The 72,089-nt window shown below is 43.9% G+C and overlaps 2 protein-coding genes across 2 annotated transcripts; one reads left to right on the top strand and one right to left on the bottom strand.

The window, feature by feature from the left end:
- The first annotated feature begins 31,101 nt into the window (after positions 1-31,101).
- On the top strand, positions 31,102-36,944 carry LOC147726323 (uncharacterized). The gene is made up of 5 exons (XM_086962917.1): positions 31,102-31,414; positions 33,424-33,523; positions 34,199-34,297; positions 34,439-34,579; positions 34,755-36,944. The coding sequence occupies exons 1-5, from the start codon at positions 31,361-31,363 to the stop codon at positions 36,542-36,544; spliced, it is 2,184 nt and encodes a 727-aa protein (XP_086819043.1). The 5' UTR covers positions 31,102-31,360; the 3' UTR covers positions 36,545-36,944.
- Positions 36,945-47,224: 10,280 nt separating this feature from the next.
- LOC147726322 (uncharacterized) lies at positions 47,225-48,942 on the bottom strand. The gene is made up of 3 exons (XM_086963454.1): positions 48,397-48,942; positions 48,067-48,294; positions 47,225-47,973 (listed from the first exon to the last, which is right to left on the bottom strand). The coding sequence occupies exons 1-3, from the start codon at positions 48,940-48,942 to the stop codon at positions 47,335-47,337; spliced, it is 1,413 nt and encodes a 470-aa protein (XP_086819580.1). The 3' UTR covers positions 47,225-47,334.
- Positions 48,943-72,089: the final 23,147 nt, after the last annotated feature.

Below are 72,089 nucleotides of genomic sequence, written 5' to 3'. Positions count from 1 at the left end.
GGGCGTACGGGTTGACCTGTCTTCCTGTGCATCCCTGGAATCCTTTGAAACACTGTATGCAGGGGGTTTATTACATAAATAAATTATATCCCCAGGATCCTCACTACAAGCACGGAACTATATTATTAAAGTTATTAATTGTTGCTCATCAATAGCAAATGTCTGTCTGTGGTTAGAGAAGATGGAAAAAACTAGAACGGATAATCAGGGATTATAACTTCTTTTATCAATAGGTTTTTAGGATTTTAAATCATTTCTGACTAATTTTATCTTTCATTCCCATCGCGATGGTATAAATGTAAATATTCCAATAACTATTCTTGATATATGTTTTATAATGCTCGTATGTTCACCATTGTAATGATTTTTATTAATCAAACAATAAAGTACACTCGACTAGTAAGCAGAGGTGTAGAAGTAAAAGTCTCTAGCCACTGATGGGAATCCTCACAGAGTTACAAAATGGTGGCAACCTCTGAAGAGCTCTGCTCTGAAAGAGATGCTCAAAGCCAATGGAAAGTACTGAGGCCAAATAAAGAGTGTAGAGGAAACCTTCTGAAACCAATTTCCCCATCTCAGGGGCGAAAACATCATGAGGAGCTGCCCGGATGCTGAGCGTTCGTCAGAGCCGACCGGTAGAGTTAATGTCGGAAGGCCATCTTGTGCGACGCTCGCAACCGTCCCCCCTCAAAACCGATTATGTAGTATTTTGTGTTTTGTGATTAAGGGAGGACACAGCGATGCATTGCTTTTCTGGCTTAAACCTACAATAGATGACCATATTCTTTTTTATTAGTGAGATTTTGGAAATTGATACCCGCAGTAAGAGCCTCAACTGTAATAACTATGATTTATATCATTTGTTTGGAGCGCCACTGTGAGGCAGTTTCTTCTTCATATGCACTAGTTTTAATTAATTGTGCAAGCAATGAACATATTATTAGGATCCAGGCTACCTTAAAGATTGAGCCTTGTCTAATAGTTAAGAAGACAGAAGATGCATTTGACAAACCATATTTTAATGAAATCATTCAATATGCCACTGCAGTCTGATTATAAATAAACCCACAGTCTTGAAATGCAGTCCAAAGAGAGAGTATGTACATGCATAATTTATTTCTTCTTCCTGGCTACTTCTTCGATTGTAAAGTTAGCAAACTTTTTAATTAAGACATCTGAGAAAATAAAGTCACATGCGTGCTATATTAATAATAGCAAACAAAAAATAAATGCCAGCATGTCATTCAATCAAATGTTTGGTATATCATCACGTTTAACTTTGACTGATAAGGAATTTGTATATGCTAAACGATTTCTGTTGCGAAAATAAGAAAACGTGAAGCTTGGCATAGCATATCATCAGTGTGGAAGAGAAAATGTGTGAACACGGTTTTAAAATGCTGAGGTGTGAAAGTACAGGTCTGGACGTTTTCCATTTGAATAAGGGCGGCCAAAATTAAAATGCTGGCAATGCAATAAGGCAAGAACCGTCATTTTCTAATTTATGGTTTTCTAGTTTTCCCCGAAAAAAAATTAAAAAATCTGGCAATAAATATTGTTTCATGAAAAATTCTCTTCAAATGTGTGTTTAGGGTTTTTCTTAGTACTGAAAAGGTGAGAAATGTTTTTCTTTTTTTCTTTATTACTTTTTTCATTGAAAATTAATCTGCAGGAATAAATTGCAAGTACTTTCTCCATGAAAACTAGGTTCACATATTTTCCCTCCTGTTCTTTTTTTTACACAAATTGCAAATTTGATCAGATTTGCAAACATTTGACACTTTCATTTGATGTACCAAAGAAAACACTGTATCATCCTTTCATGCAGCGCAACGCAGCAAGCCAACTTGCAGCATGGCGTTGCATGAAAGGGAAAGGGCAGGAATGCGCCATTTTCCTTTCCTTGCGTTGGTGCATTTTGACTCCATAGTGCCAATGCAAGGACCCTTGCCTCATGTTGCACAAAAGCAATCTTGAGAGGCATTTTCATCTTTCTATGTGTGCTGCAGAACTCAGCACACATAGAAAGAGGAAAAAACAGGGAGAAATTAAGATATTTCTCCTCATTACGCCACATCCGGAGAGGCGTAGCATTGTGACACATTTCCAGGTCTTTTACTAATGGTAAGTCTGGGAATACAATAAATAAATTCTGTCTCATGACGGCTAAAAAACTGCGCTCTGGGCGCGTGATTGTAGGGAGATCTGGGTCTAAAACCAAATCTAACCCCCTACGGAACAAAATTGCATCTTCCATGCAATTGAAAGGCCAATGTCAGCTTTTCAATTTATGGGACAAAGGGAAAGATAAATCAACTGATCTGCAGTCCCCGAGTGAAATTCCAGGTTCTAACGGTTCGGTGCCTGTTAATAGGGTTATTGATGTTTCCTCTAGTTTGAGTTTGGTTGCTAGTCAATCCTTGCCTATTCCGGCTAGCCCCGAAGCACTAAGGGGCTCGCCTTTGTCTTCAAACAATGCACATTTGAAACAGAATGCTCCCCTTGAGTCTTCGGGTAGTATGCCCTCAAAATCTGACAGAATTGACCTCCCTCAAGCAGCTCTTATGGAAGTCCCTAAAGTTTTAGTGAATACTGATCTTTTGTCAGCTGTGTCAGTTAAATCTCCTGGAATAGGAAATGATTTTACATTACCCAACATTGATTTAACAGCTCATAGGGTTCGGGTGGGATCCCTACAGGGGAACTCTAAAGGTATGCCTAATTTAGAGGAAGCAATAACCATTTCAAGTACCGGTCCTCTAAGTAGCACACCATCTAATAAATTAGATTTTTCCCTTGCGCAATTAAATTTTACATCTTGTTCAGGTCCAGTGTTGAACAATTTAGCTGAGGGTTCTCCAAATATTAATGGGAGGTTAATTTCCAATTCATTGTCCTCTTTGGAATCAATTCTTTCTTCGATTCTAAGTTTACTTGAAAAATTTGTGGGAGGTTCGGAGTGTATCTTTGACACTGTAACGCAAATTTTGCAAGTTCTCTTGCTAAGTAAAAATGAGTTAGTGTCAGATCTCCCCATAACATCAGCTTCTCTGTTGGTGCCTCCAAAAATAAGCGCTCCTACCGCTTCGGTAGTTTTGGATTCAGCTCAATCTCCTCCTTTGTCAGAAGGTCAAAAAGCAAAGAATCCTGTAGTGCTCCCAGCTGTCCCCAATCCTTTCAAAGTGTTTTCGGCTGGTGTTAATTGTATAGCTCCCATCAGTGATGAGATAGAGGTAATATCAACATCTCCACTCATTCTCAAAACTGAAATTCCCTCTCTCTTTCCAATATTCTCCTTGCCGTCAAACAAAGAAGAGGAGATTCCTAAAGTAAATATTGGATTGATGGAAAAAGTGAGTCCCCTGAAACATAAAAAGATCAGAATGAAGAAGAGGAAACCCATCCGAAGATTCTCCAAAAAAAGACAGAGAAAACTTCTTTTTGATAAGAATGCGGAATCAATAATAGAATATTCTCCTCAGGTGGAGCAGTCTCCTACCCCTCATGTAGAAGCTAGGGTTGTTTCTCCTAAAGGGGACCCCTTGTCTACTGGTCTAGGTCCCATAAGTTTCACTAATCCTTTCCTTCCCAAGGTTTCCCAACCATCCGTTAATCCTTTTTCTTCATATTGTAATGCTATAGCAGGATCTTGCCAAGTTGTTCCTAAGGTTACTTCTCCTTCTGTCAATCCCTCCCTTATCTCCCTCAATCCTTCAGCAAGACCCTTTCAGGTTCCATCCTCAATGGCAGTTATTCCCCCAAAAGAAAAAATAAATGTAGACACTTTGTATCTTGATTTTTCTCCCTTATTTGAACAAGATTTAATTTTAAATAGATCTGCCCTACTGATCTGTTTTAAAGAGATCGAAAGTTTAAAATTAATTCAAACGTCCGATTTGGACGTTGTATTTCTCCTTAACTCCTTGGTGGGGAAATCTATAAGATCTACAAGGGTGAAATTCCATTCAAAAGTTGTGTTAAATCTTGTTCTACAGTGGGTGGAGGAATTACAAGTTAGAGGGATAGATGTCATGCCATACTTTGGGGAAAAACGTACTCAAAGTATTCTTGCCAATTCTTCACTATCATTTCCCTCTAATATGGGTGTGCTGTTGTCGGATTGGTCTAATCTTAGATCAGAGGACTTAAAAATTTGTGTGGCTAGGAATGAAAGGCAAGTTTCATATAAAAACCCTCCCCTTAAGCAGACAGTGAAGGATGATCAATCTAAATGGAGTTGGTTACCTGGAGTTTTAGCGAGTAAATCTGCTCCCTGTTCCAAACTACATTCAAATTTTTAACAGAGAGCTGAAATTTATCTCATGGAACACTGCCGGTTTCAAAGATTATAAGGAGAAATTATGTTTCTTGCATTCTCAAAAGGCAGATATAATTTGTTTGCAAGAAACCTGGGTCGAAGGAAGATTAGCTTTGGAAAAAGATTACTTTGTTCTGGAAAATAGCGCAATCAGCACTAGAAGAGGCCATGCAAAGGGAGGATTAGCATGCTGGTTATCTAATAGATTGCAATGGAATTATTCACATTATCTCGATCCAGGGAAACTGTTTCAAGCAATAACCTTAAAAGATGTATTTGAGGATTGCCCTAATAGATCGTTGATTGTGATAAATATTTATATTCCCCCCAATTGTAGCTTTAATGCTGGTCTAAAAACTTTGTTTACTTTTTTAACTAAAGCGTTGGACATTTCCCCGGCTCCGCATGTGTTAATGTTTGGGAATTTGAATTGTAATATATCTAACTGTGGGTTGGAGTTGTTTAGAAATATTCAAATGGAAGAATCTCTGAATATACCATCAGCCCAGTTACCTACCAAAATTAAATCTAACAAAAGAGGTAGACTTATTTTAGAAGGTCTACATAAAGTTGACTGCCTAATAGTAAATGGGAGGCTTCCGTCTGACACCCCGGCAGCTTATACGCATAAATCAAATAAGGGAAAATCTATTATTGATTTTATTATGGTAGATTATGCTTGTTTTTCCCTATTGAAGGATATGAAGGTCATTGAGTCTAACCTTAGTGACCATAATGCGTTGATGCTTTCAGTCTCCGTTAATCTCCCGAAAGTGGATCCGTGGAGTTTGGATACAGATTTTGTGAATTTTGATTCCAACTCAGGGAAATGTTTTTGGAACTCTTGTTCCTTTGAAAGTGTGGTGCCTCTTTTGTATTTTACTGTCGAGAATTTACCCTTCTGGGAAGGGAGAGAGTTGTTGAGTTTTGTTAACTTTTTAGAATCTGTAACGTCTAGAGCGAAAAAGAAACCAGGTGTGAAACAATCCTTCGCAGTCCCTTATCCCCTACGGGCTATAAACAGAGAAATAAACAAAGTTATAAGGGGGCAATTTTTATTTTTTACCCAAGAAGCTAAGACTAAGTTGTTTATCTTAAAAAGAAGGAGAGTCAGGCTTAAGGCCCGTTTAAAACGCTCTAAGGAAGATGCCCTCTGGATACAACTGAGGGAAGCTTCTTATAATGGCCAAGCCAAGACATTCTGGTCCTTAATTGGCAAAGGTTGTGGTACCAGAGCCAGTCCCACTCCTATTGCCATTGAGGAACAGGTGTGGGTTCATTATATCGAGAAGTTGTACAGTAACAATAATTCTCAAGTATACAATGCTGAATTTGATAATGTCTCACGTATATTTGACTGTCCAACGGAAAAGGAAATTGAATCTGCCATTAAGAATATGCGTTCCTCTGGTGCGATGGGTCCTGATAAAATCCCAATTTCAGTATTAAAACACCAGAGTGAACTTTGGAGCAAAATTCTCTTTCCAGTGTTTAAATTTAGTTTTTCCAGTGGAACAGTCCCCCCTTCCTGGAAAGGAAGTATTATTGTTCCTTTATATAAAAAAGGAGCAAGAGATCTACCACAAAATTACCGTCAAATTGCTTTGCTTGATGCCATTGGTAAGGTTTTCGCAAAATGTGTTCTTACTTTAATGAACCAATGGGTATCTGAATATAAAATCCTCCCCATGGAACAAACAGGTTTCAGACAAAATCATGGAACTCTAGATAACTTGACGGCATTGCAAGTTATCACAGAAAAATATGTGAAAGTCCGTGGTGGCCAGGTATATGGCGCCTTTATTGACTTCTCCACCGCTTTTGATAAAGTAGACAGAATTTTGCTGTGGAGAAAGTTATTTGATTTAGGTATGCCCCCTTTCCTTATTAAGTTAATTCGCGCCCTCTATTCAGACACCTGGTGTAGAGTTCTACTTGGAGGTGAACGTGGTTTATCTAAAATAATTTCTACTTCCAATGGGTTGAAGCAAGGTTGCCTTTTGGCTCCTTTGCTATTTTCCCTATATACAGTTGACTTACCCGTCACCCTCTCTGCCTGCGCCGGTATTGCATCGTCTTTGGGCGGAGTTCCAATTGCATGCCTTATGTATGCAGACGACATCTTGATTTTGGATCTCACCCCAAAGGGCCTGAACAATCGGTTGCAAGCACTCTCTGAATATGCTGAAAGTCATTTCCTATCGATAAACACGGCAAAAAGTAAAGTGATTTGTTTCTCTGGTAGAAAGAAGCCCAAATGCCTTAACTATCCTTGGGTCGTGGGGGGAAAAAAATTGGAAAGTGTGAAATCTTACACCTTCCTTGGTAAAATTGTCACTTATAATTTAAGTGACAAATTACATATTGACAATAACTCTCGGAAGGCTATTTCACAGGGAAAGAGTTTAGTTTCCCTGTATAAAGCCACAGGTAGAAGGCATTTTTCTATTCTTTTAGATGTTTTCAGAGCGAAAGTTCCTGCCTCCCTGTTATACGGAACTGAGTTAATTGATCTAAAAAAGTGGAGTTTTTTAAACTCAGCGGAAGGGAAAATTTTACGTAGTTTAATGTCTGTTGGTACAGCAAATTCGACTGCTTCTTTGAGACAGGAACTGGGTTTACGTAGCAGCTGGGTTCAAGGTCTGGCAAGTATTATACGTTGGGTAGTAGCTTTATCTAAAAGTGAGCCTAACACCTTAAGAGATCTTATAAAAAATGAATTATTAGGATCTTTTAATGATTTCTCCTTGATTGTAAAAAACTTCAGATTTGCCGTGCTACAATTGAAATTGGATGAGGAGACTCTATTTTCATTATCCTCTTATCAATTAAAAACCATTCTGAAGTCAGCCTCTTGGGAATTGGGGTTTTGTCAGGATAGAGATTTCTGTCTAGCAAAAAAAGGTTGTACGCCTGTTATTGAGTCTTATACTTTGCGGAAAGCTCAACCTTATATGTACTGGAACATCTCCCATGGCGTTAGACGCCTTGTGTACTTATTAAGACAAAATTTGCTTCCGTTGAAAGTTCTACATGCCAGCTGGTATGGCCATTCGGCACGCTGTGATCTTTGTCAATTGTATGATCAGGACTTAGATCACGTTATGTTTGTTTGTCCTGCCCTGATGTCTTGCAGGTGTAGATGGTTAAGACCAATTTGCTTACAACTCAACATTTTATCTGCTTCTTCATTTAAGTCGGCCTTGATTAACCCACCTAATGAAATGTTTTCTTTTAAACTGTACAACTTTTTAAAATGTTTTTTGGACCTGTACTAGGATGTTTCTTCTTATTGTGATGGAATAATATCTTATGTATTTCTTGTTTTGTATGTATATTTTGTTTTATGTGGACCTCATAAAGAGTTCCTTATCATAATAAATAAAAACTTGACTTGAATACAATAAATGAATTGAGGCAGATGCACAGCTGGGTTGTGGTGATTTTCAAATGAAATGCTTAATAGATTGTAGGTGCTCCACAGGAGACGTCCGACATCCCAGGACGTCAAACAATTCAAGAACACACGTGTTTCTAGTGGAATACTAAAAGCATCCCTGTGGGCACTCAGTTTTTCCTCAGCGCAAAATGAGGGTTCCAACACAATTTCAATTATTCCAATTCTTCAATGTTTTATTTCACACAGTTCATTGTATTATTCAACTCTTCTTTTCCAATTATTTTTATACATGCAGCATTGTAAGATTCATGTCCAATGCATTTCGGGCATATCAATCAGCCCTTCATCAGGGAACAACACTAAAAAGTAACAAATGAAAACATAATGAGCACAATTTGTGTAAGTTATCGGTATTTCTGTATCATATCTGATGTTTTTAATGTGGTTAAGGTGACCCTTCCTCTTTCTGGATAGCAAACAATTGTGGCGTACGTTCCGTGTGCTTCATGGTGAGATAGTGAGGCTCAGTGGTTAGAGGCGGCAGACCCGGAAGCTGGGATCGACCGTGGACCAGGGTTCGATTCCCCGCCTCGGCGGGTCTCGGGCTCAAAAATTCCACGGCCTCGACAATTCTCGCTTCGGTGCCTACTCAACTCACGGGGTCGCACTCTGCAACTCTGGGCAATAGCTTGCTTAATCTCCACGACGGCCCCTCGCGGCGGGATGCCTGGCTTTCACCCTGTGGTCTCCCTGCCGGGGCCTCTCACAGGGGAATACCAGGACGGGTTCCCTAAGCAAGCACCAGGATGCCCTTTGGGTGACAGGTTGCGCTATATAAATACACCTACATTTACATTTACATATGATCGTGGGATATATCATAATGTCACCTAATGCACCTTAAACACCGCGAAATGCAAGGTATTGCAGCAAACGCTGCACTTACATGCCATGTTTCTACCGTAGCGTGGTCTATCTTACATCGTGCAAGCTGTAAGAAAGCATAAACAACCAAGAGTTACCACCATACTATTGCCTGGTTTGACCTGCAATCTACTAAACCGGCATAGATGTTATCCCAAACTAACCTGTTCTCCATGATGCGACAAGAAGCCGCCTGTTAGGGCGCCAAAAGCGTTTCCTGCACTACCTGGTCATTTGAACTTTCAGCGCGATCGGGCGCACAGTCTTTCGTCTAGTTCCATAAACCGCGTGATCTGAACTTTTCGCTTTAACCAGGAAGTCCAGGAAACGCTTTTGGGGTCCTAACAGGCGGATTCTTGTCGGAAGACTAGAGAACATTCTCCGCATCACGGAGAACAGGTTAGTTTGGGATAACATCTAGGCCGGTTTAGTAGATTGCAGGTCAAACCTGGCAATAGTATGGTGGTAACTCTTGGTCGTTTATGTTTTCTTACAGCTTGCGCGATGTAAGATAGACCACGCTGCGGTAGAAACACGGCATGTAAGTGCAGCGTTTGCTGCAATACCTTGTATTTCACGGTGTTTAAGGTGCATTAGGTGACGTTATAATATATCCCACAATCATATCTTACCATGAAGCACACGGAGCGTATGCCACAATTGTTTGCTAACCAGAAAGAGGAAGGGTCACCTTAACCACATTAAAAACATCAGATAGGATACAGAAAAACCGATAACTTACACAAATTGTGTTCATTATGTTTTCATTTGTTACTTTTTAGTGTTGTTCCCTGATGAAGGGCTGATTGATATGCTCGAAATGCATTGGACATGAATCTTACAATGCCGCATGTATAAAAATAATTGGAAAAGAAGAGTTGAATTATACAATGAACTGTGTGAAATAAAACATTGAAGAATTGGAATAATTGAAATTGTGTTGGAACCCTCATTTTGCGCTGAGGAAAAACTGAGTGCCCACAGGGATGCTTCTAGTGTTCCACTAGAAACACGTGTGTTCTTAAATCTGGGAATACGACAAAAGCCATGGATGGATGCGTGGGAACACCTGCATGCGTTTCTTGATAAATCTCACTTAGGTTTTGCGTCTCCCTTGCGCCATGTGGCTCAGGGGCATCGCAAAACCTTGATAAATATGGGATTCAGTCTCTTTCACCCTCCTATTAAGAAAGAAATGGCTAATTCTCCGAGAGACTGGCTTTTTTTTTATCATGGCACCTGTAAACTGAAGTTTTGGACTCTGTAAACGTCATGTGCAGTAATAACACAGTTTAAGTATGGGGATTTCTATGCATGAATTGTGTGAAACTTATACCGAACGGCTTTGTTGCTGGTTTTTGTTGTATGAGGAGTAAAAGGAAGTGTCTGCTTTGAAACTGCCAACAAATATGTCCAACCGTGTCATTTACAGGACAAGGGCAGACTGCCTTGCGTGCAAACACGTTGGCACAGGGGTTCGTCTTTCGACGAGCAGGTGAGCGTGTTGTATTCAATTGTTGCCTACTCCTTATTGTAAAGTAGCTTTGATTTCCTGCTGATTAGGTTTCTTTTTGCCTGTGTTCACGGACACCTCTTGATCGGTTAGCGTTAATAAAGGTCAGCTAATTGTTGTGCTGTCTTTGCCATGTGTGTGTGCCATACGGAGCCGAGTCAGGAGCGACATTGTTTCCCACCTCCTGAACACAGATGGATGACACCGACGCTCTGCGTCTTTATTAGCCGCCATTGTGCAGCATCTGGAAAGTGAAACCGGAAGGACAGGGCGATTATTTCTGAAGTCCACGGGCCTTGGACAGGTGGAGGGAGGATTCTGGGATGCTTCGGGCTCGCGCGCCCAGCCTGCTCAGAGATGGAGCGGAAACTACTATATTTCAATGCAGTCAGCTGTCTTGTCAACAAGATGCCACATTTTGGTGGACAGCCTCGTTTGTCAGCGTGCATAATTTTACAAAGCTCGTACAGTCACGAATATGAGAGAAGGGGAATTTGGGAACAGAAATGAAATATGTGGAAAACGGCTTTGTTCAAATTTGTATTTGCCAGCATTGCTCCACAAAATTGTGATAGACACATTTTTTAGGAAATATAACTGCACCATATTCATACTTTTTAATAATGCACTACAGTATCAGACTATTTTCAGACCAGGAAGAAAGCACTTAATAAATCTTCAATTTGCACTTTAAAGGTGACTTTCACGGTAGGTAACACTCTTGTAAGGTTTTGGGAATTGAAAAGTCATATTAAAATTAGCGTGAAAGTGACATGTGGTCCTAGGAGTTCAACACTGCAGGCCATGTTACTGTGTCTCTTCAAGTAAATTTTTTTTTTACCGCATGATGACACATAAATGGAGCTGACAAGTGACAGCAAGAAATGCTGAATATGTTTAACAAGCTAGATGCATCCAGGTGGAAGAATTTTGAGATTGTATGAAGATGAACTGAAGAAGGCAAATAGTACCCCCATCATTAAGGGAGGAACAGATGCAAATGCAAGAGTAAGATATAGGCTGACTGGGATAGCATTCAATCTTCCACTGAAGAAAGCAGGAGGCCTCTCAGGTTGGTAACAAATGACACCGACAAACACAAGGATGGGGCTTGCAGCAGGATAGAACCATTAAAATCTGGTCTGTTCCTCCATTTTAATGAAAATTGATTATTCAAGTCATGTGATTTATGGGATTCAAGACGTTTTAATGTTAATAAGGACATTTCAAGATAAAGCTTCATATACGAAAAGTGAGAACATCATTTTCAACATATATGGAGATGAGCCTTTTGCGCGTCTCTAAAGGTGCACACCTGCCTTTGCACTTTCCCGCCATGCGTCAAATGATGTTGAGTAGACATTAAAGGTGCGGATACCACATGCACACGCCTTAATGCAATCACAGCAACATGCTCACAATTTCGGCTATTTTTGTTTTCCTATTTTATTAGTCCTGCATCATGCAATCATTCTTTTTTTTGCTAATAGGATAAAAAGAACTTCCTGATCTGATAATAATTTTGTATTGTATGAGAGAAAAACAGGTTCTCCATCACCTCGAATGAAATCTAATGCAGCATGACAGAAATCTGCTGACAGGATGGAAAGTTATAAAAAGAAAGACATGCATCTTCTGTTTGGATAACAGCGATTTCTCCTCATTTTTCAAGACATTTGGCTCATCAGAATGCACAAACCTTGTAGAAGTATGGGATGAAAGGTCATTAATCAAGAGGAAAAAGACGGTATTTATTCAGTAGTAATGTCAAACTGTGAATCCCTCTTTGGAACTCTTCGCCTTCCTTTTTATCAACGGGGATTTGATGGTTAAAGTATCTCCCCATTGAAATACGTATTAGTTGCATCTTCCCTGGATTCCTCTTTAACTGTTTATTAAAATGCAAAGAGCATTGTGAAATACCTAAAAATGGTAAAGGGACAAAGGAGTTCAACATTTTCTGGAATATTTTTATGCGCTGCGCATACATTCATTGGTGTTTGAGCATCATAACGAAATTGAGGAGTATTTAGGAGATCTAGGTTCCAAGAGTATTCTACTCCTCAGAATGTACTTGTGCATAATTTATACCTTATGAAAAAATCTTTATTTTTTTCTACACAGGGAACCGTGGCACAAACCATTGCCACAAAGCCACCCCCTCCCCATTAAATATGGCGGTGTTCCTTCCGTTTTATCACCAAGGAAAAACAACATTTCTGTCCTTTAGAAAAGCACACTTATGAGTGATTCCACTGCAGGAACCTACCTGCAAGAGGTATATACATACACGCAAAGTTACAAGTTTGTGAACGTTAAGGTAAATCTTGGGAGTGCTCCACCCAGAAACCCACTCAGTCACACCCTGGTTCCAAAACTTTCAAATTCAGCATTTCAACCACCATTTTCCGCATTTTTAAGTGAAAATATAAACAAAAAATATAACTAGTAATTTATCTATAAATCAGGAATGTGTGCTTTACGCTCACCTGTGCAAAAACGTCAATGAAATGTGCCCTAATTTGGAAGACTGTTATTTTTTTTACTATTTAAACCCAACAAGTTATAGAAAGTAGCAAAGATTGACATTTATTTTTTGCGTTTATTTACGCATTTGATAATCTACAGAAAGACAAGTTTACTTAAATGACATAAATTCAAGAAAAAAATTGCTATTCAGTAATAATGCGAATTGAGCCAAAATGAGGCATAAATGGGTTAAATCAAAAAATATGAACAAAATAAATGTGCCATATCAAGCATATTGCACCAGTGGCGAGTACTCCGGCACTGGAGCTGGGTCGTTTTGCACAGGCTATGGGCATACAGGTGCTGGGATTTTTTACACTGCTCTTGAACTGCCAAGTGCACTGACCAATTGGTACAAAATATAATTTTAGTATTGCTCAATCAGTGCAAATGTTGCTTTTATCTCAGGGTAAGAATCGATTCTGGTCTGATTAGGAGCTGTCTCTGTTGGCTCAGTCCCAGGCTATGTCAGGAACCTGGAGTCCGGGCAGTATATCAGCCCTTCGGTGCACATTTCGGAGGAGCTGCAAGGGTCATGGTGCAGCGACATACTATATCAACATCCACTGCACTGCTACTCCATTAAAGCTCTCATTCTATCGTTATCTACTCTACTTCTACACCTGTCCCTGCGGAGACTCTAGGTCTGAGACTTGCACATAGTCTGCAGCTGCAGGACATCATTGGAGGCCTTTAACCCAACTTCGCCAGATAAAACCACTGTGCAGTCTTGCTGCACTGTGCATGTGCTTAGGAGGGCGGCAACCTTGGGACAAAATGTTCACGTTAATTTACACATACCCGGGTGCCATTTTAAGATGAAGGCACTATAAAAGTGTGTAAAGCACAGGATTAACCGCATCGCTGCTGCGGCGATTTTTGCGCTGTGCAGCAATTTTTAAATTGCCGCGCTACATGACGAGCTCAGCTCGTCATCCGCACACGCCACCCGTGGGTGATGACGAGCTGAGCTCGTCATCAGCATCGAAGGGGTTAAACATCTCTAGTAAAAGCTCTCTTTTTGAATCTTCTGCTTGTCATAATGGGAATCACCTCAGAATGTACATGGCCATTGTATTCTCCAGGTCCTCAGGTCTTAATCCTACTCTTGTTCTGCTTCTCTTGACCCTGTTGCCTCTCCTACTCTGCTTGGATCTTCCTGGATGTGGGGAGACTTTGGTGGCTATCCCTACACCTTGTCCTACTGCAAAACATTAACTTGCCTGTCATTTATTTTATGTGTTACCTATCTTCTTGAGGCATGCTGCTGTTTGGTTACCATTTGGACCATTTCCTTAGTGCTTCTCCTGCATTCGTTGAAGGTGGACTAACACCGGTGAGGTGGATATAAAACATTTCACATTCACAACTCTGTGCTCACTGGTCTTCCTGTGTCATCAAAGACACATCACCTGTATATTTCACAGCGTCTTGTAGCGCAGACCAATGTACTGTGCTCTTTTTCTTTCTGTTCCATGTCTACCAATGTTTTCCAAAAAGAGTGGAACCCTGAGGCCCATAGTCTATCTCTACTGGTAGATCTTACAGTGATTCTAGTAGTAGGGGTTCTTGTTTTGATCACCGCTGGTATCATAGACAGTGCGGTGACTCTAGAGCTAGGTGTCTTGCTATGATCACTGTTGGCATCATAGACTGAATGGAGACTCTAAAGGTAGCGGGTCTTGTTTTGATCTCTGCTAGTATCATAGACTGTAAGGTGACTCAGGAGGCAGTGGGTCTTGTTTTGATCTCTGCTGGTATCACAGGCAGTACGGTGACTCTAGAGATTGCAGGTCTTTCTTTGATCACTGCTGGTATCATAGACTGTAAGGTGACTCAGGAGGTAGGGGTCTTGTTTGGACCACTATTTATTTATTTATTTATTTATGCAATTTTATATAGCGCAGACTTTACCCGAAGGTGTCAGAGCGCTTCACAATAGGAACAGAAAAGATACAAACTGAGAACATTACACGAGCAACAGATTGCAGAGGCATACATTACGTTACATACGGTAAAGTGATAATTGTGAGCAACCAAGAATACATGAGGTAGTAAAAATTGTGAGAAACCAAAAATACATGAGGTAGACAAGGTAATTGTGACACTTGTGAGCAAACAAAATACATGAGGTAGTAAAAATGTGGGCTACCAAAAATACATGAGGTAGTAAAAAGTGCACAGGAGGAAAAAGTGACAAGTGTGCAGGCTACAAGAGAAAATAGAGTATAATTTGTGGTATAATACTGCAATATATGTTACACACTCAGGCACAAGAACAAACGATTACGTAGGCAAAAGTGGCACTTGTGCAAGTATCAAAGGTAAAAAACATGTGAGAGGAAGCAAACCGTGTGTTACAGGGGCAAAGTGGTGAGTGCAAGTTGCAAGAGGGTACCAAACACAAGTACATGGATAATACTGCAATAAAAGGCAAACACTCTAACCGCAAGAACACACTGGGAAGGCACTACTGGTGTCTTAGACAGTACAGTGACTCTAGAGCAGAGTTCTTCAATCTGTGGGGCGCGACCCCCAGGGGGGTCATGGAGTCCTGGGAAGGGGGTCGCCAATTCTGTCAGAGTGCAGTTCCTGGCGTCGGGCTGATTGAGGGTGCTCACGGCGGAGGCCTTATTCACACCAAGGTGTGAAAAACATTAAAGCCTCATTAACAAGTAAAGGTCTTTTGAAGACCTGTAAAGTACTCTGGTGTGCCTTTGTATATGTCCCTGAGTCTGTTTCAGCAGGGCTCACATACACGAGCTGGGGGGGCTGGGGGAGGAGGCTGTAGCCCTTTGAGTTCAATGGACTTCGCTGTGGAGTTTATTTTAATTTGTAACGTTTTATATAGCGCTAGTTTAACCTGTAGGTATCTTAGTGTGCCAGTGGAATGGTGGCTGCTGGTCTCGCCTGCTTTCTGCCACCTCTCCTGGGTCCCCCCACCCCCTCGCACTCCGTTGTCTGTGCATTTTCGCACACCCCTGCCCGCATTCTGCTGTCCTTGGATGGATTTCGCACCACCCTCCCCCTGCCAGCACTCCGCTGTCCGTGATTTTTTGCCCCCCCCCTCCCCGCCCGCATGATAATTGGGATTTCTGTGTGAGAATGACAACACTCATTTGAAACAAACAGACATGGAGAAAACCTTTCAATCATCCTTTGGATTGTCTGTTGCATGACATTACCTGCAAAAGGGGTGAGTGAAACATGTGTGGTCCTTTTGCAAGCCTCTCCGCATTATAACTGGGGGTGTTCAAAGTCTGCTTAACTTCCTTTGCACAATTATGCGAAATTTCAGCAATTGTGTTCGGAATTCAAAACTGGCATTTGATGATGTTTGTAGCTTTAGACAGGAAGATGCATTTTGTGCAAAAAAAGTGTTAAATAAACACGCACATATATATATATGGATAGATGTGTGAAAAGGTGGGTGAGTGGAGGATGAATGGATGGATGAAAGGGTGGATGGATGAAGGATGGATGGATAAAAGGTTGCATGGATGGATGTGTGAAAAGGTGGGGGATGAATGGTGGGTGGATGGATGGATGAAAGGGTGGATGGATGAAGGATGAATGTATGTAAGGATTGAAGGATGAAAGGGTGGGTGGATGGATGGATGGATGGATGGATGGATGGAAGGAAGGAAGGATGAAGGAAGGATGGATGGATGGATGAAAGGATGGATGTGTGAAAAGGTGGTGGATGAATGATGAGTGGATGGATGAATGATGAGTGGATGGATGAATGATGAGTGGATGGATGTAAAGATGAGTGGATGGATGTAAAGATGAGTGGATGGATGTAAAGATGAGTGGATGGATGTAAAGATGAAAGGGTGGATGGATGGATGGATGAAGGATGGATGGATGGATGTGTGAAAAGGTGGATGGAGGATGGATGGATGGATGAAAGGGTGGATGGATGAAGGATGGATGTATGGATGAAAGGGTGGATGGATATATGGATGGAATAATGAAAGGATGGATGAATGATGTATGGAAGGATGGAAGGGTGGATGGATGAAGGATGGATAAAAGGGTGGATGGATGAAGGATGGATAAAAGGGTGGATGGATGAAAGATGGATAAAAGGTTGCATGGATGAATGATGGATGGATGTGTGAAAAGGTGGGTGGATGGATGGACGGGTGGATAGGTAAAGGATTGATGTATGGATGGAAGGATGAAAGGGTGGATGGATGTATGGATGGATAAAAGGTTGCATGGATGAATGATGGATGGATGTGTGAAAAGGCGGGTGGATGAATAATGGGTGGATGGATGGATGGATGGGTGGATAGGTAAAGGATGGATGGATGCATGGATGGAAGGATGAAAGGATGGATGGATGATGGATGTATGGATGGAAGGAAGGAGGAAAGGGTGGATGGGTGAAGGATGGATGGATGTGTGGAAGTGTGGGTGGATGAATGATGGATGAATGATGGATGGATGGATGTGATGAGGTCTAACAGGCGCATTTATGGTTGTAGATAGTTGTTGATGATGAGGAGTACCAGTTTCTAAAATCTTTTGTCGGAAGGGGGTCCTTACGCCTAAAAAGGTTTTACAAGGGGGTCCTGGCATCAAAAAGTTTGAAGACCTCTGCTCTAGAGGTAGCAGATCTTGTTTCGATCACTGCTGGTATCAAAGAATGTAAGAGGACTCAGAAGGTGGGGGGGTCTAGTTTGGATAACTGTTGGTATCATAGACTGTACAGCGACTCTAGTGGTAGGGGGTCCTATTTTGATCACTGCTGGTATCATAGACCATCCAGTGACTCTACTGGTAGGGGGTCTTGTTTTGATCGGGAAACAGCCATTAGAACATGGTCTTAACCACGCATCACCATTACCACGCATTCTTTACAACGAACATGCCTTTAGCACGCATGTCCGTTACAACTAATCATTTACAATGAATATGCCTTTACTACGAAATCGGACCTGCGTGTTAAAGTCAAAGAATGTGCGGTAATGTTCATGTGTGTAATGATAATAGCAGGGGGCGGTTTTAGGGCTCAGGCCTAGGAAAACTGGGTTGATAATGGTCTGTTTTAGGGTCAGGGGCAGGAAAATGGGGCTGCGGGAGGGGGCGGAATTAGGTCTCGGGACAGGAAAAGAGTACAATCCTGGGCATTTGGCAATTTGCTGACCATTCGGCCAAATTAAAATGCTCTCTATTTGTACATGTGCTAACATCCTTACAGCTTACAATTTACACACCCACAGTTGCGCTAGGGAACCCCAGGTACGCACACACTCTTGCTAAAAGCAGTAAGCATTATTGGTTAAATAAAACACTGAATGGGAGTTTTTTGTGATTCAGTAGAATTTAATTAAATTGCTAGTCCTCGAAGCTTAAAGGTACGTTATCCTGAACTAAAACATGCTAAACCTAACCCATGATCCCCGGGAGGCTGCAACTCACGTGCTGAGATTGAACATGCCCATTTCACTTTGGAGTTTTCTATGAAAGGCTCAGGGGGCAGTGAAGGACTAGCGAGTGATCAATGGGCCTAGTGGTGGAGGTTAGGGCGGGACCCCCAACCCCGATGCCTGACTTGAAACACAGTCCCAGCTTGCACTGGCATTCGGAGAGTTTAATCTTCGACTCTACCCATCGACATCTTGATGAATAGGCAGGCAGAAAGTGTGTGTAGGCCCACAGCAGCAGTCCCGTCCCTTTTGTGACAACGCTTACGGAGCTATGAAATAGACAACGCGCACCATCCAACTGGCACAGGTAGGTAAACACAGCCGGACAGTATCAGCCATGATCAGAGGCGCAACAAGAGTCAAATTTCAGGGGGGGCTGATTCTTCAAGCAAAAGGCAGAGTGGAGCTGCAGGGCCTCCAAGCGGGAGGGGGGGGCATCAAACCCTCATTAACAAGCAAAAGGTCTTTAAAAGACCTGTGAAGTACTCAGGTGCGGCTGTGTGTGTACCCGGGAAGCTGTCTCATCTTGGACTGACACACACAGGGGGAGGGGGGGAGGGCACTGGAGCCTTTTGAGTCCAATGGGCGTTGCGCACCTGGCCATAATTGTGTGCACTTGTATATGTTTTTACTATGTATATGTATTTACCAGCCAGCCCCTTTACCACAAAATGTTCATAGTAAAGGCATGCTTGGTAAAGCCATATGGGTGGTAAAAAAGGTTGCTGTCAATGTATGCGTGGGAATGAAGCATTTGTGGTGTTGACAGCGAAGTAAAGGCATGCATGGTAGTTGCATGCGTTGTTCCGTCATACAACCGTTTTGATCACGGAGTGTTTGAAATACTGCAGACCTACACAATTATGACATGAACATCGGCTACATGTAGCTATATAGAATTAATCTAAACTTCTGCTTGTACGAACTGACAGGCGGTAGAAAGGGGTTATTGACTGAGATTTATTTTAAAATTCTGTGTGTCAGAGTCCAGCGCAGTTACTAAGTTTCAGTGGGGGACGTGGAGACAGGCTCCAGATCACAAAATGTTAGCAGTAGTCATGAAACAAACTGCCTCTCTCTTTTTGCAGTTCCTGCAATGTATGCACTTTTGCACTTATGACCTTCTGAAAGGCCAGTCTGGATTGTGGTCATGCCAACGCGCCATGAAAGAGGAATTCCAGCTCAGTAGAGCTGATCGTGACATCTGCTAAAATCCTGCACCTGGACTGTGACTAATGGAATGCCTTTGTTGCCTGAATATTTAGAAACCCTGTACGTTTTTGCTTGTTGTGTATTTCTTCCTTCCATCTCATCCGTGCCTCTTTTTCTGTCTGGAAGTTAAAGACACTATGCCTGGGCACCGTGAATAGATTTGAGACATCTCCATCCAAGGCATCAGTTTATCCTACAGAACATGTGGTGCCTGCAAGTGCAACCTACATGGTCCGTCCAGAGGCTTATGCCATTACAGTTAACATCCTGACAAAAGATCACATGTTATGTTATGTTGGATAAGGCTTGCGTATATGTGGGACTTGGGAAAGAAGAGAATGTGAGAGCTCTTGATAGGTGGTAAATCTCTAAATCCCTTGTAAATACATTCTTTCCCCCATAAACTAACTGCACACAAGCTTCGCTATAAATTTCACTCTGTTTTCTCACATGAGTTCATCTTCACTCTTGAATCAAAAAGAGGGGGACTAGGAGGCAGATTAAAGTCCAGTACCCGTGCTCCTCACTATAATTGCCACATCTAATCAGTATGGGTACTTGTTCCTTTGTGAAGAGGGTATAGAAAACGTTAACGAAAAGGTGTGGTTGCATCTTCTTTATTTGGAAGTGTTACCCTCATACACTCATGTAGGGGCCATGCTTCATCATCAGGCGTTTTGCTCCTCATGGGGCTGGTGCTGCAATGCCCCACGGGCCCAGCGAGAGGGCTCTTTGTCGAAGATCTTTTCTTGTATCAGATGTGAGGGTGCTTGCAGGTGTGTGGGGTATAATGTGTAAGGTGGAGAGCGTGATCTTAAAATTACCTAACGGAGATCAAATTTTATTCAGAAACCCTTTGGTAAGGTTAAAAACTAAGATGCGGTAGTGGGTGCAAGGTTATGAGATGCCATTACTCATGACATTAGATAATGTCATATCGTGTTTGATCTGAGTACAATACGACATGATCTAATGTTTTTTGTTGTATTGCTTGTTTTTAATCCTAGCACATGTTAGCAGAATAAAATGATGTGGTAAACCCTGTGGCTAGTTTTACACCATTTCACTTACAGCACTGCATCCCTTATAACCCTTATATCCCTTATAACACAGTCAGCTCACATTGAGTTTTAGTAATAACCCCTACAATTTAAGACATCCCTGAGCTCCTCCCTCGCAGCGAGGGGGTTTTAACCTGCATCATGACTAGGCTTCATGATCTGAGTAATACTCTCAATGATGAAGCATGCCACCTCTGGTGGTTGAGGGAATCTGTCCTTTAAGGCACACCTTATCTATAATTATCAACCAAAGAGGGGGACAGGTGGGGCTTTATTTAACGGGGTCCAGTGCATGGGCCCTAATAGCACAGTGTCAAAGAAGGAATGCACAGTTCCCCTGGGTCCAAAGACCTTGGACGCGACATTTGAAAGGTAAAAGTGAGTGGAGGCACACAGTAGGGGATCCTCCTATTCGGAACTAGAGGCCTCACACACCTAGCATGCTAGGTGTCATGCTTCCTCCGCCAGCCTCCTAGAAAACGGTCCCGCCGAGGAACCGGTGGCACCGGTTCCTCGGTGGGAGTGTTTTCTAGGAGGTTGGCGGGTCTTCTAACAAGAAGAGGACATCAACTACGTGGTGTCTTAGCGCCGGGTGAACACGTGAATGCACTCGCTCCATGATAGGTGGGTTTCTACATGGCGGAACCAGGCACACTTTAGTCTAGATCAACTTTGTGTACATCTAGCTGTGTAGATAGTTTCCCTTTTGGTCCTGAAGAAATGCTGAGTATCGCTTTGAACACGTTAGCATGAAACATGTCGACCACTTTATGTTAGAGTAGGTTGTTGCTTCCACGGACCTTAGAGCCTGATTAAGCAACCACTCTCTTTGTTTTTAGCAAGGTGGGTTACCACTTTATTAAAAAAAAATTGGTGGACTACCCAACCTTTTTTAATATCACTTTCACACATCTACACCACTCACCACTATTCCCTAGGGCCATCACACCCACAGCACCATACAGCAGGAACAAAAGATCCCTGCCAAAGAGCCCGTTTATGGGTGCCCATCGGGTATTGCACCGCCGACCCGACGAGGGGCAAGGCCATATGATGAAGCATGACACCTAGCTTGCTGGGTGTGTGAGGCCTCTAGTTCCGAATAGGAGGATCTCCATCCTGTGTGCCTCCACTCACTTTTACCTTTCAACTGTCGCGTCCAAGGTCTTTGGACCCAGGAAAACTGTGCATTCTTTCTTTGACACCTTATCTATAGCCAGCGCCTTCTCTGTCTCCCAGGTATTTGTTTTAGACCAGAGGGTTCTTATGTGTTGTGGCATTACAATTAGGGAGTTCACCCTCGCTGGTCTTAAAATCTGCTCGGCCCCTCTTCATGTGTACACACATAAAATAGCATGTGAACATCCAATAGCAATATAGATCAGTGAATGGGCATAGAGCCTGAGTTATGAAGCGGCGAGGGAATCCTCATCACCTTCACGTGATTTTCACGTCTGATGGAGGCAAGTGAGGTGGCAGTCACTGGAACTCTGGGGCATATCTGCGCCACATGGCGGTGGCACCTGTGTTGTAAACGTATCTAGGGCTCTAGTGTATTTTTCCCGATTCATGCCCTTATATAGGTATAACTTATCATATCCTTATATAGGCATAAGAATCATACCCATATTTAGGCACAGCCAATGCAGTCCAAAAACGGCATGGCTACTTCCACTAAGCTCCTAGATTACAATGAGTTATTGAAGACAATCAGCCTTCAGCAGTACAGGACTTCCCCCTGCTTCAGTATTGATTTGTCCCAGAACTCCTGGAGCGTGTAAAGAACTTAGAGTTCTTAGTGATGTTATTATGTCCACCCTTCCAGGTATAAATATACCAACATCTGCCCTAGCAAACACACCGTGGTTTGGAGCAGATCGACTAACTACTTGCCCGACGCCCTGCTGTAGCGAGTGGCGAAGGAAGCTGACCCTCCATCTGACGCACTGAGAGAGACGCTGTATTTTCTCCTGCCGAGAAATCCAGCTCCAGTGTTTCCCTTCTACTCTTGCGGGTTACTGGGAGATCGAGTCCTGAGAGAGAGATACAAGACCTCCTTCATTCTATAACCAAGGTACGGAGCTGATTAGACCCATAGAGAATTCTTAGATAGATTCTTGGCAGAAACTATTTAACTCAAGCTACACCTCACTTACTTCTTCCCTTGTACTAGACTTAGGTTAGGTACACCGGGGTAGGCGTATTTTAGATGCACCAGTTGAGTACTTTTAGTCATTATTTATCATTGTATGTATTTTATCCATTTTAAGTATATTTTGGCTTAGAAACCATACAAGTGCTTTTACCGTAATATTTCATAATACTCCTTTTACTGTACGCACTTTACTTCATAGCAAGTATTACGATTGAAGCAATTAACTTCTCTTGCATGAGAAAGAAGACTGCTCAATAAATAACCTTTTTTTTAAAACGCCTGTCTCTCTATTTCTCTGCAAAAAACTCTGGTGAAACGAAGCATGCACAATTGACTGAGTGAAATACCCATCTATTGTTTCCGCGACTCTGAAGATATATTTCTTATTCTTGGGGAACAAAGTTGTCATGTTATATGGTTGTCAGAAACGAATCCCTTCTTGTTTATTCGAGAAAGTTTCTAGTGACCCCTGAGCTAGCTGGCATTCACAATTAAGTCTAACATACTCAATAGAGACCTAGTCGACTTCAGTACTACGTCTAAACTATTGTTTATGTTATTCCAATGCGCAGAGCCTATTGGGAATATAGAAACTACACTACACCTGGAGTCAGACGGACAGGCTACTCCTGGAGAACATGTGAGACCTGCACTCCATGGCAGTACTTTGTGCTGACCGATGTCGTTTAGTCGGGTACGCAGTGGGAGTTAGGCCAGCGTCAGGCTCACCTCTCATTCTTCACCTTATTTCGCTTTTCACTGCATTGAATGTGTGATTCCGAGTAATCGTTTCTCACCTCAGAGAGCTGATCAAACACCATGGGCGGGACAGGACGACAGCAGAGGTGTGCCATGGTGAGTTCTCCTCCCGAACAACATGGTGCCCCGTTCCCAACCATCCCCCGCTCCAGGGGATCACTGACATGTAGGCAAGCAGAGAGGCAGCATCAGACTGCCCCTGCAGCTTGGTCCCAGCTCGGATTCCCATTTTCTCCAGTAAGAGGATGGGGTGTACTGGACAGTAGGATTGGAGGCCATCTGCAGACATCTAGCGGTTGGTGAAGGAGGTCGGCGGGGGGCTCACTTTTCCTCAGAATGGCTGCCCAGCACCCTCCCTCTTCCAACTCTGACAGGTCACAGGGGCTCAGGGTATTGGGGAAGGCAGCAACTCAATGGCTCCGAAATAGCTGCTTTGTAAGTGGGGTCAGGCGTACTGGAGTGGAAGGGCATACGTCTGACTTCAGGTATGTCTTCTAACATCCAGTGGGATTTGTGCCAACGGTGATCCACGCTCGGAACTGCTAGATCTTCCTGGGTTCCACTTCATTATTTCACGCCTCTGCAGGATATTTGCTATTGTGGCCAGCAATCTGTAGTTGGCATTGCACTGTGGCTCACTGGACAGGTAGTCGCAACTTGCTGGGGGAACATTTCCAGGAATTTATGCCACAAGGCAATCTCTAGCCCAGGGAGCTACCCTGAGGGAGCTCCTATGTTGCGGCCATCTTGACAAAGGCTTACACAGTAACACAAACCTGGTTAACTTTACTAGCGAGCAGAGAATGTGTGTGAAACCAGGACATGTTCCGGTCTCGTGTCGCTCAGTGGAGTGGAGATTGTTACTAGGGAATGCAATATCAGATAAATGTACAGGCGTGCTCTTTGAATATGGTCTCCTGGATCGGGATATCGTTATGTGTTGACCATGCAAGCAGTCCATATTGAGAGGGGGGGGGGTATAGTGCATGGCCAAGCAATAGGTTGCCAACTGTCGTCTATGTGGAATCAGGGAGCCATATGTTATGATGGTGAGAAGTGTGATGCCCATGCATGGACAGAATACAGGCTAGGGTGGTACCTTGTAACCAATACATGGTTGATATCTTATATCTACAGAGGTAATGTGCCATCTATGGCATTGGTCTTAAATAGTTCCAGCAGCTCGTCCCATTCTAATGCCAGGAGGTTTTTCTCAGCTTTCCGGCTTCTTCACGTTTAAGCAGAGTCCTAATAAAGTCAACCCAAAGGAGAACTGAACTATGCCACATTATTACCATCAGAGTACGACTAACTATCCAGAGACAGGTTACGCAGCAGATGTAATAGTATAGCTAGGTCTATAAACTAGTTCAGGACTTTAGGTTTGTTCCTACACACAAAAACCACAGAAAGCAAACTTCCTACCTATGTAGGTTGCTATGACAGAACAAATGAGTCAGGAGTTCTGTCACTATTGTCCAATAGTGACCCAGTCCAGAGCATGACCAGAACATGTGGCACACAGCAGCATTCGTTTGAGGCAAGTTCTACAATGCTTCAGCTCCTGGGTAGAGATCATTAATCTGTGGGAGTCAGATACGCTCTGTGTAAGATCTAGAAGCTAATTAACTTTGAACCTAGCTTTCCTGGAGATGGTGGTAGGATGCACCAGTATACTGTCCCATTTGGCATTGTTTGATTCTTTTAATCTAAAAAGAGAGTTACTGTGCACACCGTTGTACTCCTTATATTTGTCAAACTTTGTTGCTACATCCAATGTTTTCGCGTGCAGCCCGATTACGTGTTCCGCCCTGTTTCACGAATGCGTACAGACCTTCGAACAATCGGAACGTGTTTACGATCCGCTCAGGCGCACAGCTTTGGGTTAGTAGTTATTATTGATTTCCACGTTTTCAGATGATTAATGAATCAAAGTACTCCAACATCTTCTTGTCCTTTCATTTATTCATTAAATTGTTACATCATACGTGAGAAATTTGAATCTTGAATTCAGGCGCGCAACACCCATTGGGCTGAACGGGCTTCAGCCCCCCCCGTCGTCATCTTCAGCCCGGGCTGCCAAGGTTCAGATGACAGCCCGACACACTTTCCTGATTTACAATTATGTAAAAATAATGAAAGCATGAAAACCGTTTCTCCAGTTTCATTTGTATTGAAGGCTCCACTTTTATTCTCGGATGCTTTAGTATCCGAGATTGTGATTTAATGACCCCTTCTAAGAGGCCCAGAACCAGCCCGAGCCAGCCGCCTCTGATGGTTTCAGTGACCCTCCCTGCCCCCTACCTTTTGTTTTCTGTAAGAGGGGTGCCACCGAGGTGATTTCCTTGCCTGAAGCAGGGATTTCACCTAAGCACGTTTGATGTGCGTTGCAGCATGGTGTGAAGATGTGCACAGCAGGGAGATTTGACGCCAGCAGGAATTCCTTTACAAAGGAAAAGCGTCACCTGCACTGGCCATCCCTTTCCCCCTGCTGTGCACATCTTCGCACTCTCTGCTCCAAGAGTCCTGCTGTGTGAGCTTGTGTTTCATGACTCACCTCTCAAGTGAGGCCCCGCCTGCCCTGCGCATTTTGGACACAGCTTTTCGAGGAACACCTCAACTGATTTTTTTTTCAGGAGCTGTCCTTACTTGTATCCAGTCTGTACTTGGAGCATTGCTCAACCCGCAGATCTGCTCGAGGAGAGGACACACTGCAATGGTAAATGTTAGAGGGCTGTGTTAAGAGCACCACACTTGCGTCCTGTGGGTCCTGTACAGGCATTCTTCATGTGACCTGGCGCTGTACGCGCAGTACATCCCGGGTTTACACGCATCAGTTTCCCGACTGAACACAGTGAATAGGGGCGCACGATAGTGCTGCTCATTGCGTCCTATGGCCCATTCATAGGTTGGAAGTGATTGTTGAGGTGGAGAGGAGCTGTGAATGTGCGTAAGCACGGATATAGCACCTAGTGGGTTTTGGCACTGGTGACAGTGCTTGTGCTGGCTATGAAAGCGGCACATTGAGGTAGGGTGCATGGAAGCACCTACAGTTGGTACCTGGGGTTGCGCTGTCGCCAGATGCTGGCAACAGTGGCCCAACTTCTAATAGGAAGGCGCTACCAGCTGAGCAGAAAGCAACTCTAATTTAATGCTTGACTGGTCCGTTCTATAATCAATCCAATTTTATTATTTTTAACAAATCTTGCCACTGGAGGGCGTTACTTGGTTGGAAATAATATGTTGGGCCCTGGTACCCCACAATGTTTGTGCATCGATGGATGCAGGTGCTTGGATTCGGTTTTTGCACTCCTGTGTGGGCTGTAGGGTCACATGGTGAAGTGAGAGCAGACATCCTGCGTTGAGAATGATGGCTGTGAAGTTTTGCGACACCTGGTGTGTACTCACCTTACACCAAAAGTGTAATGAAGGTGGTGGTCAGGAGCGCGTGCTAGGCCTCAGTTCAGCTGTGTGGGCTTGGGGCAGTGATGCCTCAGATACCTGCCCCCATGTCTGCTGACTGGGCTGGACAGTGGTACTATGGAAGGGTGGTACTTGCAAGTGATGCTGTTGCAAAGCAGATCGTAGCCTCATTTTCAGCAAGTGGCCTTGAGGCGGTGGAGCCCCTGGCATGTCCTTGCAAGAGATGAGATGCTGATGTGAAGCAGAACAAGCCCCCTTATCTGCTGAGTTGCCCGACCAGTGGTGCCAAAGGTGGGGGGGGGGGTCCCTGGGATGTTGTTTGAAGCATATGGGGCCCATTTCCAATACATCAAGTCAAGGGGTAGGTTGGCCTTTCTAAAGTAGTCCGCAGTACTGTAACAACAGATGATGGCCAAATATATCTACCATGTCCTTGGTTTGGATTGGTGGTATGTGTATTGTAATCAGGTTCGTAAGTTTATTTGTGGATTTTTTGTATATTTTCAAGTTTTTCTTCGATTCACCCTCTTTCTCAATAAAGACCGATAATACCTGCAAATCTTAAACATTCACTGTGCAGTAATTCAATTGTTACATCATCATAATACACAATTTAAGAACATAAAAATAAATAAAACAAATTTTGTGCGCACTGCATTGCATTTGGCGATGCAGTGCACGCAACGAAATTAGTTTTATTTATTTTTATGTTTACTTACCTGTATTTGGCTGTATTCCATAGTTTACTACCCCCCACCCTGCCCCTTTCCACCCCACGTCACCGCCCGGCAGCACTCCCACCACTGACCGCTACTGGTTCTTTGTAAAAATGTCCTCCATCTGAAGCCAGGCCCAATTTGTTAAGCTGATATATAACACCAGGCTTGTTCCCAGGCCATAAGTCTAGACTAGGATAATTACTTTTTCTTAGTTTCATTTCATATTTTGTTTACTAGACAATTTGGCTTGTGTGTGGTCTAATTTTGTTATTTTCTTCATTCTTCAGTATTATTTGGCCATTTGTTAAACATGTACGCCTGGAGCCTCTTGGTGCTATAGATATGAAACTGATAACAGATTCAGCTTGGTGGAAGGAATTATAGAGTGAAAATACAGGTTTTTTGCTTTTTCCTTTATTTCAGGCGGGATAGTGGTCTGTAATGGTACAGAATAATCTAACACCTTACACAAACACACAAGTACAACACCATTTGAAAGACTTAGTTTATTAAATGCAACTTTATTCTATATAGATTCCCTTCCTTATGCATTTAGATACCTTTCATGTACTTACGTATCTTTATATTGATTACTTTGCACTACCCTAGATCTCACCATATATCTCTCGCAATATATTCCCTACCTCCACTCTGACTCATCTCAAACCTCTCTCTACTACTCTCTCCAATGCACTGCCCTATTTCTAACCCTATACCTCTATCAGTATATTCTCTACCTACACTCTTTCATTCATCCTAAACCCAATACTCTTCTCTCCTCTACCCCTCCTTCCATCATCTCATACCTCTTTTACTATTCAGATCTCCCAAACAAGCCTTTCTAAACCCTTCCCTCTGACTCTTCCACCTCCATCCCAAATCCCTTCCTACTGCTATGAACTCCCCAAAAAAACACATTCTAGACCCTTCCTTTTTCTATCCGTCCACTATTCCTTTTCAATACAAATAAAAGACTAAGATTTCCACCACTCAGATTAATTTCATATTTCCCTATATCAGTCCCCACTAATTCTGTTTGAGTTCCAGAGTAGCGTGCTACCCACCAAAAAGCGCTTCAACACCTCACATGGGGTAGTAAGTGCAATATAAATGCAAACCTTTTCCCTCTTCTATCCCTGCGCTATGCTTCTCAATCCAAATAACAGACTAACATGTCCAGTGCTCAAATTACTTTCATATTTCATTATACTAATTCACCACTGATCCTCTATGGGTCCCAGAGTAGCGTGCTACTCACCGAAAAAGCTCTTAATCGCCTCATCAGGGTTAGTGAGCGCTATATAAATGCAATTATAATAGGAGCTGCACCAGCCGAAGAGGTGAGGACTGGAACTTTGTGGCAGGGATACAATAACCAAGTTCTGTGTTTTTGCAGTATCAACAGCCTGGCAATTGACCTGTCTTTTGAAGAACAGCAAATGTAACATGATACTATCAAAATGTAAATGCTTTATTATTTCTCATGCACCCTCTGAATTCCAGCATGGTGATGATGGGGGTGCTGCTGCACAGCATCCCACCCGCCACTACTTCCACTGCCTATACATTAAAGCACCATGCTTTAATGTCTGTGCTGCCAATAAATTAATGTTTGTTGGTGCTATAGTTTGTAACAACACTTCAAATGGACACATTGCAAAATCTCAAATTCCTTCTCTGTCTTTGCGGGGTGGACAGAGTCCCCTTTTTTTGTGTGAATTATATCTGTGAGAGAGTAGCATGTTGTTCTGGGCTCTTTTGACCCAGTTTCATGGGCATTCCATTAGAAAAAAGGTTGTAATTTTAACCATCTACATAATATCGTTGTGAGACAATTTAATGTATTTGAGTGACACTTTATTAAAAGATGAACACATCCCTTGTCTGTTATATAAATGGTTCACATTACCCTCTGTTCTCCAATTGAATTCTCATAAAACTGATTGTTGTCTAGTTTCTAATGCAGAATTTGCCATTTCTTTTTCTTAGCTTGGCCTGAGCATTACCCGATCCTGATTGTCTGCCATTTTAGCCCCGCCCCCATTGATTAACATGTTAACCACGCCCCTTTGTATGTCATGTTAGCCCCCCCCCCCGAACTTAAGACCTAGTTGCGCCCCTGCTTGAATTGCTTCTTGTGCCTCAGATATGCTAATCCAAGCCTTTTTCTGGGCATGACTTTTTAAAACACAAACGCTTCTTCGATAGTGAATCCTATGCTACCCAATGCATTTCGAGCTTTTAAAAGCTCTTCTTCAGGGGTTTCACTATGAGTAAAAGAACATATCAATACATTACATTACATCTCCCAAACCATGAGTATATGCACAGTGTACATCTTGTTGAAACAGAATGACATCGCATCATTTTTAACACGTATCGTAAATTGCACCTAGTCAAAAACAGCGCTACCCTCTATAACCGTAACTAAAATGTTACCTAAACGATGTCCTGTAAGTCCCTTAGTTTAAGTCCATCATTATGCTACCTCTGCTCGACAATGTTAGTGATAACACTAGCATGAAAATAAACCCGCCCGATATTCCTATGATACAAGAGTAGTATATAGTGATACCTTCACTTCAACTCTGGTCTTAAATTTGACAGTTCCAGCCAGGAGTTTAAGACTAGGCCTGTCATATTTAAGACTAGACCCATCACATTTAAGGCTAGGCCTAGTCTTAAACTTGTGTGTGGAAAATTTGACTGCTCTGGCTGGAAACACTGGCCTTAAATTTTGACATGGCCTGGGCGCAGGCTGTTGGCATTAAACAGGCCTGGTTTTAAAAGGGGGGTGACATGTAGGGATATTCCCAAGAAGTAACAGGCTGCAAAACATGTGGTAATTGTGTACATGTTTTAAAAGTGCATATGAAAGTGCGTGCAGGTTGGAAATGTCTGTGCATGTTTAAAAGTGGGTGTTGCAGACAGCTGCAGGCTGAACAGGCCTGAGTCCCCAACCCTGTGTGTTGGGAGATGTTTTTTTATGTTTGAGAAAAAAAAGGGGTGCTTTTAAATTGTAGCTGTTGGGAAACCCATAGTGTGTTTTAAAAAAGCACAAGCCATGTTCAGCAACACCTGAGCTTTGAGATGCTGAAAAAGACAGATGTCGTGGCAAGGCTTCCCCATGAGAACCTGAAACAGGATGCCAAGTGCTCGGACGTAATTCACACCCCTCCAAAGCACCTGGGCCGAAATGGGCTTTTAAAATGTAATTTGTTGGAAACCCACAGTGTGTTTTAAAAAACACCAGCCAGTTTCGGCCCCGGGGCTTTGGGATGTTGAGAAAGACAGATGTCGTGGCAAGTCTTCCCAGGAGAACCTGAAACAGGATGCCAAGTGCTCGGACGTAATTCACACACCTCCAAAGCCCCTGGGTCGAAACTGGACATGCTGGCCGGAATTGTGACAGTTTAGGCCACGACTTGATGACTCTGGCTGGAAAGATGACATGTGATGGGTTTAGGGTGGGGACAAAGGTCGGTTTCCGGGGGTCTCTAATGCCCAAGATAAGCCATTTTAACATATGAGGCCCATTATAAAAGTGTCCAGAAGATTTTGATATGTTTGCTATGGCCCCAAGCACCCTACTCTACCCAAGATAAGATAGAAAAAAGTTACCTTCCAAAGACCCCATGACATTCTAAACCCCTCAAGTCATAAAGGGTGTGGGGGCTTCTAATTAGCATGCATGGACAGGTATAAAAAGGCCCCTTAAGGAACACTGTCAAACACCCATTCCAAAAACTCTGGGAGCGACTGGCGTGGATTGCTTTTGGCTGGACCTTGTGGGCTCCTGCATCAAAGTCAAGAAACCTTCGGGGATTGCCTGGCCTGGATTGTTTTTTTCTTTTGCGGCACTTTGAGGATTTCTGCATCAGAGACAACCCTTGGAACTTAAAGGCGAGAATGGAGCTGAGCAACTTTTCCCAGATTGACGCAGCCTGCCAACATGTAGAGAAGGTAAATAAAGCCTGGGCGCATGTTTATGTGGTGTTAAAAGTATACAAAACTGTAGTTTTGAAAATGCTAAAGAGTACTTTGTAAACTGTTAATGTTTAAGGCGATGTGTTGTGTTTAATGTGAATAAAGGTGCCAATGAAGTTTTTTACAAGACGTGAAATGTAAATGTATTTAAAATGAATAAAGGCTGTGTTGAAGGTTTGAGTTTAAAGCTATGTGTGTAGACAATTAATGTTAATAGGGGTTGTGTTGTGGGGGATGGCGCAGAGTTTGCAGGGGTTTTTTATTTAAGGGGCATAATGTTGTAGGTCTTAGAAGGGTACATGCAGAGGGGAAACATGCATTTTACAGTTCATAGAAACATTTAACTACACTGTAACGGTACCATAGGGGCTTTAAATAATATACATGGCATATAATTAAAAAATAAATAATGCCTTGTTGCACTCACCAAACCGATGTAGAGAGTTGGAGGGGTCCAGGGGGGCTCCGGGGGTCCTTGCTGCTCCTTGGTGGGGTCCTGAGGGCCTTGTATTTAAAAAATAAATAAACCTGGGGGCCAGTTGTCGAGGGGGGCTCCTGGGGGTCGCCATAGTCCTTTGGGGTGTTATGGGGCTGTCTCTGGTGTCGGTCCTGGTGTCCCTGGGCCTCCGTGGCCGTTATTTTTTAAATAAAATGCCAGAGCCCGCTTGTGTGTCTGGCGCTGCTCGGTGGCTCTGTGGGTGGAGGGCTCTGTGGGTCCCTGGGGCGCTGTGCCCCGCTTTGCAAGTTTTGGCGCTTTTTTAAAATGGCCCCAGAGCCCGCTTTTGGGTCTGGCGCTGCTCGGGGGCTCTGGGGGTGGAGGGCTCTGTGGGTCCCTGGGGCGCTGTGCCCCGCTTTGCAGGCTCCAGCGGTGTTCTGGTCCGCATGCCTCGTTTTGGCGCTTTTCAGCAAGGCGCTGCTCGGGGATGTCTGGGGCTGGACACAGGTCCTGGTGTTCCGTCCGTAGGGTCCAGGGGGCATTTCCCACGGATCCACGTGGGTCGTTGGAGCAGCGGTGGAGAGGCTTCCTCAGTGACTGCAGGGGTAGGTCCGCCCCCTTCCAGTGATGTCGGCAGTTCGTCACTGTAGGGGCGGGCCATGCCCTACAGTCCCGGTGTGTGTTTTTTTTTATTTTAGCGCAAACTTTACCCTAAGGTGTCACAGCGCTTTACATATTACAGGCGGCACATAAAAAATACAAACAGAAAAAAAATGCATGTAGGGGCTAGCTTTGCACAGCCGCCCCGGTGTGCATGTTTTTTAAATATTTTATATAGCGCGAACTTGACCCTAAGTAGGCAGAGCGCTTTACATAAGCCCCAGTGCAAAATGTAGCGCACACGAAGGTGTCAGAGGCTTCACAATAGGAACAGAAAATTAACAGTGAACAAAGTATAAAAGCAGACGCTGAGTTACAAGGGTGTAAAATTGACAATAGTGCGCAACCAAAATACATGAGCTAGCAAACGGTGGAAAAAAAAGTGAAGTGTGTGCAGGTTACAAAAAAACGTACAAAGTAACAGTAGAGGTATAATACTGCAATAAATGGCAGGCACTCCAGCATAAGAATAAGCGCTATGTAGGCAATTGTGGCGCAAGTATCAAAAGCATGCCCAAATGTAAGAGGGCGCAAGCAGGGTGTTACAAGAGAAAAGTGGCATGTACATGTTACAAAAGAGGGTCCAGTACATAGGCGCAGTGGTTGCATGGTAGGATGTTGGTTGTACATTAAGTCCTTTACCCAGAATGATAGGATATGGCGCAGGGTGTTTTTTAACAAATGTTTTAGAGCAACACCTGCAACGCTTATTTTTTTTTAAATGTCTGCCACGCGTGTCACAGATAGAGATCTTTAAAAAATGTGTGTTGTTGCACCCACCCGTGTAAATGTATACCGGAATTGTTTGAAGTTGTGATACTTTTGTTTAAGAAAGGCGTTTACTAAAACCGTTTTTATTTCTTTTTTTTAAATTTAATGTTTAATACAGATGCAAGACCCTGCAAATGCAACCGTCACCAATGTGCCCCCTGCGCTGGCCCCCGCTGTAATAACTAGCAACGCCGGCCACTTGTTGGCCCCACAGCCAGGTATATATATATACATGACCGAGGTATCGGTAATCCCGTGAGTCCGCCTGGAACTTCAATTAGCCCTGAATGGACTGAGGTATTCTATCTCTGTGGGGCAATTCAAGTCGCGCATTCGACTGCCCCCACTCGGTGTGCGATTTGGAGCAACAGGCTACTGCAGTATGCAAGGGGACCCAGGGCAGACACGCCTGTTTCATCTGACTCTTGACCCACCAGACTCACCTGAACTTGCGCCCATCCAATGATGTTACTCACTCCCCCACACCACCTACCTGACGTTGCCAACATAGTGCCTGTTGGGATTTGCAGTTCGCTTCATTTCTTCACGAACTTCTATTGGTGTGCAGACGGCATGGGGGAGGAGACCCAGGTGCAATTAAGTATTTTACACAGGAGGAGTTAGTACGGGGTGTGTTCTTTACAGCGAAAGGGCGCTGAGGAAGGCGACTACGCCGAAATGCATCCGCCGCCGCTGGGGTCTGATGGAATAAAGTTGTGTTTTGCTCGGATCCCCCCTTGTGGCCTCTGATCTTTTCTTCGAAAGGATTTTTCCGTCATATATATATATATATATATATATTTAGAGATTATGTAGTTCTACGTAGTTTTGTACACCAGTCTCTCAGAAGTTCTCTTTTTCTAATGGGCTCTCATGTATGTATGCTTTTACAGCTTATGACCCTGACCTACAACAAGCTTTTGACGAGCTTATGGAGTACATCGAGGCTCAAGACGCTCTGAACCGTGTGCAAAACACTTCAGTTCCTACATGTAATTAAAAAGCCCCTGTTATTTTAAACTGTCTAAGACGCTAGGGGAGTTGGCGGGGTAGGCCACAGTCCTGACCCTGATGGTGTATAGTGGGACTCCTCAGAAATATGACTAAGGCGGGGTATTATTTTTTCTTTACAGGCACCCCCACGTTATGCCCGAACGGCGTCGAGGTACAAGAGGCGGCACGAGAATCAAAAGAAAGCCCTTTGAAGAGGAAAGCTTTACCTTCTAAAGTGGGACCACCGTCAAAGAAAGGAGTTGCAAAAAGACCTCTATCAGGTGTGTTTGTTACAAAGGGTGTGAAAAGTACTATCGGTGTTACAGACTCTCAAGCAGAAGGGTACAACGACTTGTAGCAAGGCCTATATAAAAAGGTGGCGGTGTAGAACTTAGGATTGTGTGTGTTCTTTTTATACTTTCTCTAACATATATATTTTTTCTGTTTATATTTTAGAAGCGGCTCAGAAACATGCTGCTGAAGAGAGGTCGGCGCAGCCCTTAAGGGACATAACAGCAACCGTCCAGAACAACAGAAGCGCTACAAAAGGTGTGAGTAGGCGTGTACGCCGCGAAAAAGTCTCTGCGCACTACACACCAAACATGATGAACAATCCTCTACACCAATCTATTCTGCACAGGGGTGGAGTCAGCACTGGCGGAGTCTTGACAAACACAGATAACACAGGGCAGGGTCTGTGTAAAACAGCTACAGTGGGTCTGGGCCCTCTCAGCGTATCAAAAGGGAAAGGTATCTCAATCACTGCCGCCCTTAAGAAGAAACATAAGGACTCAGAGAACCTTCCCAACCCTTTAAAACGTGTGAAGTCCTCCAAGGTATTCACAGAGCCCCAAGCAGAACCCTTAAACTTAAAGAAGACGGCTCCGATGCTCCCAGAGGTCCAGGCAAAGCCCTTAAACCCCGAGAAGAAGAAACCTAGGACCCCTGAACCCCATGATAGCCCCTTAGACCTATCTGTAAAAAAGACTGTTAAACCTTTGAATGAGGCCTATACACCCGTGAGCCCCAAGGAGGCGGTAGTTGTAGCTGGGGATGTAGAAGAGATGGCGCCGCCACAGCCTCCTAAAACATCGCGCCTCTCAAGAAAACATCTGAAACTGAAACCGGGGGTCCCTAAGCTACAGATAGCAGCGTCCCTCAGCAACCATAAAGCAACGCTGGATCCACCCAGCATCCTGAAACCCCAGACAGTACCAAATAAAATAACTGTACATGTAGAGGTACACGCCCCTGAGCAGCCCCCAAAGCCGGTTGTAAGTGTCCAGGCACAGCCTAGGGTCTCAACTGGTAATAACACGCAACCCCTAGAAGGGCCTTCTATCGTGAACACCCCAGCTCTTGAGCTGATTAGGGGGGCGGTAGACAACCTAGGTAGAACCCCTGAAGCGGTGTCCCAGGGGTCTTTGAGCACAGCGGGTTTACAGAACCCAGCTAACAGGACTGCACACCCTGACACAGGCATTTCAGCTAGGACCCCTGATTATAACGATAGCTCCTCACAATCCTCATACCCATTGTCCCCTAGTACCCCTCCGGGGGCATACGACCCCACCAGCCCTGCTGCCAGCCCCGCGCCCAGCCCCGCGTCCAGCCCAGCTGTCAGCCCCGTGTACAGTCCCGTGTCCACTCCCGCGTCCAGCCCACCTGCCAGCCCTGTGTACAGGCCAGTGTCCAGCCCCGATGCCAGCCACGTGTACAGTCCTGGGTACAGCCCCGCGGACGTCGTAAGCCCCACACAGCCCTCAGCAACAAGTGTGGATGACAAGACCACGGGGGCCCAGGGGGTACAGCCGCTTTTTCCATACCAAGTTTGCAATGTTCCATTCCTGTCCGCACCAGGGCGTTCGCCGGGGGGTCCTATTTCTAGAACACTATCGGCACAGGCTTTACAGAATGGTGCTAAGGTTGTTAGCAGTATAGATGGTCCTAAGACGTTGCAGCCATTTATAAGGCCTCGCAAGGTGGGGCCCTCTAAGCAGGCGCAAGAGGGGTCTGTAAACACATATGAGGTATTTGCGGCTCATGTAAAAGAGATGCAGATGGCTGTTCGAAAACTTAAACGCCAGGCGATCGCCGCAAACCTAAAATGGGGGTTGGGAGTGAACAAGCCCCTGTACACACGTATGGCCCATCAGAAGATCGTGGAAAGGGTTGGGGTGTGTAAAAAAGTGATCATCCAGGAGTGTCAGGCGGCTGTGGCAGACATACATGCTATACGGGCGTGACTATGGCAACACCGGCCCCTAAAGACCCCCACAGCCAGTGGTGCTCATAAGAGGCCCCCAAAATATACCCGTAAGGTCCAGAGGTTAGTGACAAAGTCTGTACGCTTCTTAAGACTGCTCAAGCAGCGTACATCTGATGCCTCACAACCCTTCAAACAAGAAACAACTGTTTCCCTAGGCCCCTTCAAACAAGGTCCCATAGTTTCAAGAACAGCTCCTGAAACATATAAACCAACACTTTACCACCGACAATACATAGGTGCAGGGTCAAACATACCGAGGGTCGGCCATTTGAAGGAGGTAGGGGGGCGGACTTTAAAACTCCAAACACAGCAACATTCAGAAGGACCTAGGGGTGGAACTGTAGCAGCGGCCTCCATGAACAAGGCGTACAATGACACCAACCAACCTGTTCAGATAGGCTGGGGCACGGTATCTCGAAAAGCCTGGGGTCGTAAACGAAAAAAAAAGTGGCTTAATAGTACAAAGCAACGCAGGCGCTTAATAAATAAGCTGAAGAAGGCTAGAATATGCGCTACCCGCAGGTTTACAAGGACTCCTGAGACAGGTCCCACCAGGACCCCCCAAAATGACACAACAGAGAACACCTCCGCAATTCACACTCCTACTGATGAGGGCCCAGAGCCCTTGTTTTTAGAGAGTGTTAGAAGTTACACTCGCAATGTAGAGAGGTTTAGGGCCGTAGAACACTATGAGGAGTTTAGATTTATTAACCTCCATCAAATAACATCATCCGATCAGGGTGTTCTGGCTATACATCAGGCTGTGCAGGAGCTCATAGAAAGGTTGTTACACAATGTGGGGCCTAATGACTTTTTCCAACTCCGCTTCCAGGGGCAGGGTTTTGACACTCCGTTGTTCACCAGGCGGAAGGCCCGAGATGTTTTTGACGCTGTGCAATTTTTAGAAAACCTCTCAAGGCTTTTACAGAGTAAAGCAGAACTAGTCGCCTATGGCACTTTTAGAGTCATAGCCCTCATTGTACGGGGGCGTGAGGGGGGTGTTTCCAGACCTTTAAAGAGCATACTCTACAGTCAAATAATTGGTAAGAAACAGAGGTGGCTGCTCAACTTTAACAGCCCCTCTGCCAACACATGTCTGGCGGCCAGCATCGTGGGGCTGCTGATGGCTCGCAAGACCCCTGACGCTGTCATCATGTCTAGAGCTGCTGAAGCCCACGAGGTTCTTGAAATACCTCCTGACCGAATGGTCGGCTTTGGCGATATAGGTCTTTTTGAGAACTATTTTGCCGTGACGGTGAAAGTTCTTCATCACAACGGTTCCTGGAAGTACTTTACAACCGGGGGCCCTGTGAGAAACAAGACCGTATATGTCCTCCACGCCGAAAATCATTTTTACGGCATCTTGAACCTTAAAGGTTTTTTGGGTGTCAGGAATGTGTGCGCCCACTGTGACCATATATACAGCAATAAAACATACCACCAATGTGAAATGCATTGCAAGATGTGTCAGAGGGACGGCTGTATAGAAGACGCTACCCTGAAGGTGAGGTGCGGCACGTGTAGGATGTTTTGTCGCTCGCAAAACTGCTTGAGCATACACGAGAAATCTTTCACATGCGTCCCTAAAAAGGACTGTAGTGAGTGTGGGCGGTATGTGGCAACGGATCACAAGTGCAAAGGTATGATATGTCCCCGTTGTCATGTGTCTTACGAGTCAGGCACCAGCCATCAGTGTTATATGGTTAAAGGTCTACCGCAGACCAAGACCGAGGACTATATAGTGTTTGATATAGAGTGCACACAAGAGACGGGGGTACACCAGCCTAACTATATTTACGCCCACCATCTAACTTCCGACGACAGCTGGGAGTTTGAGGGACGAACGTGCGTTGGTGATTTCCTGAGCACTTTCATTCAAGCCAAATTCCAAGGATATACCATGCTCGCCCACAACTCGAAAGCCTATGACTCCTTCTTTATTCTACGAGACATGATTTGTGAAAAGATACCGGTGGAACTCATAACACAGGGGTCTAAACTGATGTTGATGACGGTATGCCCTTTAAAAATACGCTTCATGGACACCCTGAATTTCCTACCCATGAAATTGAGCAAGCTGCCAAAGGCCTTTGGGTTCCCAGGGTGTAAAGGTTATTTTCCACACTTTTTTAACACCTGGGCTAATCAGAATTATGTGGGACCCATGCCTCCTACCGCCAGCTACGGGGTGGAATACATGATGCCTGATGAGAAAGTGAGCTTTCTACAATGGTACTCTGAAAACCGTGAAAAGGAGTTTCACTTTCAAACAGAGTTGAAAGCTTATTGTCAGGCTGATGTAATGATCCTGCGGCAAGCTTGTAACATCTTCAGAGATGCTGTGGTGTCTATGACTAAAGAAGTAACGGTGTTGAAATCCAAAACCCCTGAAACGCGGCATGCGGTCGAATACATAGACCCATTTCAAAACGTCACTCTGGCATCCATGTGTATGTCCATCTACAAACACATGTTTTTAATGCCCGAAACTATAGCTCTAGTACCACCAGACCTCTATAACGGTAAACAGAAACGTTATTCAACCCCCTCTATCCAGTGGCTCATGCACGTCTCTGAGAAGGAAGACATACAAATTCAACATGCCTTACAGGGTGGTGAATACCGCCTGGGGCCCTATTACCTGGACGGGTTCTCTGTAATTAAGGGTGTGCCGACAGCCTTTGAATTCAACGGTTGTTTTTACCACGGATGCCCCAAGTGTTACAAGCCCCACGAGTATAACAAAATGCTGGGGTCCAAATTTGAACACTTATACAGACGAACTCTGACAAAGGCCCAGTATGTTGAAAACCAGGGTTTTGCTATGAGAGTTCTTTGGGAGCACGAGTGGTTAGACATGTTAAAAACCGACACAGACCTCTGCTCTTTTCTTAAGACCCGTGATTTACCCACACCTCTGGAACCCCGCGATGCCTTATTTGGGGGGCGCACAAATGCCATACAACTGTACAAGGCCGCTGGTGAGGGTGAGAAAATACACTACTATGATTTCACCAGTCTGTACCCTTTTGTGAACAAGATGAAGTTGTACCCGCTGGGTCATCCCACCATCATCTATAGAGATTTTAAGCCCCTATCCGAATACTTTGGGCTTATCAAATGTGAAATCTATCCTCCTAAGCAGCTTTACTTCCCGGTGTTACCATGCAGAGTCGATGGCAAGCTGATGTTCCCCCTCTGTCGAACATGTGCGATGCTTAAAGAAGTTGACGGTTGCAGACACACCGATGAACAAAGGATGCTCACAGGGACCTGGTGTAGCATCGAGGTACAAGCTGCCTTAGAGAAAGGGTACAGGCTAGGTAGAGTGCACGAAGTGTGGCATTTTAAGAGCACTACAACACAACTCTTTGCCCCCTACATTAATTTGTTTCTCAGAGACAAACAGGAGGCCTCAGGGTATCCTGAATGGTGTACTAGTCAGGATGCAAAACAGAAATACATCGACGACTACTACGCTCACGAGGGTATCCGTTTACGCCCCCAGCTGATAGAGGTCAATCCTGCACGCCGCCAGTTAGCCAAACTCTGTCTCAACTCCTTATGGGGAAAATTTGCACAGCGCACAAACCTTTCAAATACTACCTTAATATCAGATCCTGATGAACTGTTCAAGTACCTGTTTGCCCCATGCTACGAGGTGTCCAGCTGCGACTTTATCGATGACGATACCGCGGCTTTGTGTTGGAAATACGCCCAAGAGTACCCCACATCGAGTAACAACATAAACATTTTCATAGCCTGCTTCACGACTGCCCACGCTCGTCTAGAGCTTTACGGGGTTATGGATAAGCTCCAGGATCGCTGCTTGTATCACGATACAGATTCTGTGATTTTTCTGAGCAAACCGGGGGATGTAGACCCTCCTCTGGGAGATTATCTGGGTAATCTAACCAGTGAGCTAGATAAGGATGAGTTTATAAATGAATTCACGTCCTCAGGGCCTAAAACATACAGCTTCCGTACCAACAAGAACAAGGTGTGTATGAAGGTCAAAGGGATAACATTAAATGTCAGCAACACCCTAAAAATCAATTTTGATAGTTTGAAGAATCTGGTGCATGAATACGCTACAGCAGACGATTCTGAGAATGCTAAAACCATAGTCGTGAACCAGCCCTGCATAGTCAGATCCAAAAAGAAGTGGGAAATCACAACCCAGCCTCTACATAAAACATTGCGAGTTGTTTTTGATAAAAGGGTCCTGACCACCGACTATAAAACACTGCCTTATGGTTATTAGACCCATTAGAGAGAGAGAGACAGCCGCCACAGCATGGACACTAGGTTACAGCATCCGTTCTCCTGCGTGCTAGCAGGACCCTCAAACTGCGGGAAAAGCTACTTTATAAAAAAGCTCTTAGAAAATGCCGGCTCTGCTTTATCACAAACCCCTAACAACATTGTGTGGCTTTATTCATGCTGGCAGCCTCTTTATACAGATTTGGGCCGCCGGTTCCCACATATCAAATTTATAGAGGGTATACCGGATAACCTCAACGATGATGAGCTACTACCCCCAACCCTTGTAAATATGATAATTGTTGATGATCTGATGCGTGAAGGTGGTGATCATCCCGAGTTAGAGAGAGCTTTTACCCAATATTCCCATCATCGTAATCTAAGCATCTGCTACATTGTGCAGAACTTGTTTTACAAAGGCAAGAACAGTCGGTCTATAGCTCTCAACGCTTCATACCTTGTTTTATTTAAAAACCCTCGTGACAAACAACAAATATCCGTCATAGCTAAACAGATGTACCCCGGAAACACACACTTCTTCATGGAGGCCTTTAACGACGCTACAGCAAAACCCCACGGGTACCTGTTGGTAGACTTAAAAAATGAAACTCTAGAAGACTATAGACTAAGGGCTGATATTTTTCCCCCAGAGCTACCTGTAGTTTACACCCTAAAGCCCAAGACCAGGACCTATAAAAAGCAACACTGATGTCTTTTAGAACCATTTACAACCCCACCCTTATAACGCACAGTGGTGACCATGTCTGCACACCTACGCCGCAATTTAGCCCTCCTGAAAATGCTTGTTAAAGCCAGTCCCCAACATGGAAAGGCCATCCTGGGCAGCGCTTCTGACGATTTAGTGGCTGCCATTTCAGAAATAGCCCTAAACACCCTAAAAGGCAACGTCCCTATATCAAAGCGGCAGTTACAGGTTCTGAAGAAGAAGAAGGGGCTTATCAAGAAGCTCAGTAATAAAAGGGGCTCACTCATAACAAAGAAGAAACTGGTGAAACAGTCTGGAGGTTTTATAGGTAGCTTGCTGGGGATAGCTATACCTGTAATTACAAGCCTCCTCGCGGGTCAGTGATGGACCACGCCACAAAAATGTATCTGGTTCCTAGGCAGCAGATGGAGCAAATGGGGTCCACCAATGACAACGCCTGGGATATTCGTAGAAATGAGACTCTACGCCTGGATACTGAAATTAAAGACATTTTGAGCAGGACTGATCTAAACCCCTACGACAAGGCTAACCTTTACAACAGCACTCTCAAAAAATTCTTAAATTACTACACCCAGTGGAATACCGAGAAGAACAAGTTGACTCTATATACCCCAGACTCTGAACAACCAGCTGCTCAGGCCCCCGATCCGCAGCCCCTACAACCGCCTCCCGATGGTGCGACAGCCTCAGATACCTTTGTTGGAGACCTCCTAAAAAATATAGGTCAAAGGCACAGAGGGGCTGCGCAGATGCTCATGAGTAAACTAGCCGCTTCTAAAGACCTAACCTCATGGAATGATCGCGGCGAGTTCCTCTACAAGGGCCAGCCTGTTGCAGGGTCGCATATGTACGATCTAGTCAAAGGTCTCACACACCCCAAAATCCTAACGCCTCAAAATGCCCCGAGAGGCTGGGAGCAGTTTCTGAAGGCCGCTGCTGAACTCAATATACCCTCCGCTCTTGTTGGTAATAATGAACACCGCCGCCTGCTAGACAATTTGAAGAGTCCCCTACTGCCATCGCCTACAAGTTCTGAAGGCCACAGACTATCCCCTAAATGGACTACTCCTGCACCGTCGGTGCCAGCTCGAAAAAAAAAAAAAAAGACATTGCCCCAGCCACCCTTCGCATGGATTTTTGATTAAGTGTGTGTGAATTTTTATTCCTAGGTTTCTGCAATAAAGTTTTGTCAACTACATATTTTGTAATAAACACCTTGTTATAACTTTACAAACCGTCTCAGTCGTCTTTCAAAAAACATTTTATGGTGCATGTATATTGAAATAACGAGTCTGAATGCATGTTTTTAAAAAATATAATGTCTTTTATTTTAAACGTTCAACATTAAGCATACAACTGTTATAAACTCTTACAGTTTTGACAAGGTACATATTCAGTTTTCACAGGTCTGACCGACCCTCTGGTGTTTTCTTTTACATATCTCGCAACTATACGGTCATTGTTAACAAGATCCCCCGGATATAGCTTTAAGAAATTTCTAAACGAAAGACCCTGTGACATTTTACTGATAAAATAAATACAATGTTCCCCGCATGTGATGGCCATGGAATCCTGCACCCTTAGTTTGTTATACTCCACCACCGCTGCAGCTTTTTTCACAAACTTGAATATAGGGGTTGTATAGAGTTTGTGCTCAGGGAACTCTGCTGTACTGTCAAACACTGTAACCTTGTCAACATCAATAAACATGGCTGCCCAATGTGTCCCAGCCTGGTCATGCGGGTCTGTGTTAAAGACTAGGGTGCATGGTCTTTCAGCCCCTATGTCGCCTGGTAACCCGTCGCTAGGGAAAACACCCAAAAAGTATTTCCTAGCGTATTTATGCCTGCTTAAGAAGTCACGTATCTGCACCGTATCCATTTCAAAAATGTTTTTAAAGATAGTCAAACAAAATCTGCCTTGCGTGGTTGATCTGAATGATGCTGTCGAATACAGAGAATACGACCATGTTCACATTCGTCGCCAGTGGAGCTGCAAATCGTATTTCAGCTTTTAGATTCCCATTTTTGACCAGGTTGTAGTGATCGCCATCTTCCATGTCCGGTGTCAGGTCGAATGCGAACAACGTGTATCCACGGCCATAGCCTTCTCTTGACACCGCTACACCGCAGTCCCTTTGATGCTTTCCTGTTATCGAAACCAGTCCTTGATATTCCCTGATGTAATGCCCTGCTGCAAAACTGGGGGTGTAGGGTTTTGCAGGAATCACATTGCCCTCGTGGACCAGCGCAGCGTAGTTGATGTTGTAGTGTTTAAAATTGAAGGGGTTTGAGGCATAGGTGCCACTAAAAGCTGTATTGTCCACAAACCCTATGATGATGAGCTTTGGTAGCTGTCCCAGAAATAGATTCTGCTGTTGTGTTAAGCGGGTACCTGCAGGGATGCTGAATACCTTCAGAGCTACTCTTTCCACAGCGTACTTGGCGTTGGATATTTGCAAAGCTTCGGCGTGCGCTAGCCTGACGCTCGGGGACACTTTCACTCTCTTTACAAACAGGCTCGCGGACAGTATGTTCAGTTTGTACTGTTCCGCATCCCCGTTGATGAGGCAGAATGAGTCCTTGTTACGATTGAGCTTGATCTTAAGATCAATCCCGTTGATGAGCAGTTTATCTTGGAAGAAGAGGTCCGAATGTATGCGCCCCAGGAGGTCAAAGGTACGGCTGGCTGTAGCATGCCCCGCTCTTTTTATAAAGCCCTTATTATCACCATCCAGAGCTGTGCTTTCAAACTGTCCGTGTGTATCCCTGTGAAAGAGACCCGCTGAAAGTTGTGTGTCAAGGGCGTCGCTACTGTAATTTAGAATACTCTCTATGTAGGCTCTGTAGGCGTACATGTTATCGTTCTGGGTGATGAGTCGGTCGCCCAGGGTGATGTCCACTTGATTAAACATGGTAGCTACAGGGTAAGCGATTGGTGCCACCTTAGAACCGTCGTCAATGTCGGTCCCATCCGCTTTTACGATTTTACACATAAGATGCAGCAGAGTGTTGTTGAGATCCAAATACATATCCGTGGCCCCTGACACATAAAACTCTATAGGTGCCAACGGTGTCAATGCTGCTAAAGGCGACACCTCCATGAAGAAGCTGTTTTCGATGCTTGTCTGGGTGGGCTTTAGACTAAACAAGTCCAACTCTGATTTGGCGCACTCTCCAGATCCACAATGTACGAAGGCCATGGCTGTGCTTACAAGGCTTTAAAAAATATTTACTTTAGAGCCGGTTCGCTTCTTTGCAGCTCTCTTCCGTCTTGGAGCTCTTCTTTTCTGAGGACGTTTTGAAGCGGTCCTCCTTTTTTTATAGGGGGCTGGGGGACCCCTGCGTCTGGAAACACCCCGTTTCCTTTTGACACTAGAGCGTGGCTTATACAGCAAACCAGCTCCTTCTTGAGGCTGCTTGTTCATGCGCTCTGCAACCGCCGAGGTAACAGACCCCACCACCTCCTGGGCAATGTTCGAGGCAGCCGCCTTAACATGAGGTTTTGCAATTTCATAGCCTCTTCTCAGGAAAGGCATAGCTCTTCTAAACAGGCTCCTAAAGAATCCTCCTAATCCAGCCCCGTACATAACGGGTGACCCTTGAAAGTACGGTGGTCCTCCATAACCGGCTTGACTTCTGTAATAGTCTCTGTACATAGACGGATCTCCGTAGGTTTTCATAACCACCATGATGGCTGCCTAATACCCTCTGTCGTGTCTAGGCCTTAAATGAAGCTTGACAATAACTTTCCCGTATTTAAAGGCCACCGGCTCAGACTGATCATCGTAGATCATAATTGAAATAGTGTCAAAATGGTTTTTAGAAACTGCGACGTAGTCGGGTTTGTTAAATTGTATGTTGACCATGGTATTATTATCACCCTGTACATGCACCCACCTTAACAACGGCGAGTAACTATCACCTATCCTCTGAGACTCTACAATATCGCTGTACACGTAGAGCGTGTAGAACCCCCCATTAATATCGGGGCACGTTTGATCTTGTTCCACGGGGCTTTTCACATGTTGTACTGTCCCTAAAATCCTTTTTAATTTACCTGAGCAGTTAAACAGGGTGTTTCGATTTATGGATTTAAGAAACACCTTCCTTCTCACATTATCTAGGGTCAGATGAATATTCGGATGTGGTTCTATAGCGGCTATGGATTTGTTGATGGCTTCGATAATGCTTGTAATGTTTGGGTAGTAGCCGGGCGGGAAGGATGCGTGTATGCCCATGGGGTCCTGCTCCCTCTTGATGTGAAACTTGGCTTCGGCCGCTGTAAATGTATTCCATGTTCTAGGGTATTGTATTTCTGTTAGGGCAACCTCCCAGTCCCCCTTCAGGTCCACAGCCTTAGCCAATTTGACGGTGTAATTAGAAATCTGATTGCTGGGGAACATGTCCTTAGAAGCGTTGGATGGTAAGGTTATATAAAAGGGTGTAGTCTCCATCGTAGCAGCGGGTTTTAGCTCACACACCCTTCAGGGAGCTGGCCAACACCCAACTGTTAAATTTCTCAGGCCAGCCGCGCCATTTGACATATGCCTGGCTCTTAGCACCTGTACCTTGCCTTTTCAGAACCTTTTCAACCCTATACACACGGTTTGGATCATTGGGCACCTTTTGTAACTCTTCCTTGTAAAAGGATCCCGACACCGTTTCCCCATCGTAGTCCTTTAACCTGTAAATATATAGCCCTTCCTTAAGCTCCACACTTTCCACTATAAATATTTCATCACTAAAGGTCTGTTGGTAACCCTTTGTGAAGACTCCTTTCAGTTTTGAAATCCTTACATGATCACCATTTTTAAATACAGAGTTCTTCACCTTTGTCCCAAAGTTAGGACCATACAAGTTTCTCCAAACAGTTAACGAATTACTAGGTGTTACCTCTTCAGGTGCCATTTTGATGGTCCTATGATAACTAGCATTATATACAGCTAAAAAAGCCTGTAGAACATCCACGTATCTGTATGTATTGTTGGCCGTAAAATACCTCCACATCTTAGACTTTAAAGTTCTGTTAAACCTTTCTACAACCGCTGCTTTTACCTCCGTGTGTGTTACAAAATGTTGAACATTGTGCTGCTTTAATAATTTCTGAAATGACTTGTTTAAGAATTCTTTTCCTGCGTCTGTTTGTAGTTTTTGAGGAGTACGTCCTTTATCGAAGATGGCTTTAAAAGCGGCCGTGACGCTAGCTCCACTTTTATCACGCAGCGCCTCTGCGTACGCGTATTTGGACAACACATCTATGACTGTTAATATATAACAGGCGCCGTCGTTATGTTTTGCAGTATCTTGAAGGCTGATTATGTCCGCCTGCCACTGATAATCTATACACGCATTAACGATTGTAGGACGCCTCTTAAAACGTCTTCTGGCTGGTTTATGTAGTGAATACGCCTCCTCTCCTGATAACCATGTCTTCACAGCTTCTCTGCTTACCGACTTCTTGTCAGCCACAGCCCTTCTATATAGAGCGGCGCCGCTTCCAAAGCTGCCAACCCCGCTTGTATCATAATAAAGTTTTCTTAACAGGCCCTCCGACATGTTAGCAGTCATTAGAGTACAGGAAATGAAAGACGCTTGTTTTGTGCAAGAACATTTTATTAAAAAATAATGAGTATTACCAGATCACAAACAAAAAAGGGGTTTCATATCTTTTCACAGTATGCGTAGTAAGTACGGTTTAACACATATACTTTTTTGGGTGTAACATTCTACTACTTTACTTTAAATACACGCTAGCACTTAGCATTACATCAGGACTTATCTATTATAAAATAGCCTTTGTGGTGCGAGGGCCACTACTTTTCTGCTTTTTAGATACACATTACACATGCGCCTTTCTATAAGTCTTTCTATCATTTTTCTGTCACAGCACGCACAGGCGTTTGGCATGCCTCTCAGTTTTGCGCAGGGGTCGTTGGCATAGCGTATCTCCTTTACTGTTGCCATCAAGATCTTCAACATGTTAGGGTGGACAAAATTATTTTCATCACTCAGGCCGTGCACCACCCTTAGCAGCTTATACATCTTGTACGGATCAAGCAAACTACATATGTGCCGTATCATTCGGTCTCTGTATGAATCGGCTAGACACTCGTGCGCCTCCTGTTGAGGGTCCCTAATACGGTGGCCGAAACACATGTTGTAATAGTCCCGTTTGACACAAGCGCGTACAACTATAGCTGCGAAACCTTTGACACCAGCTATAGTGTCTCTGGGGAACCACGCCGTTGCTTTTACAAACTCATCGTTCTTAGAACCATCTTCACATTCCATGGGCGGAGGTGAACTCGGCTTTGTGGAACTTCCAGTCTGGTTTGCACAGCATATACAGGACAGATTCAAGCTGCGACCTTTTGCAGTCTGCCCCTGGGCCTCAGTTCTTTTCGGTGTTTCATCCTAGGTTCAAAAGACAAATATTGACACCCCGTTAGCGGTAGAAAGACAACAAACTTTCATGTAAAGGGTCTACGCCTAACATTTTTTACTTACCCACACACTTTCACCACCCTCTGCAGCGCCTCTGAAATCTTGAGAGTCGGTAACATCCATTGGGGACCCTTCATCTTCAACGCTTGTATCAGGCTGTTGCACAACTACCTTCGTAGGACTCATAGCCTTCTGAACATCCATGGTTTCATAGATGTGTGTATTAGGAGGGGGCATAGTTTCATTTTCTTTGTGCATTATGAAGTAAGTGCACCCCACTGGTTCTGCTCTCTAGAGGGTCACCAAACAAAAAAACGAAATATTAGCGTTCGATAGTTGTAGAAATAAAATACAGCCTTATGATAAATGGCTGCTCATAACATTTTGACTCACCCCCACATTTTCACCACCCTCGGCGGCGGCTCTGCCATCTTGAGAGTTGTTAATATCCTGCGATGCCCCATCAGCCGCGGTTCTGACATTTTGAGAGGCGGGAATAACATCCGATGCTCCCTCAGCTTCCACGTTTGCATCAAGCTTTTGAACAGGGACATTCTCAGGAAAAAGACTCTCGCGAAAACCCACGTCTTCATAGACGGGTGTATTAGGCGGAACTATGGTGTCTTCCGCATCCTCCGACTCCAAGAGCATGCTTTGCTCAACAGTCAAGTCGCCACTCGAACCCTCGCTAGAGCTGCTGTCGCTCTTAATCGGGGACAGCGGACACCGCCAATCCTTGAAACCAGGGGCGCCAAAGCGCTTAGCAAACCCACAGCCATAAGCAGTAACGTCGCAACCCATATCCTTAGGTTCTTCTGATTGAGCATTCTCGTCCACGACCAAAGGGCTTATGGTTCTGTAATAGCTACTGATGGGGGTCTGTGAGCCACCAACCCAGTGTTTTCTCGCAAATGGGTTGTAGCTCTTCTTTTCTGCCATGGCGCTCCTTCACGTAGTCCAGCGGTTGCTTGCTTGCTATACCAGGCTCCTGACACCGGCTTATATGTATTCTGACGGCTCCGCCACGCCTATGTCTCCAAAACAAAACTACACACCCCCCTATGACTCAGCCGCCCACCTTTTAAGGCCCGGCCCTGTTAAATTTAAGGCCAGGGTTTCCAGCCAGAGCAGTCAAATTTCCGGCCAGAAGTTTAAGACTAGGCCTGTCATAATTAAGACTAGACCCATCACTTTTTTAGGCCTCAGCCACCCACCTTTTAAGGCCCGGCCCCTGTTAAATTTAAGGCCATGGTTTCCAGCCAGAGCAGTCAAATTTTCCACACACAAGTTTAAGACTAGGCCTGTCATATTTAAGACTAGACCCATCACATTTAAGGCTAGGCCTAGTCTTAAACTCCTGGCTGGAACTGTCAAATTTAAGACCAGAGTTGAAGTGAAGGTATCACTATATACTACTTACAAGGCTCCAAGCTCCCGAAGTTGTCCTCTCGTTAACATACCTTTGCGACTTGCCCAAGAATGCTCTTATTTTTTTCTGGACTGCAGCAACCTTACTTGCTGATTCTACTTAGCTTTTAAACAGCGATAAAAGACCCCTCCTCTCTATATGGACCAATCATACACCGCCAACTGTTAGTGTCCCCTCCTCCTAACTACCCATACCATAATGAATTGTTCTCTGTCTTATTCGCCGGGCGCAACAGCTCGATCCTTCATTTCATAAACATACCCAACGATTATCTTCAACTAACAAACCGGACATTTAATCGATTGACCCGCCCTCCCTTAAGGTGTTATATATACTGCACGCTGTGCAAGTTATTCTGAATAAAAATAGACTGGTTTCATTACATACTATACATGGCAATTTGCTTAAAACAAATGCATTTGTTCACAGTTCTTCTTGTGCGAATTCATAGATTTGAAATGAAACCGTTTATCAATAATAAAGTTCCTTTTGTAAACGAAGAGATGCATCTCACATGTGTGCTGATCTCGATGCTTGACCAAGTTTTGTAATGCTCTTAAGGGTGCAACAAGTGGTTTTGGGCAGAATCCAATCATAATCATCAAAAAAGAGAGTTACTGTGCACACCGTTGTACTCCTCGTATTTGTCAAACGTTGTTGCTACATCCAATGTTTTCGCGTGCAGCCCGATTACGTGTTCCGCCCTGTGTCACGTATGCGTACAGACCTTCAAACAATCAGAACGTGTTTACGATCCGCTCAGGCGCACAGCTTCTCACGTGTGATGTAACAATTGAATGAATAAATGAAATGACAAGAAGAGGTTGGAGTACTTTGATTCATTAAGCATCTGAAAACATGGACATCAATAATAACTATTAACCCAAAGCTGTGCGCCTGGCGGATCGTAAACACGTTCCGATTGTTCCCTTGTTTAATTCTTTGCCTAGTCCAGTCTCCCATCTGTCATGTAGCGAGTCAAGTAGAAGCAAAGTATGTCACCATCCCTTTAACTAACCATTCAATGAAGTGTCGACCACTGCTTGCTGTATGGATTATTTGCATGAGGTCATGTGTCGGTGGTTCGTCAGCTGTTTTGTACCATTGGTCCTGCAGCATGCACCTTAGGTTGTTGTAGGAGAGGCAGTTGCCCTGTGGTAAGCCATACTGCTCACAGAGTTCGTCAGAGGTCAGCAGCTGTCCCTCTTGAAACAGCTTTCCCATAGGTTCCATAGAGTGCGCCACTGTCTAACAATAGCAATGGCTGTCATGTCACTCTCATGGATCAGAGTGACAAGGGTAATGGCCCGTGGGTAAGGAAATGTGTGGGCCATCAGAGTGAGGGTTCTATGAAAGCGCATGTGTGAGATTTACAGCAAGTAAGGGGATGGGTGGGCTGCGTGAACTACTGAGCAGTAGCTCCCAGTTACTCTCCAGATCAGCCACAGTCCTGTCATGGTTGCAGTATCCTCCAGACAAGTGCTGGTGGCCCGGAGGCAAAGACATTACAGCTGTGAAGCAAGATAGTATTGCTCAAAGTTTGGTACTCCGAGGATGCCTGATGTTGCTATCCAAAGAAGCTTAGCTAGTGACACCTTTCATCTGCCATTTTGCCAGATCAGTTCTCCTACAAGGGCATTTTAAGGCTCAAAAACAATGTGCAGTCTGATATATTGACAAATTACTGATGTAATAAAGTTGACATGGGAGCATCACCATTTTAGCACAGGCAATTCTACCCATCACGGATAGTGGCAGCGTCTTCCAGGAAGACACCTGACTCCTCAGGGCCACAACAGTACATGTCAAGCAAATCCCAATCACCGTGGAATATGTGTATACCCAGATATCAGAAGGTGCGCTGTTGCCATTGAATTCTGCTACCATCTAAATCCAATGCCACCATCTGGACTGTCAGATAATGCAGGAAAATGCATGATTTGAACCAGTTCACCCATAGGCCCAAAGTTTTATGGAAAGATTTGTGCACCTCTACTATGGCTGCATGATGCTTTGTAACATATTTTAGAAACAGCATGATATTGTCTGCATACAGAGAAATTTCATACACCCTGTCATCCGATGGAATGCCGTACCGTACTCCTCCCCTCCCCCGTTCAGATGGATGGAGAATTACTCTAGGGCCACAAAGGTATAGGCAAACCAGGACCTAGGTGCAATTTGATGCTGGCTATGATGCAGCGCAGATCCGACATCCCAGCCTGTTTTAACCTGGGGTTTTAATTTCTGGCTTAGTCCTTTAAGTCATAATCTACCACAAGCATACACTTCTAAAGCCCCCCAATCTCTCACAGGGTGTCAAGTAAAGGGCAATAGTAGGGTCTAGGAGATCAACCTTATGATCCTTGAAAACCACTTCTTTGTCCTGGGTACAAGAGGGAGCAGGTACAGTCCTTCAGAGCTCCTCTCAGAACATGGACAGCAGGTCCAGTCCTACTCCGATCATCTGCAGGTCCAGGAAGGATACTAAGGTGGATGCCTTGAGGTGCAACATTTATGCCAGACACTAGTTAGTGGGTGGGAATGACTTCTGAGCACAACCTAACCGATGGGGTAAACATTCCTTAGGCCAACCCAACCCACTTTGGACAGTTTGAAGATGGTATAGCCTTCTATCACACTAAACATGGCCTCCAAGGGTTTGTTGTTTGTGTTGGGTAGCGTACTATGGTATTCCTAGTGTCCTCCCACATCTAATGCTAAAATAATGTTTCAGATAGCCACTAGATCCCCAATAAACCCAGGGCTAGACGTCTGGTAGGATACATCAGAGTCCTTCAACATCCAGCCAGTAAATCCACGAGAATTGCTTGCCATCTTTTTATTTCTCCTTCCAAGTTTTCCCCAGATGTTGCATGTGAACCCAGCAGACCTGTCAAGCAGGATTTGACACTCAAGCAGAACTTGATACTATAGAGTCAAAAAGAATGCCCACAGCCCCACCCTGCATATTCTGTGCATTTTCAGCAGTCATTTCTGCTGATTAAGGCAGTTCCTAGGAGGCATTTCACACCTGTTCACACCTATTTGAGGCTAATTACTGGCTGGCAGAGGCTGATGGTAATTAGCCTTCTGACAGTTCAGACAGTTGAAGAATAACTTTCTAAAGTTATACTTCCTCAATATTTATTGAAAATACAACTTCACCATTGCATTGGATTTTTAATAACTATTAAAATAGTCCTTTAATTATTTTTCTAGTTGATCCCTTTGCCAAGATACAGTATTATTGTAATTTGTATTCTGGTTTTCTATACAGGGCACTGTAAGGACATGTTAACATTGTATTGTATTGCAACATTTATGTAACGCTTACAACCCCTATGTGGGATGCTGAAGCACTTGCCTACATGGGTGTAGGGCACGTGATTGGAAGGATAGTATCTTTGTTTTGCTCCGACACGGGAAGTGTTTCCATGTTGTGCATGATGACTACTGCTTTGCAGTTATTGTGTTATGGGAGGCAACACTTAGCAGTGTAATGAGTGAGAGACATGCACACAGTTTATGGCTTTCCATTAGCTGGCAGCTTTGAGCATCTCTGCCGATTCCCTTATGATTTTCTTATTTTTGTGTTCCTCTAAGCGGGTTACTGCACTGGGTTGTCCATTTTGAGATATCTTGTTTATGGTTTATAGTCCTGAGCAGGCATAGGTTGGGAGGACATGGCTCAGAGATCTTCTGGGATGAAATTTATTACTGTAATCTCATATCTCAATCAATCAATCAATCAGAATTAGTAGAGCGCTGCTTCTTCACCCATGAGGGTCTTGAGGCGCTGACAGATCATGCTACTTGTTCGCCTATTGGTTAAACATTCAGGTCTTGAGGTCCTTCCGGAAATGCTGGAGTGATGGTGAGGATCGGAAGTGCAGGGGAGGTTGTTCCAGGTTTTGGCCATCAAATGGGATAAGGATCGGCCTCCGAAGTTTGTCTGGCAGATGTAATGCGTGGCAGCTGGGCGAGGGATCTGGATTCTAGTTTCCTGGTGGTCTGGTGAAAAGTCACACGTTTGTTGAGGTACGCAGGCCCTTCATTTTGTAGTGCCTTGAATGCGTGGGTGAGTGGCTTGTACTGGAATCTCTTCATGACTGGTAGCCAGTAAAGTTTCTTGAGGTGAGGGGCTATGTACATCTGTCTGGGAAGGTCGAGGATGAGCCTGGCCACTGTATTCTGGATCGTCTGGAGTGTGTTAATGAGTAGAAAAAGTTGATATCTTATTGCCATTATGAGATGCCAAAAACAGTCTTTGTATGTGGGTAGTTGGAACCTCAGTGGCGAACTAAATTATAGTCATCCATTGGCCAGGAGCATGTGGCAGGTCTCTTCAATTATTCCATGACTGTTAAGTTGGCAATGGGTGGGTTATTGCTTTGGATTGGTACTATTCTGGGTGATGGACATGACTCATAACAATGTTGTCTTATGAAAGTGTGGTATAATCAAGCATTATAAAGGAATTATAAAGCAGTCTGTATGGACTACACTTCTTCACTGCTCAACTGCTAAGTGTAGTGTAAATAGTAATATTATGAGGCAGAAGAGTTATATATGGTATTATATTATTTTTGGTTATTGTTGGTTATTGGAATCAGTCTTGCGCTGTTATGAAATCATATTTAAACAAATAGGGCAACCCAATAGTCCAGCAGCCAGCGGGAAACTGAGTAAAAATTCTCATAACAAAACTTTCCTGGAGGAATTGCTTCCAGTATAATTATAGTCTTGCTGGTATACTAATCCAACACTCTACTTTATGTCAGCCCACGAAAAATGTTTACATAAAATAAACGAGGTGCTACTCAGGCGTACAGATCAAAATCTTTCATTTACTTTTTCTTCTATCATTTCTCTTTCTCAAACATACAAAAATAATTAGTTACATCAATATTATACAATCCGGATTCATGTTACAAAGTTCTACAATATCACTGCAGACCCCTACTGATCAAATCAAACAGTTACATGATAATTCAAAAATGGTCAGTGGGTAATGGTATATCTTCCTAAAAACAGTCCAATAATGTCTCTTCCTGATTAATCCAACATTCTTACTGACTGATTTCTTCTTTTTAAATGTTGTTAGAGAGGAAGAAACATGGACGTTTCGTTCTCTCAAGGCCAAACAGTCCGCAAGACCATCATCAGGACACAGACGATAAACCAAAATGAAGAATCCCCTGAATAATGAAACACAAAATTGTGGGTGCAATGTGTTTGATAGTCACTATTTATGGTGCTGAGGAGTCACATTGTGAGTAAATGTTCCAAGTGTTTTCAATTGTTTTGTCTGGCGTTTATGGATTGTTCTTTCTTGTTTTGTTTTATTATATTATTAAGAGGATTGTCCATTTTAGCTTATCTTCACTGTGTTCTGATGATGGTCTTGCGGACTGTTTGGCCTTGAGAGACTGAGATTTCAACGCATCTTTCTCTCTAACAACATTAAAAGAGAAAATCCATTCATATGTCTGTATAAATATTGGACTGTTAATGCATATACTTTGTTAGGAGGATATACCGTTCCTCACTGACCATTTTTGATTGATCATTCAACTGTTTGGTTTGATCAGTGGGGGTTGGTAGTGTAACATGAACCCTGATTGTATATTATTGATGTAATACATAATTTGTGTATGTTTGAAAAAAGAAAAACGTTAGGGAAAAAAGAGTCAGTATGCCTGAGTATAATCCTCATCTGCACAATAGAAACTGCAGCCCCACTCTTTTTACCTAACCTTCAGTCCTCAGGGAAAGAAGTAAGCAGCAGTCCTATCCTAAAAAGGCTCTAATTAAATTTTTAAGGGGCAGCCTGTCTCCATATTTTTCACTTCAGTGGCTGGTCTGGTGCCCTATCTCTCTTCTCTGCTCTCTGTGCAGAGTTCTGCACCCCTCCTTCTTTCCCCTCACGCAGTGTACCCTTTGTGTATGTTCTGCTCTGTCCTACTTCTAAATACTATACACCCTGCTTTCTGGGCTACAAGGCTTACCATGAGGTGACTTATAAATATTTGAAAATAAGTTTCATACTTGGCAGAAAGGGTTTATTTTGTTATGTTGCACTGCATGTTTTGCACTGTTACAGTCAAACTATAGTAGTAAGCCTGGAGCCATGTTTGCCCAGTCAGTATAGTGGATAGCACAATAGTTGTTGCAGTCCAGTAGTGGCATTTGACTTTCAGGCCCTTAGGTGCACTGGTACCATTTTCTAGTGAATTGTACGCAAGTTTAATATACCATTTAGCAGTATGCCAATTTGACTATGTTTAGGGTGGGAGCACAAACACTTTACAATTGATTGTCAGGGTTAAAATGTGCAGAGTTCTAATGCCAGCAAATATATATGGTCTAAACAAACAATAATAATTTATTTTGACTATGCAGAACAGGTGGATTTCCTACATCCTTGAACACTGCTTACACATCATGCACACATGGATGTCCAACGCCAACCCACAAAGACAGTATTCCTGTTATTTGCAAAGGACAATAAACAAAATACAGTACAAACCTGGCTTAATGCCATGAACATTGACCGTTTTCAACTGAAGCTTTCACCAAATGCCCAATCACTTGGATTTACCATGAACACCAAGTTCACCCTTAAGGAACACACTGGCAAAAAAGCAGCCTAGTACCAACTCTCTCTTCTGAAGAAACTCAAACCATTTCTCCCCGAAAGTAACTTTAAAACTGCTGTTCAAGCACTCGAGCTCTCTTGTTTGGATGCTGGAAATGCCTACTCCATGACCCCACAGAGTCCACATTAGCACCCTTAAGGGAATTCTACAAGCCACAGCACATTTCACACAGGGCCTGAAGAAATATGATCACATCACTAATCCTGATGGAACTCTGTTGGCTCCCCTTGCTGGACATCACCATCTTCAAAACCAGCTGCATCATTGGTAAAGGTATAACAACCAGCACCCACAATAGACTTGCAGAAAAGCTCACCATCTCTAGTGGATCTATCTGTCTGTCTGTCTGTCTGTCTGTCTACTTATTTCCACTATGAACGGATCCCACAGTTAGTGGTGTATGTACACAACACCTACATGAAGCCTACGCAGAAGGGCAGATTTAGAAAAGAGCAATTATTGATTGCTTAATTGCTGTGCCTTCAGCTGACTGATTCCTTAAACTAAACATACCAATTGATTCAATGGTTGACTTTATTCATCATATTGGCATTGTTGTTGTGTAAATCTGTGAAGAGTTCCAACTCTCAAGGTTATGACATTTAAATAAAAACACTTGAGCTTGGTAAAATATAAAGTGTCCAAGGTGTTTATTGAACAAATGGGGCACAGCTACAGTGTCTCTTTGCAGGAGCAAGAAACATTTCGCTCTATTGGTGCAAATGGCCTCATAGGGCAGATGGTGTCCTGCTGCTCTATGTCACCAACAAGATTTTGCTCCCTTGAAACTGCACCATCCCCTCTTACCTGGTTGCCACATGATGTCTGGAGGATCTGATGATCTTCTGCCGATCCAACCCACTCGTTTTCTGAGTCTAGGAAATCACAATAAGGCAGTCGATACTTTTACCCATGCTGCACAGCAAATCTTGTTGAGTTCATAACATTTGTAGAATGCAAGGATAAAAAGATGTATCTTCCATGTCTGAATAATATATTTAATAAAGTATCTAACTGATCATATATTCTTAGTAGATTAAGATTTGGAAAAGTAACCGTACTTTAGCTCCAACAACTGCATGAAAAAGACAAAAGATTAAAAGTTAAATGTACATATATTTATTAAGCATAATCCCTCAACCTAGACCCATGCCTTTCCTAACACAAGACATAGTGTCAGGAATCCAGGTAGGAGGATCGCAGGGCAGACAAGGGGTGCTGGACCCCAGTTATAGCACCTGGCTTCTTTTGTCATTTTTTGTGTGGGGTACCCTATACTGCAGACCCTCAGTACTCCTTTTTAGCACTTGACACTCAGGGTAATGAAGCAGGCCAGTCCACAAATGGTCAGAAGCTGAAAGCAAGACTCTCCAGACGGAGGATGTCAGAAGACTTCATACTCACCTCATAGCCATTGTTGAGATGCTATTCTGGAGAAAGTGAAGGCAACATTTCTCGATGATGTATCATCCAGTGGGGGTTCCTTTAGGCGTCATCTCCCCAAACTGTTGTTTTGCCCTATTAATTGCTTGCTGCCAATGGTAAAAGGTTCAAACTATCTACTTTGTCCAGTCCAGTATGAACCTCATCATTCCCTTTTCGACTTCTTCCCTTAAGATTCCTCTAACAGTTGCACACCAGCAAGTCCAGAATCCCGAAAACCCTATGCCACCCACATAACGTATTAGGTGCATTGATCAGAAGTCATGCCTAAAAGTTGAGTTAAAGTGTCAACATCATCATTAAAGAACAACTTATTAAACCCTGAACTCAAGATAATCAATATAAAAACAACACAGGGTAGTCCCACATTTCAAAACCAGTAGACAGTATTTGGCATGATTTACTGTGATCAATGTTTGTACCAATATAGCTTTTAATTTTCAACATAATGCAGTAAATGAGTCTTTCTTGCATCCTTAACCTTGATGTAAAGCAGCCACAGGACCGAATAGCAAAGGTCTGTGTACTCCAGAGCCATAAACCTAAGTCCATTCACCAGGATTGCTTAAAATGTGAGCCAAACACTCCTAGGATAATGCTTGTTGTGACCAAGAATAATTATGCTACCACCGGAAAACTTTCATGTGGTTCACTGTTTCTCTTTGCAGCCTTCAAAAAGGGTCAGGACACCTCTATGATACTTTTGGGGGTGTTCCTGCCCTCCCTTGTCGGGAGTGAGGCCATCAGGCAGTGCAAGCCTATGCAGCACAGCTGGCTTTGCTCCCTCCCTGGCACACTCTTCACTGGCGTGGAAGGGGAGAGCAAGGTGCAAATTCTTGTTCCTGCCCGCCAGTAATTCTTATAAGTAGGAAACCAGCTGTTATGTGCTTCCCGCTGATTTGAGCATAGAGAGCGGGGGAAGGAACACAGTGACTGCACCTGGGCTCTCTCTCTCCCCACGAGAAAGCACAGAAAGAAAGGGAGTGGTGCACTTCCAAGTGGATTTTCCCTGAGGCACAGTTGTATGCAACAGTATCTGAAAAAAAGCCTTCTGCCCCCAAGGCATGGGTTCCATCCAGGGGGTGCAAGATAACAAATACTGATTGTTTTGGCCTGGTTGCATGGACTTACACAACATCTTCTGTGTTTTGCTGCTGGTGGTGTGCTCCAGTCACCTGAATTGCCAGTTACAGGTTTTCAGGGCTCAAATTTGGTGATCTTTTTGGAGCTTGTTCGAACCTGTTCTGCCCCGTTTAGCGCCTCAGCCTGCTTTTTTGAGTTTTCTTTGCAGGTCTACTACCCACTCCCCCTCCAACAGCAGGGAAATGAACAGAGCTTTGGGTCTGTAATTCTGTCTGACCTCCTGATAATCTCATTGACCTGGAGTCTTCCTCAGCAGCAGCCCTGAAAACAGGTTAGACCCTCTGCCTGCTCTCCTCAAGTCTCAAGACCTCCTGCCCACTTGCAAGGTGCCTGTTTGTCCAGCAGTACTCAAGGGATCCCCTCTATGGGTCATTACATAAGACCAATCCACAGACTTTCCATGGGAACCATTGCCTCTGGAGTCTCCAGGTCAATGATCCCGGAAACACATGTCCAACAGAGTCTAACCCAATATAAGTCAAAGGTATCCCACCACTCTAGGCATGCGTCCATCCACACAGGGTCCATCCTTCTTGAATTCTTCTGGTTCTTGTGCCTCTTAGACTTATTCCCTTGTGCAGAGGTTTAAATGTGGAGCTGGAAAGTTTTAGAAGGTGAGATTCTCTGCCCAGTCCAACAATGCCATATCATTGCTCCAGACCTGATCCATCCCCCAAACATCATTTTGGGATTTTTCAAAATCATTAATTCCAGCTTTGGTCAGTCACAACTCCTCCAGAGCCTTTAGCTCTGTCTGAGTATCTGTGGGTGCTGCCAGCAGTCTGGCGGCCCCCTTTTGTTTCTCTGGGAAGGTAGTAGCCAAGCCTGTCCATGAGTAGGGTTAATTAGCCGTTACAGATGTATCACTCATTCTCTTCCTCTTCCAGGAGCAGGCTAATCCACAGGAAGTGAGCCTATTGTTTAAAAAAGCCATAGATCTATCTGCAGGATAGCAGAGTTATTAACTTGGCTAATGAGCATATCTCAAAGTCTGAATTTTATAAGGGGCAAACTCAGGAAAAAACTGCAATACCCCAAGTACATGAATATGTGTAGATATGCCAAAATTATTATTATATTCACACTTGAGACCTTTGTTAACACTTTCGGCGCTCATGACGAGCTGAGCTCATCATGAGGCACAGTGGAGCTGTGCTCATGACGAGCTGAGCTCGTCATAACTGCCGCGAAACGCCCACTTAGGGATAATTCCCCTCCTGTGCGGGGCGTTCCATTGAGTGGGCGGAGTCATGACTAGCTGAGCTCGTCACGAGCACGCGGCGCCGCGTGTGGCCCCACTCCCCCCGCACTGCGGGGTAATTAGCCCAGCGAGGAAGGGGTTAATCAATAGAAAGAGTCAGTAATATTTTCTCTAGGGTGAGCCAATGTCAAATTGATATTTTGCCACAGCTTTCACAAACAGCACTGTCACCTCAAAAAGTGTTATAGACCTGAGACGTTGATGATGCAGGTCTAACACACCCCCTGCATCTGCATCTGGAATATCTTGAAGGGACACAATCCTGGACATTTTCTTCACATGAGAGCACTCAGCTTCAGTGCCCCAACCTCAATGCACTGCAACTAACAGGCACTTCTGTGTGCATATTGGGCAACCTCTGTACTTGCTCCGGCTATCTTCATGTTGCTCAGCAGTTGACTCTGTTTTGCTGGGGTTTTCTGTTTCCCTTTCAATGGTGTCCACCATTCAGGTTGTTGCCAGCACCAACCACTCCGTGAGGGCTGGCTTACACTCACCACACACACATCCAGCACAGGCGTTACTGTGCATGTGGCCCTGCCAAAAAAGGGGACGGGTGCACGTGCCCGTAGCCAGTTCCACATACTATCTGCTTGTGTCCCTGTGGTCTTGTTGTATGCATAAGGGCCCTGGGCCCTACGGCATTACATTGTGCCGTGTATAGCGGACGCAGACATGTCACCGCAGGTATCGGATTCAGCCTTGGACATGTAGCTTTTTCGTCACCAACTCAATACATAAGAGGAGTGGACTGGGCCGTTGTACGCAGAGTCAACGTTGGCGTGTGACTGATATTTGCCTGCTCCTGGGCGTGGTTCTGTGCAGGGAATGTTTTATTTATTTATTTTAAAGGTTTTATATAGCGCTGGCTAGACCCGGAGGTATCAGAGCACTTTACAAGAGGATCAGATCATAGTTACAGGTTACATCGTTACAACGGTTACACAGTTATTAGAGCATGGCAACATAGTTACTTGTAAGGTCGAGATAAACAATAAGCACAAATACGTAAGGGGAAAAGCAGGCAAGGGGAAAGATTCGGGGAGGGAGCTAGGGAAGTAGACAGGTAATGATGGTGGGAAAGAGGAGGGGAGGGTGAAGGACACCGCATGGAAAGAGGAGGGGAAGGGCGACAGGGACACAAACCAGTAGACGAGTCAAAGCAATGTCCAAAGTCCAGTAAGCTGTGATCCCATAGGAAGTGATATCACTTCCCTATCTCTGTTGCAGGAGGCTCCCTTTACGCAGTGGACTCTCTCAGAGAGGTCTCGGAGACTCCAAGGCCTACATACTGGATCTTTCACAAAAAAGGGGAGAGGGAGTGCTTTGGCAAGGTGTGCCATACCATTCCTCAGCTGTGAATGGCTCCCTTGGTGCAGTGGACTTTCTCAGCGGGTTCGCTGAGACTCCAGAGTGGATCTTTCCCCAACAAGGGGAGAAGGTGTGCTTAGTCAAAGGGCACAAAGGACAGGGGGCTAGGCAGACTAGCGAGTACGGTGAGAGATACAGAGGGGATATAGGAGCTAGGAGCTAGGGAGGTAGACAAAGAGAGAAAGAGTACTAAATAGGAACAAATTTAAATAATGAGTTATTATATAGTGCTGGCTAGACCCGAAGGAATCAGAGCGCTTTACATGAGGAACAATAATGTTGCAATTTACATCAGTTAAAAGTTACATAAGTATAAAGAAAAGCATTTAAAGAACATAGGGGACAAGGTGAATGGAGCAAGAAAGGGTAAGGGGATAGGGTAAAGGGGTAGGACGTAGAGACGAGGGAAAAATCTGCCCAAGGTCTGGCTGGGTAGGTGACGGCAGGGTGGGTAGTCCACAACCCATCTCCTCTTTAGCTATATGGTAGCTCCACTGGCCATCAGCCAAATCGCTAGGTCTCCACAGTCTGGGGTAAGTTCCGCAGGTTCCAAGTCCTGATGTGTAGGCAGGTTAGAAGATAGGTTCAAGGTCTGGTCAATGTCCAATTGTTGTCCCAGGGAAGTAAAACAATGTGTAGGGGACCACTATGGAAGCCATCTTGAGGTCAGGCAGGGGACTGTACTGTAGACTGGTACAATAGTGGCCATCCTAAGGTTAGGCATCTGGCAGTTAAAGTCAATATCCAGGACAGCGGCTGCCAGAGAAAAACAAATCCAACGTGCACACACCATCACACGCACACACATGCACAAGCAAATGTGAGCAAACACTCTCATATGCGCATTGACGTGCACACACAAGCACATAGACAGAAAACATCCAAGAACACAAGCACACATAAAATCCCATGTTCTAATATAAAAACACCCAAATACATGCACACGCAAACACCATCACATGCACAGACATGCACAAGCACACACACGTGCGCTCCCACTCGCTTACACACAGACACACACACACAAGCACACATACAGAAACTATCAAAAACACAAGCACACATACAATCACATGCTCCAGAACAAAAATACCCAAGGCCGTACACACAAATACATGCACACACACACCATCACACGCACAGACAAGCAAACACATGTGCGCACACTCTCATAACCAAACAGACGGCGCACACAAGCATGTATACAGAAACCTCCACACGCACAAGCACACATACAATCCCATGCTCTAATACAAAAACACTCATATACATGCACACACCATCACAGGCACAGACATAAGCACACATACATAAACATCGGCGTGCACAAACATAAGCACACATAGAATCACATGCTCTAACACAAAAACACACTAATACATGTCCACACCATCACACGCACAGACATGCACAAGCACACACAAATGTGAACATAGACTTTCAAACATGCACAGGCTCATACACACACATGCATCCGCACACACCCCCTCATACATGCACAGACACACACACACAAAAGCACATGCGAAGTGTACATGCGAATAAAAGGTATAATCTCTGGTCTGAGAGTATAATGTACGCCAAGCGTCTCTAAGGCCCAGGTCATGGACCTTCTGTTTGAGATCCGCAGAAAAGGAGCTCGTTCCTGTTCTGTGTGATTGGGAGCTATTGAGATCAGATTGCCAAGTGAGATTAAAATCCCCTAACAGGATTATTGGGCCGTCCGCAAACCCACTTATTTTATCTAGTAATGTAGCTACGTAGGCTGCCTGGCCTAATTTGGTGCATATGTTGCAATAAAGGTGCATAATCTACCCCGTTGGGCGCCCTTGACCATAATTATCCTACCCTTCATATCTGTCTGGTAATCCACCGGCTGGAATTTTGTTGAGCTGTGAAATAGGAGTGCGACACCTCAGAGCCTAGTGAGTGCCGAGGATCTGCATATAAGAGGGTATTGTTTGTATCGAAGTCTCGATTCTTCAGCCCTTTGGAGATGGGTTTCCGTTATGTCAAAGTGGCGATCTAAGAGATAGTTCCAGACTTTTTGTCATTTTTGGGGCGAATTAAGGCCTCTAACTTTCCACGATCCTATAGAGAGTGTTATTTTCCCTTTGGTGCCTCCTCCCCTGTGTTCTTATTCCCCACCTCTGAAGTTGTGTCCCCAACCCCAGCGACCTTTATCTGAGAACCAGCCTGTCTAGCCTTGTGTGATATGCATTACCTGACTAGATCATGTCTATGATTAGGATTCCGGAAAAGCTGCCACCATATGCATAACCCACCCCCTCCCACCAGAAAGAAAAGAGAAATACATCCCAACATTACCAACAGCAACGTGTGCCGAAGTGCTAGTTAATCTCTAACTGGGGGCAGGTCTACCCTCCTGGGCATGTTGGTGGATGGCGAAACCGGAAGTCCCATCCACGCCTATCCTGAGTGTTCAAAAAGAAAAGCAACCACCGGCATAGTAAGACCACCAATGCATAACTAGGTCCTTTTGTTCGGGTCCCTCCCTGGTGGGTCCGTAGTCTGTAGATCATGGGAGGCCCTCTCCCACGCATGTCTATCTGTAATTCTGAATATTATGGGATCCTGAACGATATGTGTCTATATTCCAAAGGTTCTCATACAGGTCATCACTTGTGACCCCCTCTTGGGCTCACAGACCAGTGAGATGCATTCCTGGTGTCTCAGTCCGTCTCTTTAGAGTGTCCCAGCGTGGTCTTGTGAATCTTCATGTGTCTCTATGGCAGTGTGGGTCTCCGTTGTGGGGTGTAGGTCATCCCGAAGAGCATTAGACACCCACGTATGTGATCTTGTGTGCCTTCCATGTGTTCAGACCCAACCCGCACCTGTTCGGCCATCTCCTTTTGGCGTTCTGACACCTGGCATTGGGATGCCATGTGTGGGTCAGTGAGGTGTTGGGAGCTAGTCTTGCTTGCGGGTGCTTTCTGCTGTGTGGTCTGTTGCAGGGGCTGTGTTCTCCTCTTTGTAGCTTGGCTGCCCTGGTCCTAGTTGTGGGTTGCATGGGATGTCTATGGACTGTTGTAGGGGGTCAGTGTTGTAGGTGTGGTGGTCTGCTCCGGCATCACTGATGAGTAGTCTTCTCTGCTCTACAGGAGGTGTTGAGTGTCCCTCTGCAGTGTGAAGGGTGGATACATGTTGACATGTATGTTGACAAATTGTTCTTGTTTACATACAGACTGTATGACAATGTACATTGCGACTGTTTGGGAGGAGCTGGATTTAGATGCGAGCAGTGGACATTTGGACTACATGATCTATGTGAGGTTGTACACGTACATTTCCATTTCACAGTTTCCAGCAGTGTCAGGTTTGCGCATTGTGCCACAATGTCGTCAATGTGGATGTGCTGTGATTGCTATGTGTGTGTGCTGCAGTGTGCCACGGGGATCAGGGACATGATCCTGGATAATTGTGGGTGTACAGTGTGCTACACATCGTTGTGCATGTGTGCTAGTGTACCCATCTTCCCCTCTCCCTCCAGTCCCTGGTCGTTACTTACATTGTTGTTGTTACGTCAAGTCCTCCCGAGCTGTGTCCGAACTCCCGACTCTTTGCACCGTCTCCACACTGATGACTGTGGCCTCCATTTCCTCCAGCTCCTCCTGAGGCTCAGGCCTCCCACCTCTTGTCGCCGTTGCTGCCTTCCTGTTGGCAGCGGCTTTGTGCCTGGTTTAGGTTTTCACATCATGCCAGCGCCTCTTGACCTCCTCCATTGGCCTCCTTGACACTCCGACTGCATTCACGGTAGTCCAATTGTGGGTTGTTCGATGATAGTGTTCTGTCGCATACGTGATGCAAATCTATTTTTCCTGTGGACTGCACCCCGTCTTCCTCTCCCTCTTCTCCTGGCCTTCCCCGATCCCGTTGATCCTTGCTGGTGGTCTGTGGGGCTTGTGGGGTTGGAGTAGGCCTCTGCGCTCGGTTAGGGTGCACCCATGTTGCTACGCACCTTGGATTGTTTCTGGTGTGTTGTTTTTGTAGCTTTTATAGTGCATTTTCCCTCCAGACGTGTGGGATTTGCAGGCCTGCCGCTGGGTTTTGCTGCTTTTTGTAACTTGATTGGCTTCATTGCAACTTTTATTGCATTCGTGCTTTACATTTTTGCAGCATGGCGTTGATTTTAACGCAGTCATTTGGCCCGTTATCTGGAGACTATTGCATGGTACCACCATGTTGTGAATCCTTAGTTAACGAGGCGTAGTTTTCCCACGATAGACTGCGATGTTGAGAGTTACGTTAAATTACTTTTGCGATGGTTATCACACATTCTTGTGAATATGCCCCATAGTGCCTTAAATGAGATCGGTCTGCTAATTCACAGCCAGTGCAGATCTTTACGACCTGCAGTGATAGGACGTCATCTGGGGATGTTCAATAAGAGATGAGACGCCGAGTCTGTATTATCAGTATGCATCTTAAAAGCAACTGCGAGGTGAGAGGTGACAATGACCTGGAATGCAGTTTTCTGGGCCTATTAAAGAAGAAATTACAGAACTTTCTTTAAACATCTCAGGATCACAAAGCAGCAGGATGAGAGTCTTGACTTGATGGATAAAAAGTACTCCAGCAAAAGTCCTAAGTTTTTCACTTTCAGCTTGGGAGGGGAGAAGATATCAGGGTGTTAGGCCACGAGGCAATGGACCTTATGTTAGGTTGGTTTCCCACCACCATCATCTAAGTCTTATCACCATTCAGCTTGAGGAAATTAAGGTCCATTTACTCAAAGACAGCAGGAAGCAGAGTATCAGCTGAGAGGCTGCCTTAAATGAATCTTGGGCGAGTGTAATAATAAGCCATGTGCCATCTGAAAGCGTAAATAGGGTGGATGTAAATGATTCTATAATATCTGCTAGGAAGCGAATATAAACATTAAAAGAGTCAATGGCTTTTAATGGATGAAAAAGACAAACAAAGAGATATATTTTTGGGAAATAATTTACTAGTCACAGGACAAGCCTTAGAATGACTCATGATTATCCCTATGTGTGAGGTAGCATCACAGAGAATAATAGAAAACTTGTGATTCAACTATATCAAGCAGAAAACAGAATTGAATTACTAACAATTGAGGGGCTGCAGTGAAAACACAATTGTAAGGACCGATTTCTTTCGGTCTAGAGAATGTAATTGCAAAGTGGGTACTCATGTATTTATCAAATTCTTTTAAATTGTATTACTAAAGTTAATCATAAGAATCCTCCTAGGTAATTTTAGACCTGCCATCCTTGTCATGGTTTTCCCCCTAAATCTTTACCTTCAACCCTCCTATTTGCTAACTTGGCTTTGCTGACTTTAGGACTCTGTGCACATTACCACTGCTTACCAAAATTAAAGTGCTTGTGCTCTCTCTTTAAAACATGGTAGAACTAGCTTCTACCCAGTTGACATATTTAATTTACTTATAAGCCCCTCATAAAGTTGCACTGCATGTGACCAGGGCCTATAAATTAAATGTTACTAGTGGGTCTGTAGCCCTAATTGTGCCATGCAGTTAAGCAGCCCTTTAAACATGATTCAGGTCTGCCATTCCAGCCTGTGTGTGTAGTTTTGAAGTGCCATGTCGACCAGGCAAAATAAACATTGAAGTTACCTTATTACAAGTACTAGCCATAATTTCCAAATGGGATCAGGTAACCAGATCATGTTTGTTGACTTTGGATCTGCAATGAAGAATTGTCTTGTATGGTGAAGTCGGATTTTAAATGTACAACTTAGCCGTTTAGTGCCTACAGCCTGCCTCTGGGTCACATTACTGGGTGCAGCTGATAGTGGGGCTTTGTGTATTCCTCCTAAACAGCCACACACTCAATATAGAGCATAGGTGTGCCTGGATGGGCCATCACTGGCAGGATGGGAGGACAGAGCTGGGCACAGTCCAACTTACACTTGAATGGGCTGTGTCCTGCCTCCAAAGAAAGGGCTGCACTCCCCCTGTTTTCAGTCTGTAGCCAGGACAAGAAAGACAGGATGCCCGTGGACTGTAAAGGGAAACCTCTAGAAACTTCTCTCACTTCAAAGGAAGGCCCAGGTATAAATATTGGAACCCCGACCCCAACTGTTCAGTTCACTTCAGGAACTGTGAATACTCCCCAGTAAAAATAATTCTCCCCTTGGGAAAACCAGTCTAACACATAAGCGTCTTCCGACGGACAGTCAACGCTCTTCTGTCATACCACAAAACTTTGTAATTATAAATTGGTACCACATCAATATTGAATTTGCACAGGGCTTTAATTTTGTATAAGTTAGCACACAGCAATCCGTTATTGTAAAATGGTAAGCCAGTTATTGTGCAGTAATATTTCTTCACGTTAACAAAACAATGTTTAAAAAGGAGGCTTCACAATCGAAAAATCTGTTATACATGAATTAACCTCCTCCCACGATACGGTGCAAGTTAATATAACTATCTTTAAATAATCAAAATCGCAAATATAATAAAAAAGAAGGGAGTGAACACTAAACAGTACAGATGAGTCTTTTCCAGTACTGCTGGCCCACTATAAACATAGAGAGTGATATGTCGTGTTTTGCTGGGAAAAAACATCTACTATGTTACAGTGTGAAGCGGATTCTGCATGAAACAAAATGTGTCAACGTGTTTCAGTGGATCCTGTGATATGTTACCACCTTCTACAGGACAAAAAACAAAAAATGCCCAATCTCCCACAGAAATGTACAACAAGAAGATTGGAAACCTGCATAAAAGAGTAATAACAATTACTCCACTTTACATTTCCAATAGTATAAAGTCTCAGTACAAACAATATCTCTGTGGTACACAGATTTGCATTCCCAAGACATTACTTCTTCACTACTCATCCCGCGTAAACTACCTGGTGCATCCATATTTCACCATTCAAATTATTGTAAAGCCATTATTTTACTCCATACATTCACATCCACAATGCTGCCCCAAAGGGTACATATCAAATGGCTCTCTGGTTACCCTCAGGGGTGCACAATTCACTAATGTGATCAGTCAGACACCTGGTCAACAGGTTGGACCATTCTGTTCTCATTAAAACCATACGACTTTAATTTCCAAACTTCCCTTCCATTCTGACAGAAACCCCTCTAACACAAAACAATAGGTGAGATAGAGAACTCCTATATCCAGCGTTTTGTTTTCAATCACAGTGCCGAGGGTAGTTCTTCACTGTTAGTCCTTCATAATATCCAACGTTATAGAGTCACTGTAGGGGGAGAGGGAAAATAGTATTATTTTTTAGAAAACAATTTTCATTTTTTGTGTTATCCCACAAGTCTTTATCTCACTAGCAAGTATTTATGTATTAGTTTTCTTACATTTAATGTTAGATAGTGACAGACAAGGATCTTCCCGTGCCCACTTTGGAAGCTAACAAGGGGACTTAGTCCTCCTTGGTTTTTTATTTCTATAAATCTGGAGCTTCCCTCTGCCGGGGTCTAACAATGAACAAAATGGATTTTGTGAATCACATCAAATCTGATTTTATTAATATTTTAGATCTATAGCCCATTTATCCAGTACTTTATCAACAAAATGAAACATGCCCTATTTAATTTCCTGGGGTCACTTGATTCATTTGTGAAACCAATGGGGGCTCCTAATTTGTAAATCAAAAAAACAGGTAGATATCACTACCGCTAATATTGCATCTGAATATGACTCTTTATTCAAAGCCAATCTATTTTTTGAATGAATTAGTCAGTGTTCACACTGATTTCCCATGACGAGTACCACTTCTTACTGTGTATTTGTGTATTTTTCATTTCCGGTACTGAAAAGGTGGTAATGTATTACAAGATCCGCCAAAATGAGTCAAAGTATATTGTTTTATGCAAGATCCGCTTCACACTGTAAAATGGTAGCTGATTATCCCAGCGAAACAGGATATATTACTCTTTGAATTTATAGAGGGTCAGCAGCAGTGGAGTAGATTAATGTGTACTGTCCCGTATTCTCTCCCGTTTTAAATGTATTACTAAGTTTGATTTTTTTTGTTTATAGTTATAGTAACTTCTGTGACACGTTATGGGGAGGGGGTTGATTAATGTATAACTGAGATTCTGGATAGTGCAGCCTCCTTTTTAAAGATTGTTTTTTAACTTGAAGTGATATTACTGTACAATAATGGACATGAGCATTTTACAGTAACTAATTGCTGTGTGCTAACATATGAAATTAAAGCTCTGTGCAAATTCAGTATTGATATGGTACCAAGTTATGATTGCAAACTTTTGTTGTATGAGAGAAGAGCGTTAACTGTTGGTTAGAAGACTGATATGTGTTGGACTTGTTTTTCCAAGGGGAGCATTGTTTTTACTGTTCATTTGGTGCTCTGTCCCTTTTGTCTGTGGAGCCCCTCTCTCTTGTCTAGTAAACTTGTGGATACTCTGTCAGGAAAAAGTACTGTTGTGCTGCTAAAAAGACTGCCACGCTGCTGGACTGCTGCTCTGAAGGACCTTCTGCCTGCTGGCCTCTTGCCTGGGTGAGAAAGACTTGACCTGCATCTGTTAAACTCAGGACCCGAAAGTGACTAAGGGCTAGCTGGCTGGCCTCCTGACTGGAGCCTCAAGGACAGAAGACTCCAAAAATCTTGAACTCAGCACCTGAACCCTGCCCAGTGATACCACCCCAGTCCTAGACCCTTGGAAATGTGTCTGAAGGTGCTCTGCCAGACCATCTGTGGACCCAGCAGCAATGACACAGTAATCACCTCTGCTATGCAGCACAATCCTGAGTAGAACCGACCCATCCCCTCAGCTGCTAGGTTCTTCCAGCACCAGTAGTCCACATCGACCTTGCAGCCTGGCTCAGAACTGCCTCTGTGAGAAACATCACCATGTGGGGCCCGCGCATCACACATCTCTTGCCAATGGCAGCCTCAACACGAGTTTTCTCATTGCAGCATCATCTCACCTTTGAATAGATGCTTTGCTCTGGCTGTGCGACGCATCCATGAGTTAAGGTACTTTTGTTCAATGGGCCAAACTGTGTTCCTGTAGCTGGCCCGTGCTCTATCACGGTTGGCCTGAACTTGTGAGTTTGTCCAAGTCTGGCGCGACCTGTTGGCCCTCTGCACATTTTGGCACTATTGCCATAGAAAATATTTAAACTTTCATATCTCCCGTTCTACTGTTTGGGTTTTTGCTTTTTTGATTTTGATTTTTTTCTTAAAATTGACTCACGTTTTCTAAGATGCTGTGGGGTTTTTCGTGTTTTGTGTTTTCACTTTATTACTGTTTGAATTGCATAAACACTTTACACAGTGCCTCTAAGTTATGCCTGGCTGCTCTGTGCCCAGCTACCAGAGGGTTGAGCACAGGTTAATTTTGGGTTTACCTGTGATGCACCCTGACAAGGATTGTGGGTGCTGCTTGTGTAGGGTTTCGTCCTCTTAAACCAGTGACCCATTTTCTAACAGGTATAAATTCCATTAGTAGCATTTGGCTATATTCCAAGAACGTTTTGTTCCATTGAAAACAGAAACTTAGTAATTGCCTGAAGACCAAGTGCAGAATTCTTATCATCTATTTTTGGCATTCCACATTTCTTACCCCACAATACCCTCCCAAAAACCCTTCCATTCTACTAGCCACTCTGAAACTTAGGTGCCTTGATTAACAGAGTCAGCTGTTGGAAGGTGGACTTTTGGAGGTGCTGATCTTGAATCATGGTAGTCTGACAAATTAATAAAAGTATTATTCATATTATTTTTTTAAATTCCTTTAAAAAAATGAAAAGTGTGAAAGTATGTAAATGGAGGTATTTCAGAACATTATTAATGCATCTTCTACACTTTAAAATTTAGCAATTTCAACTTTATACATCAGAACTTTATACATCAGGAGTAAATTAAGGGCCTGATTTACATCTCGGCGGAGGGGTTACTCCGTCACTATGGTGACGGATATCCCGTTTGCAGAAATATGAATCCCTTTATGGAATTTATATTCCGGCCGACTGGATATCCGTCACCATTGTGGCTGAGTAACCCCTCTGCCTAAGATCAAAATCAGGCCTCTTTATTACTAAATGTACAACTTTTACATTAAATGAACTGAATCCCCCTAACTTGCAATATACTGACTTCTGATGTGTTCAACTATTATTATGTCACTCTGTAAACAAATTTTTCAATGATGTACTTGCTGAGGTAGAGTTCTGATGTAACATGTAGCTTGTGAGGCCATGGTGGTGTAACTGACTGTATTTGTGAACAATGTTAAACATTTTCCACATACTCTGGAATCTTATTTAATCAAAGACTAAAGTGAGCTTTGAAGTTAGAAGCAAATAAAATAAAAACTACTACTTACATGACTGGGATAGTGAGATTTGTGAGAGATTTTGTAAAGCGTGTGATTTCCTATAAGGCATTCTGGCACAGACTGTCACTGAACCGAAGAAAGCATATGAGATTTTAGAATGACATTTAGAACCAAGCACTGGCAATGCCAAAAGGTTCAGCTTTTGAATTAAATGTCATTTTGGTCACTAATTTGTTAGGCACTGAACAGGTGATACATGCACTCTATCACTCATCTTTCCACTCATACATCCATTCATCCATTTATCAATACATTGACTCATTCCTGCATTCATCGTCTGAAACAGTTGCTATAAAACACGCACAAACTCAACAACATATGCAAGGTAAATTAAAAGAGACAAGTAGGAAAACAAAAACATGTGGCCATCTACACACGGCGGGCATACATTTACAATAACAAAACTAAACATAGCAGAGGGTGTCCTTCT

Source organism: Lissotriton vulgaris, chromosome 3_1 (assembly GCF_964263255.1).
Source record: "Lissotriton vulgaris chromosome 3_1, aLisVul1.2, whole genome shotgun sequence".
In the NCBI taxonomy this organism is placed as follows: Eukaryota; Metazoa; Chordata; class Amphibia; order Caudata; family Salamandridae; genus Lissotriton; species Lissotriton vulgaris.
Note: the sequence above shows the minus strand (reverse complement) of the source record. Positions and strands in the feature narration are given on the sequence as shown.

Coding starts and splice junctions, on each gene's coding strand:
- LOC147726322 (XM_086963454.1), bottom strand. CDS start 48,942: ATGGCAGAAAAGAAGAGCTACAACCCATTTGCGAGAAAACACTGGGTT. Junction 48,295..48,396: donor AGGGTGGTGAAAATGTGGGG/GTGAGTCAAAAT, acceptor GTGACCCTCTAG/AGAGCAGAACCAGTGGGGTG. Junction 47,974..48,066: donor AGGGTGGTGAAAGTGTGTGG/GTAAGTAAAAAA, acceptor TTTTGAACCTAG/GATGAAACACCGAAAAGAAC.
- LOC147726323 (XM_086962917.1), top strand. CDS start 31,361: ATGGAGCTGAGCAACTTTTCCCAGATTGACGCAGCCTGCCAACATGTA. Junction 34,298..34,438: donor AAACACTTCAGTTCCTACAT/GTAATTAAAAAG, acceptor TTTTCTTTACAG/GCACCCCCACGTTATGCCCG. Junction 34,580..34,754: donor TGCAAAAAGACCTCTATCAG/GTGTGTTTGTTA, acceptor TTTATATTTTAG/AAGCGGCTCAGAAACATGCT.